We start from the raw sequence: 72,089 nt of genomic DNA, 5'->3' as shown, positions 1-72,089 counted from the left end.
GCACAAAACACATTCAATTTTCAAGTACGAGCTTTCCCTGAGGAGTTAGACCAAAGCTGTGTCTCAGAATTGGGAGTAGGACTCAAATCAGCCAGACACCATAAGTTTTGACACAGAGCTCAGATTTGCAAAAGAAACACATATTCATATTTCCCATTGTCTCAAAAGGACACAACACATTCAATTTAAAGGTAGGAGCTTTCCCTGACTACTTAGTCCAAAGCTATATTTCAGAATTGGCAGTAGGACTCAATTCAGCCAGAAAACTTAACTTTTGACACAGAGCTCAGATTTGCAAAAGAAACACATATTCATGGTCCACACAGTCTGAAAAGCACAAAACACATTCAATTTTCAAGTACGAGCTTTCCCTGAGGAGTTAGACCAAAGTGTATCTCAGAATTGGCAGTAGGACTCAATTCAGCCAGAAAACGTAACTTTTGACATAGAGCTCAGGTTTGCAGAAGAAGCACATATTCATGGTCCACACAGTCTGAAAAGCACAAAACACATTCAATTTTGAAATGGAAGCTTTTCCTTAGGAGTTAGACCAAAGCTGTATCTCAGAATTGGCAGTAGGACTCAATTCATCCAGAAAACATATCTTTGATACAGAGCTCAGATTTGCAAAAGAAACACATATTCATGGTCCACACAGTCTGAAAAGCACAAAACACATTCAATTTTCAAGTACGAGCTTTCCCTTAGGAGTTAGACCAAAGTGTATCTCAGAATTGGGAGTAGGACTCAATTCATCCAGAAAACTTACCTTTGATACAGAGCTCAGATTTGCAAAAGAAACACATATTCATGGTCCACACAGTCTGAAAAGCACAAAACACATTCAATTTTCAAGTACGAGCTTTCCCTGAGGAGTTAGACCAAAGTGTATCTCAGAATTGGCAGTAGGACTCAATTCAGCCAGAAAACGTAACTTTTGACATAGAGCTCAGGTTTGCAGAAGAAGCACATATTCATGGTCCACACAGTCTGAAAAGCACAAAACACATTCAATTTTGAAATGGAAGCTTTTCCTTAGGAGTTAGACCAAAGCTGTATCTCAGAATTGGCAGTAGAACTCAATTCATCCAGAAAACATATCTTTGATACAGAGCTCAGATTTGCAAAAGAAACACATATTCATGGTCCACACAGTCTGAAAAGCACAAAACACATTCAATTTTCAAGTACGAGCTTTCCCTTAGGAGTTAGACCAAAGTGTATCTCAGAATTGGGAGTAGGACTCAATTCATCCAGAAAACTTACCTTTGATACAGAGCTCAGATTTGCAAAAGAAACACATATTCATGGTCCACACAGTCTGAAAAGCACAAAACACATTCAATTTTCAAGTACGAGCTTTCCCTGAGGAGTTAGACCAAAGCTGTGTCTCAGAATTGGGAGTAGGACTCAAATCAGCCAGAAACCATAAGTTTTGACACAGAGCTCAGATTTGCAAAAGAAACACATATTCATATTTCCCATTGTCTCAAAAGGACACAACACATTCCATTTAAAGGTAGGAGCTTTCCCTGACTACTTAGTCCAAAGCTATATTTCAGAATTGGCAGTAGGACTCAATTCAGCCAGAAAACTTAACTTTTGACACAGAGCTCAGATTTGCAAAAGAAACACATATTCATGGTCCACACAGTCTGAAAAGCACAAAACACATTCAATTTTCAAGTACGAGCTTTCCCTGAGTAGTTAGACCAAAGTGTATCTCAGAATTGGCAGTCGGACTCAATACAGCCAGAAAACGTAACTTTTGACATAGAGCTCAGATTTGCAAAAGAAACACATATTCATGGTCCACACAGTCTGAAAAGCACAAAACACATTCAATTTTCAAGTACGAGCTTTCCCTGAGGAGTTAGACCAAAGCTGTATCTCAGAATTGGCAGTAGGACTCAATTCATCCAGAAAAGATATCTTTGATACAGAGCTCAGATTTGCAAAAGAAACACATATTCATGGTCCACACAGTCTGAAGAGCACAAAACACATTCAATTGTCAAGTACGAGCTTTCCCTTAGGAGTTAGACCAAAGTGTATCTCAGAATTGGGAGTAGGACTCAATTCATTAAGAAAACTTACCTTTGATACAGAGCTCAGATTTGCAAAAGAAACACATATTCATGGTCCACACAGTCTGAAAAGCACAAAACACATTCAATTTTCAAGTACGAGCTTTCCCTGAGGAGTTAGACCAAAGCTGTGTCTCAGAATTGGGAGTAGGACTCAAATCAGCCAGAAACCATAAGTTTTGACACAGAGCTCAGATTTGCAAAAGAAACACATATTCATGTTTCCCATTGTCTCAAAAGGACACAACACATTCAATTTAAAGGTAGGAGCTTTCCCTGACTACTTAGTCCAAAGCTATATTTCAGAATTGGCAGTAGGACTCAATTCAGCCAGAAAACTTAACTTTTGACACAGAGCTCAGATTTGCAAAAGAAACACATATTCATGGTCCACACAGTCTGAAAAGCACAAAACACATTCAATTTTCAAGTACGAGCTTTCCCTGAGGAGTTAGACCAAAGTGTATCTCAGAATTGGCAGTAGGACTCAATTCAGCCAGAAAACGTAACTTTTGACATAGAGCTCAGGTTTGCAGAAGAAGCACATATTCATGGTCCACACAGTCTGAAAAGCACAAAACACATTCAATTTTGAAATGGAAGCTTTTCCTTAGGAGTTAGACCAAAGCTGTATCTCAGAATTGGCAGTAGGACTCAATTCATCCAGAAAACATATCTTTGATACAGAGCTCAGATTTGCAAAAGAAACACATATTCATGGTCCACACAGTCTGAAAAGCACAAAACACATTCAATTTTCAAGTACGAGCTTTCCCTTAGGAGTTAGACCAAAGTGTATCTCAGAATTGGGAGTAGGACTCAATTCATCCAGAAAACTTACCTTTGATACAGAGCTCAGATTTGCAAAAGAAACACATATTCATGGTCCACACAGTCTGAAAAGCACAAAACACATTCAATTTTCAAGTACGAGCTTTCCCTGAGGAGTTAGACCAAAGCTGTGTCTCAGAATTGGGAGTAGGACTCAAATCAGCCAGAAACCATAAGTTTTGACACAGAGCTCAGATTTGCAAAAGAAACACATATTCATATTTCCCATTGTCTCAAAAGGACACAACACATTCCATTTAAAGGTAGGAGCTTTCCCTGACTACTTAGTCCAAAGCTATATTTCAGAATTGGCAGTAGGACTCAATTCAGCCAGAAAACTTAACTTTTGACACAGAGCTCAGATTTGCAAAAGAAACACATATTCATGGTCCACACAGTCTGAAAAGCAAAAAACACATTCAATTTTCAAGTACGAGCTTTCCCTGAGTAGTTAGACCAAAGTGTATCTCAGAATTGGCAGTCGGACTCAATACAGCCAGAAAACGTAACTTTTGACATAGAGCTCAGATTTGCAAAAGAAACACATATTCATGGTCCACACAGTCTGAAAAGCACAAAACACATTCAATTTTCAAGTACGAGCTTTCCCTGAGGAGTTAGACCAAAGCTGTATCTCAGAATTGGCAGTAGGACTCAATTCATCCAGAAAAGATATCTTTGATACAGAGCTCAGATTTGCAAAAGAAACACATATTCATGGTCCACACAGTCTGAAGAGCACAAAACACATTCAATTTTCAAGTACGAGCTTTCCCTTAGGAGTTAGACCAAAGTGTATCTCAGAATTGGGAGTAGGACTCAATTCATCCAGAAAACTTACCTTTGATACAGAGCTCAGATTTGCAAAAGAAACACATATTCATGGTCCACACAGTCTGAAAAGCACAAAACACATTCAATTTTCAAGTACGAGCTTTCCCTGAGGAGTTAGACCAAAGCTGTGTCTCAGAATTGGGAGTAGGACTCAAATCAGCCAGAAACCATAAGTTTTGACACAGAGCTCAGATTTGCAAAAGAAACACATATTCATGTTTCCCACTGTCTCAAAAGGACACAACACATTCAATTTAAAGGTAGGAGCTTTCCCTGACTACTTAGTCCAAAGCTATATTTCAGAATTGGCAGTAGGACTCAATTCAGCCAGAAAACTTAACTTTTGACACAGAGCTCAGATTTGCAAAAGAAACACATATTCATGGTCCACACAGTCTGAAAAGCACAAAACACATTCAATTTTCAAGTACGAGCTTTCCCTGAGGAGTTAGACCAAAGTGTATCTCAGAATTGGCAGTCGGACTCAATACAGCCAGAAAACGTAACTTTTGACATAGAGCTCAGATTTGCAAAAGAAACACATATTCATGGTCCACACAGTCTGAAAAGCACAAAACACATTCAATTTTCAAGTACGAGCTTTCCCATAGGAGTTAGACCAAAGCTGAGTCTCAGAATTGGGAGTAGGACTCAAATCAGCCAGAAACCATAAGTTTTGACACAGAACTCAGATTTGCCAAAGAAACACATATTCATGTTTCCCACTGTCTCAAAAGGACACAACACATTCAATTTAAAGGTAGGAGCTTTCCCTGAGGAGTTAGACCAAAGTGTATCTCAGAATTGGCAGTCGGACTCAAGACAGCCCGAAAACGTAACTTTTGACAGAGAGCTCAGATTTGCAGAAGAAACACATATTCATGGTCCACACAGTCTGAAAAGCACAAAACACATTCAATTTTGAAATGGAAGCTTTTCCTTAGGAGTTAGACCAAAGCTGTATCTCAGAATGGGCAGTAGGACTCAATTCATCCAGAAAACTTACCTTTGATACAGAGCTCATATTTGCAAAAGAAACACATATTCATGGTCCACACAGTATGAAAAGCACAAAACACATTCAATTTTCAAGTACGATCTTTCCCTTAGGAGTTAGACCAACGCTGTGTCTCAGAATTGGGAGTAGGACTCAAATCATCAAGAAACATAAGTTTTGACACAGAGCTCAGATTTGCAAAAGAAACACATATTCATGTTTCCCACTGTCTCAAAAGGACACAACACATTCAATTTAAAGGTAGGAGCTTTCCCTGACGACTTAGACCAAAGCTATATTTCAGAATTGGCAGTCGGACTCAATACAGCCAGAAAACGTAACTTTTGACATAGAGCTCAGATTTGCAGAAGAAACACATATTCATGGTCCACACAGTCTGAAAAGCACAAAACACATTCAATTTTGAAATGGAAGCTTTTCCTTAGGAGTTAGACCAAAGCTGTATCTCAGAATTGGCAGTAGGACTCAATTCATCCAGAAAACGTACCTTTGATACAGAGCTCAGATTTGCAAAAGAAACACATATTCATGGTCCACACAGTCTGAAAAGCACAAAACACATTCAATTTTCAAGTACGAGCTTTCCCTTAGGAGTTAGACCAAAGCTGTGTCTCAGAATTGGGAGTAGGACTCAAATCATCCAGAAACCATAACTTTTGACACAGAGCTCAGATTTGCAAAAGAAACACATATTCATGTTTCCCACTGTCTCAAAAGGACACAACACATTCAATTTAAAGGTAGGAGCTTTCCCTGAGGAGTTAGACCAAAGCTGTGTCTCAGAATTGGGAGTAGGACTCAAATCAGCCAGACACCATAAGTTTTGACACAGAGCTCAGATTTGCAAAAGAAACACATATTCATATTTCCCATTGTCTCAAAAGGACACAACACATTCAATTTAAAGGTAGGAGCTTTCCCTGACTACTTAGTCCAAAGCTATATTTCAGAATTGGCAGTAGGACTCAATTCAGCCAGAAAACTTAACTTTTGACACAGAGCTCAGATTTGCAAAAGAAACACATATTCATGGTCCACACAGTCTGAAAAGCACAAAACACATTCAATTTTCAAGTACGAGCTTTCCCTGAGGAGTTAGACCAAAGTGTATCTCAGAATTGGCAGTAGGACTCAATTCAGCCAGAAAACGTAACTTTTGACATAGAGCTCAGGTTTGCAGAAGAAGCACATATTCATGGTCCACACAGTCTGAAAAGCACAAAACACATTCAATTTTGAAATGGAAGCTTTTCCTTAGGAGTTAGACCAAAGCTGTATCTCAGAATTGGCAGTAGGACTCAATTCATCCAGAAAACATATCTTTGATACAGAGCTCAGATTTGCAAAAGAAACACATATTCATGGTCCACACAGTCTGAAAAGCACAAAACACATTCAATTTTCAAGTACGAGCTTTCCCTTAGGAGTTAGACCAAAGTGTATCTCAGAATTGGGAGTAGGACTCAATTCATCCAGAAAACTTACCTTTGATACAGAGCTCAGATTTGCAAAAGAAACACATATTCATGGTCCACACAGTCTGAAAAGCACAAAACACATTCAATTTTCAAGTACGAGCTTTCCCTGAGGAGTTAGACCAAAGCTGTGTCTCAGAATTGGGAGTAGGACTCAAATCAGCCAGAAACCATAAGTTTTGACACAGAGCTCAGATTTGCAAAAGAAACACATATTCATATTTCCCATTGTCTCAAAAGGACACAACACATTCCATTTAAAGGTAGGAGCTTTCCCTGACTACTTAGTCCAAAGCTATATTTCAGAATTGGCAGTAGGACTCAATTCAGCCAGAAAACTTAACTTTTGACACAGAGCTCAGATTTGCAAAAGAAACACATATTCATGGTCCACACAGTCTGAAAAGCACAAAACACATTCAATTTTCAAGTACGAGCTTTCCCTGAGTAGTTAGACCAAAGTGTATCTCAGAATTGGCAGTCGGACTCAATACAGCCAGAAAACGTAACTTTTGACATAGAGCTCAGATTTGCAAAAGAAACACATATTCATGGTCCACACAGTCTGAAAAGCACAAAACACATTCAATTTTCAAGTACGAGCTTTCCCTTAGGAGTTAGACCAAAGTGTATCTCAGAATTGGGAGTAGGACTCAATTCATCCAGAAAACTTACCTTTGATACAGAGCTCAGATTTGCAAAAGAAACACATATTCATGGTCCACACAGTCTGAAAAGCACAAAACACATTCAATTTTCAAGTACGAGCTTTCCCATAGGAGTTAGACCAAAGCTGTGTCTCAGAATTGGGAGTAGGACTCAAATCAGCCAGAAACCATAAGTTTTGACACAGAGCTCAGATTTGCCAAAGAAACACATATTCATGTTTCCCACTGTCTCAAAAGGACACAACACATTCAATTTAAAGGTAGGAGCTTTCCCTGACTACTTAGTCCACAGCTATATTTCAGAATTGGCAGTAGGACTCAATTCAGCCAGAAAACTTAACTTTTGACACAGAGCTCAGATTTGCAAAAGAAACACATATTCATGGTCCACACAGTCTGAAAAGCACAAAACACATTCAATTTTCAAGTACGAGCTTTCCCTGAGGAGTTAGACCAAAGTGTATCTCAGAATTGGCAGTAGGACTCAATTCAGCCAGAAAACGTAACTTTTGACATAGAGCTCAGATTTGCAAAAGAAACACATATTCATATTTCCCATTGTCTCAAAAGGACACAACACATTCAATTTAAAGGTAGGAGCTTTCCCTGACTACTTAGTCCAAAGCTATATTTCAGAATTGGCAGTAGGACTCAATTCAGCCAGAAAACGTAACTTTTGACATAGAGCTCAGGTTTGCAGAAGAAGCACATATTCATGGTCCACACAGTCTGAAAAGCACAAAACACATTCAATTTTGAAATGGAAGCTTTTCCTTAGGAGTTAGACCAAAGCTGTATCTCAGAATTGGCAGTAGGACTCAATTCATCCAGAAAACATATCTTTGATACAGAGCTCAGATTTGCAAAAGAAACACATATTCATGGTCCACACAGTCTGAAAAGCACAAAACACATTCAATTTTCAAGTACGAGCTTTCCCTTAGGAGTTAGACCAAAGTGTATCTCAGAATTGGGAGTAGGACTCAATTCATCCAGAAAACTTACCTTTGATACAGAGCTCAGATTTGCAAAAGAAACACATATTCATGGTCCACACAGTCTGAAAAGCACAAAACACATTCAATTTTCAAGTACGAGCTTTCCCATAGGAGTTAGACCAAAGCTGTGTCTCAGAATTGGGAGTAGGACTCAAATCAGCCAGAAACCATAAGTTTTGACACAGAGCTCAGATTTGCCAAAGAAACACATATTCATGTTTCCCACTGTCTCAAAAGGACACAACACATTCAATTTAAAGGTAGGAGCTTTCCCTGACTACTTAGTCCACAGCTATATTTCAGAATTGGCAGTAGGACTCAATTCAGCCAGAAAACTTAACTTTTGACACAGAGCTCAGATTTGCAAAAGAAACACATATTCATGGTCCACACAGTCTGAAAAGCACAAAACACATTCAATTTTCAAGTACGAGCTTTCCCTGAGGAGTTAGACCAAAGTGTATCTCAGAATTGGCAGTAGGACTCAATTCAGCCAGAAAATGTAACTTTTGACATAGAGCTCAGGTTTGCAGAAGAAGCACATATTCATGGTCAACACAGTCTGAAAAGCACAAAACACATTCAATTTTGAAATGGAAGCTTTTCCTTAGGAGTTAGACCAAAGCTGTATCTCAGAATTGGCAGTAGGACTCAATTCATCCAGAAAACATATCTTTGATACAGAGCTCAGATTTGCAAAAGAAACACATATTCATGGTCCACACAGTCTGAAAAGCACAAAACACATTCAATTTTCAAGTACGAGCTTTCCCTTAGGAGTTAGACCAAAGTGTATCTCAGAATTGGGAGTAGGACTCAATTCATCCAGAAAACTTACCTTTGATACAGAGCTCAGATTTGCAAAAGAAACACATATTCATGGTCCACACAGTCTGAAAAGCACAAAACACATTCAATTTTCAAGTACGAGCTTTCCCTGAGGAGTTAGACCAAAGCTGTGTCTCAGAATTGGGAGTAGGACTCAAATCAGCCAGAAACCATAAGTTTTGACACAGAGCTCAGATTTGCAAAAGAAACACATATTCATATTTCCCATTGTCTCAAAAGGACACAACACATTCAATTTAAAGGTAGGAGCTTTCCCTGACTACTTAGTCCAAAGCTATATTTCAGAATTGGCAGTAGGACTCAATTCAGCCAGAAAACTTAACTTTTGACACAGAGCTCAGATTTGCAAAAGAAACACATATTCATGGTCCACACAGTCTGAAAAGCACAAAACACATTCAATTTTCAAGTACGAGCTTTCCCTGAGGAGTTAGACCAAAGTGTATCTCAGAATTGGCAGTAGGACTCAATTCAGCCAGAAAACGTAACTTTTGACATAGAGCTCAGGTTTGCAGAAGAAGCACATATTCATGGTCCACACAGTCTGAAAAGCACAAAACACATTCAATTTTGAAATGGAATCTTTTCCTTAGGAGTTAGACCAAAGCTGTATCTCAGAATTGGCAGTAGGACTCAATTCATCCAGAAAACATATCTTTGATACAGAGCTCAGATTTGCAAAAGAAACACATATTCATGGTCCACACAGTCTGAAAAGCACAAAACACATTCAATTTTCAAGTACGAGCTTTCCCTTAGGAGTTAGACCAAAGTGTATCTCAGAATTGGGAGTAGGACTCAATTCATCCAGAAAACTTACCTTTGATACAGAGCTCAGATTTGCAAAAGAAACACATATTCATGGTCCACACAGTCTGAAAAGCACAAAACACATTCAATTTTCAAGTACGAGCTTTCCCTGAGGAGTTAGACCAAAGCTGTGTCTCAGAATTGGGAGTAGGACTCAAATCAGCCAGACACCATAAGTTTTGACACAGAGCTCAGATTTGCAAAAGAAACACATATTCATATTTCCCATTGTCTCAAAAGGACACAACACATTCAATTTAAAGGTAGGAGCTTTCCCTGACTACTTAGTCCAAAGCTATATTTCAGAATTGGCAGTAGGACTCAATTCAGCCAGAAAACTTAACTTTTGACACAGAGCTCAGATTTGCAAAAGAAACACATATTCATGGTCCACACAGTCTGAAAAGCACAAAACACATTCAATTTTCAAGTACGAGCTTTCCCTGAGGAGTTAGACCAAAGTGTATCTCAGAATTGGCAGTAGGACTCAATTCAGCCAGAAAACGTAACTTTTGACATAGAGCTCAGGTTTGCAGAAGAAGCACATATTCATGGTCCACACAGTCTGAAAAGCACAAAACACATTCAATTTTGAAATGGAAGCTTTTCCTTAGGAGTTAGACCAAAGCTGTATCTCAGAATTGGCAGTAGGACTCAATTCATCCAGAAAACATATCTTTGATACAGAGCTCAGATTTGCAAAAGAAACACATATTCATGGTCCACACAGTCTGAAAAGCACAAAACACATTCAATTTTCAAGTACGAGCTTTCCCTTAGGAGTTAGACCAAAGTGTATCTCAGAATTGGGAGTAGGACTCAATTCATCCAGAAAACTTACCTTTGATACAGAGCTCAGATTTGCAAAAGAAACACATATTCATGGTCCACACAGTCTGAAAAGCACAAAACACATTCAATTTTCAAGTACGAGCTTTCCCTTAGGAGTTAGACCAAAGTGTATCTCAGAATTGGGAGTAGGACTCAATTCATCCAGAAAACTTACCTTTGATACAGAGCTCAGATTTGCAAAAGAAACACATATTCATGGTCCACACAGTCTGAAAAGCACAAAACACATTCAATTTTCAAGTACGAGCTTTCCCTGAGGAGTTAGACCAAAGCTGTGTCTCAGAATTGGGAGTAGGACTCAAATCAGCCAGAAACCATAAGTTTTGACACAGAGCTCAGATTTGCAAAAGAAACACATATTCATATTTCCCATTGTCTCAAAAGGACACAACACATTCCATTTAAAGGTAGGAGCTTTCCCTGACTACTTAGTCCAAAGCTATATTTCAGAATTGGCAGTAGGACTCAATTCAGCCAGAAAACTTAACTTTTGACACAGAGCTCAGATTTGCAAAAGAAACACATATTCATGGTCCACACAGTCTGAAAAGCACAAAACACATTCAATTTTCAAGTACGAGCTTTCCCTGAGTAGTTAGACCAAAGTGTATCTCAGAATTGGCAGTCGGACTCAATACAGCCAGAAAACGTAACTTTTGACATAGAGCTCAGATTTGCAAAAGAAACACATATTCATGGTCCACACAGTCTGAAAAGCACAAAACACATTCAATTTTCAAGTACGAGCTTTCCCTGAGGAGTTAGACCAAAGCTGTATCTCAGAATTGGCAGTAGGACTCAATTCATCCAGAAAAGATATCTTTGATACAGAGCTCAGATTTGCAAAAGAAACACATATTCATGGTCCACACAGTCTGAAGAGCACAAAACACATTCAATTTTCAAGTACGAGCTTTCCCTTAGGAGTTAGACCAAAGTGTATCTCAGAATTGGGAGTAGGACTCAATTCATTAAGAAAACTTACCTTTGATACAGAGCTCAGATTTGCAAAAGAAACACATATTCATGGTCCACACAGTCTGAAAAGCACAAAACACATTCAATTTTCAAGTACGAGCTTTCCCTGAGGAGTTAGACCAAAGCTGTGTCTCAGAATTGGGAGTAGGACTCAAATCAGCCAGAAACCATAAGTTTTGACACAGAGCTCAGATTTGCAAAAGAAACACATATTCATGTTTCCCATTGTCTCAAAAGGACACAACACATTCAATTTAAAGGTAGGAGCTTTCCCTGACTACTTAGTCCAAAGCTATATTTCAGAATTGGCAGTAGGACTCAATTCAGCCAGAAAACTTAACTTTTGACACAGAGCTCAGATTTGCAAAAGAAACACATATTCATGGTCCACACAGTCTGAAAAGCACAAAACACATTCAATTTTCAAGTACGAGCTTTCCCTGAGGAGTTAGACCAAAGTGTATCTCAGAATTGGCAGTAGGACTCAATTCAGCCAGAAAACGTAACTTTTGACATAGAGCTCAGGTTTGCAGAAGAAGCACATATTCATGGTCCACACAGTCTGAAAAGCACAAAACACATTCAATTTTGAAATGGAAGCTTTTCCTTAGGAGTTAGACCAAAGCTGTATCTCAGAATTGGCAGTAGGACTCAATTCATCCAGAAAACATATCTTTGATACAGAGCTCAGATTTGCAAAAGAAACACATATTCATGGTCCACACAGTCTGAAAAGCACAAAACACATTCAATTTTCAAGTACGAGCTTTCCCTTAGGAGTTAGACCAAAGTGTATCTCAGAATTGGGAGTAGGACTCAATTCATCCAGAAAACTTACCTTTGATACAGAGCTCAGATTTGCAAAAGAAACACATATTCATGGTCCACACAGTCTGAAAAGCACAAAACACATTCAATTTTCAAGTACGAGCTTTCCCTGAGGAGTTAGACCAAAGCTGTGTCTCAGAATTGGGAGTAGGACTCAAATCAGCCAGAAACCATAAGTTTTGACACAGAGCTCAGATTTGCAAAAGAAACACATATTCATATTTCCCATTGTCTCAAAAGGACACAACACATTCCATTTAAAGGTAGGAGCTTTCCCTGACTACTTAGTCCAAAGCTATATTTCAGAATTGGCAGTAGGACTCAATTCAGCCAGAAAACTTAACTTTTGACACAGAGCTCAGATTTGCAAAAGAAACACATATTCATGGTCCACACAGTCTGAAAAGCAAAAAACACATTCAATTTTCAAGTACGAGCTTTCCCTGAGTAGTTAGACCAAAGTGTATCTCAGAATTGGCAGTCGGACTCAATACAGCCAGAAAACGTAACTTTTGACATAGAGCTCAGATTTGCAAAAGAAACACATATTCATGGTCCACACAGTCTGAAAAGCACAAAACACATTCAATTTTCAAGTACGAGCTTTCCCTGAGGAGTTAGACCAAAGCTGTATCTCAGAATTGGCAGTAGGACTCAATTCATCCAGAAAAGATATCTTTGATACAGAGCTCAGATTTGCAAAAGAAACACATATTCATGGTCCACACAGTCTGAAGAGCACAAAACACATTCAATTTTCAAGTACGAGCTTTCCCTTAGGAGTTAGACCAAAGTGTATCTCAGAATTGGGAGTAGGACTCAATTCATCCAGAAAACTTACCTTTGATACAGAGCTCAGATTTGCAAAAGAAACACATATTCATGGTCCACACAGTCTGAAAAGCACAAAACACATTCAATTTTCAAGTACGAGCTTTCCCTGAGGAGTTAGACCAAAGCTGTGTCTCAGAATTGGGAGTAGGACTCAAATCAGCCAGAAACCATAAGTTTTGACACAGAGCTCAGATTTGCAAAAGAAACACATATTCATGTTTCCCACTGTCTCAAAAGGACACAACACATTCAATTTAAAGGTAGGAGCTTTCCCTGACTACTTAGTCCAAAGCTATATTTCAGAATTGGCAGTAGGACTCAATTCAGCCAGAAAACTTAACTTTTGACACAGAGCTCAGATTTGCAAAAGAAACACATATTCATGGTCCACACAGTCTGAAAAGCACAAAACACATTCAATTTTCAAGTACGAGCTTTCCCTGAGGAGTTAGACCAAAGTGTATCTCAGAATTGGCAGTCGGACTCAATACAGCCAGAAAACGTAACTTTTGACATAGAGCTCAGATTTGCAAAAGAAACACATATTCATGGTCCACACAGTCTGAAAAGCACAAAACACATTCAATTTTCAAGTACGAGCTTTCCCATAGGAGTTAGACCAAAGCTGAGTCTCAGAATTGGGAGTAGGACTCAAATCAGCCAGAAACCATAAGTTTTGACACAGAACTCAGATTTGCCAAAGAAACACATATTCATGTTTCCCACTGTCTCAAAAGGACACAACACATTCAATTTAAAGGTAGGAGCTTTCCCTGAGGAGTTAGACCAAAGTGTATCTCAGAATTGGCAGTCGGACTCAAGACAGCCCGAAAACGTAACTTTTGACAGAGAGCTCAGATTTGCAGAAGAAACACATATTCATGGTCCACACAGTCTGAAAAGCACAAAACACATTCAATTTTGAAATGGAAGCTTTTCCTTAGGAGTTAGACCAAAGCTGTATCTCAGAATGGGCAGTAGGACTCAATTCATCCAGAAAACTTACCTTTGATACAGAGCTCATATTTGCAAAAGAAACACATATTCATGGTCCACACAGTATGAAAAGCACAAAACACATTCAATTTTCAAGTACGATCTTTCCCTTAGGAGTTAGACCAACGCTGTGTCTCAGAATTGGGAGTAGGACTCAAATCATCAAGAAACATAAGTTTTGACACAGAGCTCAGATTTGCAAAAGAAACACATATTCATGTTTCCCACTGTCTCAAAAGGACACAACACATTCAATTTAAAGGTAGGAGCTTTCCCTGACTACTTAGACCAAAGCTATATTTCAGAATTGGCAGTCGGACTCAATACAGCCAGAAAACGTAACTTTTGACATAGAGCTCAGATTTGCAGAAGAAACACATATTCATGGTCCACACAGTCTGAAAAGCACAAAACACATTCAATTTTGAAATGGAAGCTTTTCCTTAGGAGTTAGACCAAAGCTGTATCTCAGAATTGGCAGTAGGACTCAATTCATCCAGAAAACGTACCTTTGATACAGAGCTCAGATTTGCAAAAGAAACACATATTCATGGTCCACACAGTCTGAAAAGCACAAAACACATTCAATTTTCAAGTACGAGCTTTCCCTTAGGAGTTAGACCAAAGCTGTGTCTCAGAATTGGGAGTAGGACTCAAATCATCCAGAAACCATAACTTTTGACACAGAGCTCAGATTTGCAAAAGAAACACATATTCATGTTTCCCACTGTCTCAAAAGGACACAACACATTCAATTTAAAGGTAGGAGCTTTCCCTGACTACTTAGTCCAAAGCTATATTTCAGAATTGGCAGTAGGAGTCAATTCAGCCAGAAAACTTAACTGTTGACACAGAGCTCAGATTTGCAAAAGAAACACATATTCATGGTCCACACAGTCTGAAAAGCACAAAACACATTCAATTTTCAAGTAGGAGCTTTCCCTGAGGAGTTAGACCAAAGTGTATCTCAGAATTGGCAGTCGGACTCAATACAGCCAGAAAACGTAACTTTTGACATAGAGCTCAGATTTGCAAAAGAAACACATATTCATGGTCCACACAGTCTGAAAAGCACAAAACACATTCAATTTTCAAGTACGAGCTTTCCCATAGGAGTTAGACCAAAGCTGCGTCTTAGAATTGGGAGTAGGACTCAAATCAGCCAGAAACCATAAGTTTTGACACAGAGCTCAGATTTGCCAAAGAAACACATATTCATGTTTCCCACTGTCTCAAAAGGACACAACACATTCAATTTAAAGGTAGGAGCTTTCCCTGAGGAGTTAGACCAAAGTGTATCTCAGAATTGGCAGTCGGACTCAAGACAGCCCGAAAACGTAACTTTTGACAGAGAGCTCAGATTTGCATAAGAAACACATATTCATGGTCCACACAGTCTGAAAAGCACAAAACACATTCAATTTTGAAATGGAAGCTTTTCCTTAGGAGTTAGACCAAAGCTGTATCTCAGAATGGGCAGTAGGACTCAATTCATCCAGAAAACTTACCTTTGATACAGAGCTCAGATTTGCAAAAGAAACACATATTCATGGTCCACACAGTCTGAAAAGCACAAAACACATTCAATTTTCAAGTACGAGCTTTCCCTTAGGAGTTAGACCAAAGCTGCGTCTCAGAATTGGGAGTAGGACTCAAATCATCCAGAAACATAAGTTTTGACACAGAGCTCAGATTTGCAAAAGAAACACATATTCATGTTTCCCACTGTCTCAAAAGGACACAACACATTCAATTTAAAGGTAGGAGCTTTCCCTGACTACTTAGTCCAAAGCTATATTTCAGAATTGGCAGTCGGATTCAATACAGCCAGAAAACGTAACTTTTGACATAGAGCTCAGGTTTCCAGAAGAAGCACATATTCATGGTCCACACAGTCTGAAAAGCACAAAACACATTCAATTTTCAAGTACGAGCTTTCCCATAGGAGTTAGACCAAAGCTGCGTCTCAGAATTGGGAGTAGGACTCAAATCAGCCAGAAACCATAAGTTTTGACACAGAGCTCAGATTTGCCAAAGAAACACATATTCATGTTTCCCACTGTCTCAAAAGGACACAACACATTCAATTTAAAGGTAGGAGCTTTCCCTGAGGAGTTAGACCAAAGTGTATCTCAGAATTGGCAGTCGGACTCAAGACAGCCAGAAAACGTAACTTTTGACATAGAGCTCAGATTTGCCAAAGAAACACATATTCATGGTCCACACAGTCTGAAAAGCACAAAACACATTCAATTTTGAAATGGAAGCTTTTCCTTAGGAGTTAGACCAAAGCTGTATCTCAGAATGGGCAGTAGGACTCAATTCATCCAGAAAACTTACCTTTGATACAGAGCTCAGATTTGCAAAAGAAACACATATTCATGGTCCACACAGTATGAAAAGCACAAAACACATTCAATTTTCAAGTACGAGCTTTCCCTTAGGGGTTAGACCAAAGCTGTGTCTCAGAATTGGGAGTAGGACTCAAATCATCCAGAAACATAAGTTTTGACACAGAGCTCAGATTTGCAAAAGAAACACATATTCATGTTTCCCACTGTCTCAAAAGGACACAACACATTCAATTTAAAGGTAGGAGCTTTCCCTGACTACTTAGACCAAAGCTATATTTCAGAATTGGCAGTCGGTCTCAATACAGCCAGAAAACGTAACTTTTGACATAGAGCTCAGATTTGCAGAAGAAACACATATTCATGGTCCACACAGTCTGAAAAGCACAAAACACATTCAATTTTGAAATGGAAGCTTTTCCTTAGGAGTTAGACCAAAGCTGCATCTCAGAATTGGCAGTAGGACTCAATTCATCTAGAAAACTTACCTTTGATACAGAGCTCAGATTTGCAAAAGAAACACATATTCATGGTGCACACAGTCTGAAAAGCACAAAACACATTCAGTTTTCAAGTACGAGCTTTCCCTTAGGAGTTAGACCAAAGCTGTGTCTCAGAATTGGGAGTAGGACTCAAATCAGCCAGAAACCATAAGTTTTGACACAGAGCTCAGATTTGCAAAAGAAACACATATTCATGTTTCCCACTGTCTCAAAAGGACACAACACATCCAATTTAAAGGTAGGAGCTTTCCCTGACTACTTAGTCCAAAGCTATATTTCAGAATTGGCAGTCGGATTCAATACAGCCAGAAAACTTAACTTTTGACACAGAGCTCAGATTTGCAAAAGAAACACATATTCATGGTCCACACAGTCTGAAGAGCACAAAACACATTCAATTTTCAAGTACGAGCTTTCCCTTAGGAGTTAGACCAAAGTGTATCTCAGAATTGGGAGTAGGACTCAATTCATCCAGAAAACTTACCTTTGATACAGAGCTCAGATTTGCAAAAGAAACACATATTCATGGTCCACACAGTCTGAAAAGCACAAAACACATTCAATTTTCAAGTACGAGCTTTCCCTGAGGAGTTAGACCAAAGCTGTGTCTCAGAATTGGGAGTAGGACTCAAATCAGCCAGAAACCATAAGTTTTGACACAGAGCTCAGATTTGCAAAAGAAACACATATTCATGTTTCCCACTGTCTCAAAAGGACACAACACATTCAATTTAAAGGTAGGAGCTTTCCCTGACTACTTAGTCCAAAGCTATATTTCAGAATTGGCAGTAGGACTCAATTCAGCCAGAAAACTTAACTTTTGACACAGAGCTCAGATTTGCAAAAGAAACACATATTCATGGTCCACACAGTCTGAAAAGCACAAAACACATTCAATTTTCAAGTACGAGCTTTCCCTGAGGAGTTAGACCAAAGTGTATCTCAGAATTGGCAGTCGGACTCAATACAGCCAGAAAACGTAACTTTTGACATAGAGCTCAGATTTGCAAAAGAAACACATATTCATGGTCCACACAGTCTGAAAAGCACAAAACACATTCAATTTTCAAGTACGAGCTTTCCCATAGGAGTTAGACCAAAGCTGAGTCTCAGAATTGGGAGTAGGACTCAAATCAGCCAGAAACCATAAGTTTTGACACAGAACTCAGATTTGCCAAAGAAACACATATTCATGTTTCCCACTGTCTCAAAAGGACACAACACATTCAATTTAAAGGTAGGAGCTTTCCCTGAGGAGTTAGACCAAAGTGTATCTCAGAATTGGCAGTCGGACTCAAGACAGCCCGAAAACGTAACTTTTGACAGAGAGCTCAGATTTGCAGAAGAAACACATATTCATGGTCCACACAGTCTGAAAAGCACAAAACACATTCAATTTTGAAATGGAAGCTTTTCCTTAGGAGTTAGACCAAAGCTGTATCTCAGAATGGGCAGTAGGACTCAATTCATCCAGAAAACTTACCTTTGATACAGAGCTCATATTTGCAAAAGAAACACATATTCATGGTCCACACAGTATGAAAAGCACAAAACACATTCAATTTTCAAGTACGATCTTTCCCTTAGGAGTTAGACCAACGCTGTGTCTCAGAATTGGGAGTAGGACTCAAATCATCAAGAAACATAAGTTTTGACACAGAGCTCAGATTTGCAAAAGAAACACATATTCATGTTTCCCACTGTCTCAAAAGGACACAACACATTCAATTTAAAGGTAGGAGCTTTCCCTGACTACTTAGACCAAAGCTATATTTCAGAATTGGCAGTCGGATTCAATACAGCCAGAAAACGTAACTTTTGACATAGAGCTCAGATTTGCAGAAGAAACACATATTCATGGTCCACACAGTCTGAAAAGCACAAAACACATTCAATTTTGAAATGGAAGCTTTTCCTTAGGAGTTAGACCAAAGCTGTATCTCAGAATTGGCAGTAGGACTCAATTCATCCAGAAAACGTACCTTTGATACAGAGCTCAGATTTGCAAAAGAAACACATATTCATGGTCCACACAGTCTGAAAAGCACAAAACACATTCAATTTTCAAGTACGAGCTTTCCCTTAGGAGTTAGACCAAAGCTGTGTCTCAGAATTGGGAGTAGGACTCAAATCATCCAGAAACCATAACTTTTGACACAGAGCTCAGATTTGCAAAAGAAACACATATTCATGTTTCCCACTGTCTCAAAAGGACACAACACATTCAATTTAAAGGTAGGAGCTTTCCCTGACTACTTAGTCCAAAGCTATATTTCAGAATTGGCAGTAGGAGTCAATTCAGCCAGAAAACTTAACTGTTGACACAGAGCTCAGATTTGCAAAAGAAACACATATTCATGGTCCACACAGTCTGAAAAGCACAAAACACATTCAATTTTCAAGTAGGAGCTTTCCCTGAGGAGTTAGACCAAAGTGTATCTCAGAATTGGCAGTCGGACTCAATACAGCCAGAAAACGTAACTTTTGACATAGAGCTCAGATTTGCAAAAGAAACACATATTCATGGTCCACACAGTCTGAAAAGCACAAAACACATTCAATTTTCAAGTACGAGCTTTCCCATAGGAGTTAGACCAAAGCTGCGTCTTAGAATTGGGAGTAGGACTCAAATCAGCCAGAAACCATAAGTTTTGACACAGAGCTCAGATTTGCCAAAGAAACACATATTCATGTTTCCCACTGTCTCAAAAGGACACAACACATTCAATTTAAAGGTAGGAGCTTTCCCTGAGGAGTTAGACCAAAGTGTATCTCAGAATTGGCAGTCGGACTCAAGACAGCCCGAAAACGTAACTTTTGACAGAGAGCTCAGATTTGCATAAGAAACACATATTCATGGTCCACACAGTCTGAAAAGCACAAAACACATTCAATTTTGAAATGGAAGCTTTTCCTTAGGAGTTAGACCAAAGCTGTATCTCAGAATGGGCAGTAGGACTCAATTCATCCAGAAAACTTACCTTTGATACAGAGCTCAGATTTGCAAAAGAAACACATATTCATGGTCCACTCAGTCTGAAAAGCACAAAACACATTCAATTTTCAAGTACGAGCTTTCCCTTAGGAGTTAGACCAAAGCTGCGTCTCAGAATTGGGAGTAGGACTCAAATCATCCAGAAACATAAGTTTTGACACAGAGCTCAGATTTGCAAAAGAAACACATATTCATGTTTCCCACTGTCTCAAAAGGACACAACACATTCAATTTAAAGGTAGGAGCTTTCCCTGACTACTTAGTCCAAAGCTATATTTCAGAATTGGCAGTCGGATTCAATACAGCCAGAAAACGTAACTTTTGACATAGAGCTCAGGTTTGCAGAAGAAGCACATATTCATGGTCCACACAGTCTGAAAAGCACAAAACACATTCAATTTTCAAGTACGAGCTTTCCCATAGGAGTTAGACCAAAGCTGCGTCTCAGAATTGGGAGTAGGACTCAAATCAGCCAGAAACCATAAGTTTTGACACAGAGCTCAGATTTGCCAAAGAAACACATATTCATGTTTCCCACTGTCTCAAAAGGACACAACACATTCAATTTAAAGGTAGGAGCTTTCCCTGAGGAGTTAGACCAAAGTGTATCTCAGAATTGGCAGTCGGACTCAAGACAGCCAGAAAACGTAACTTTTGACATAGAGCTCAGATTTGCCAAAGAAACACATATTCATGGTCCACACAGTCTGAAAAGCACAAAACACATTCAGTTTTGAAATGGAAGCTTTTCCTTAGGAGTTAGACCAAAGCTGTATCTCAGAATGGGCAGTAGGACTCAATTCATCCAGAAAACTTACCTTTGATACAGAGCTCAGATTTGCAAAAGAAACACATATTCATGGTCCACACAGTATGAAAAGCACAAAACACATTCAATTTTCAAGTACGAGCTTTCCCTTAGGGGTTAGACCAAAGCTGTGTCTCAGAATTGGGAGTAGGACTCAAATCATCCAGAAACATAAGTTTTGACACAGAGCTCAGATTTGCAAAAGAAACACATATTCATGTTTCCCACTGTCTCAAAAGGACACAACACATTCAATTTAAAGGTAGGAGCTTTCCCTGACTACTTAGACCAAAGCTATATTTCAGAATTGGCAGTCGGACTCAATACAGCCAGAAAACGTAACTTTTGACATAGAGCTCAGATTTGCAGAAGAAACACATATTCATGGTCCACACAGTCTGAAAAGCACAAAACACATTCAATTTTGAAATGGAAGCTTTTCCTTAGGAGTTAGACCAAAGCTGTATCTCAGAATTGGCAGTAGGACTCAATTCATCCAGAAAACGTACCTTTGATACAGAGCTCAGATTTGCAAAAGAAACACATATTCATGGTCCACACAGTCTGAAAAGCACAAAACACATTCAATTTTCAAGTACGAGCTTTCCCTTAGGAGTTAGACCAAAGCTGTGTCTCAGAATTGGGAGTAGGACTCAAATCATCCAGAAACCATAACTTTTGACACAGAGCTCAGATTTGCAAAAGAAACACATATTCATGTTTCCCACTGTCTCAAAAGGACACAACACATTCAATTTAAAGGTAGGAGCTTTCCCTGACTACTTAGTCCAAAGCTATATTTCAGAATTGGCAGTAGGAGTCAATTCAGCCAGAAAACTTAACTGTTGACACAGAGCTCAGATTTGCAAAAGAAACACATATTCATGGTCCACACAGTCTGAAAAGCACAAAACACATTCAATTTTCAAGTAGGAGCTTTCCCTGAGGAGTTAGACCAAAGTGTATCTCAGAATTGGCAGTCGGACTCAATACAGCCAGAAAACGTAACTTTTGACATAGAGCTCAGATTTGCAAAAGAAACACATATTCATGGTCCACACAGTCTGAAAAGCACAAAACACATTCAATTTTCAAGTACGAGCTTTCCCATAGGAGTTAGACCAAAGCTGCGTCTTAGAATTGGGAGTAGGACTCAAATCAGCCAGAAACCATAAGTTTTGACACAGAGCTCAGATTTGCCAAAGAAACACATATTCATGTTTCCCACTGTCTCAAAAGGACACAACACATTCAATTTAAAGGTAGGAGCTTTCCCTGAGGAGTTAGACCAAAGTGTATCTCAGAATTGGCAGTCGGACTCAAGACAGCCCGAAAACGTAACTTTTGACAGAGAGCTCAGATTTGCATAAGAAACACATATTCATGGTCCACACAGTCTGAAAAGCACAAAACACATTCAATTTTGAAATGGAAGCTTTTCCTTAGGAGTTAGACCAAAGCTGTATCTCAGAATGGGCAGTAGGACTCAATTCATCCAGAAAACTTACCTTTGATACAGAGCTCAGATTTGCAAAAGAAACACATATTCATGGTCCACACAGTCTGAAAAGCACAAAACACATTCAATTTTCAAGTACGAGCTTTCCCTTAGGAGTTAGACCAAAGCTGCGTCTCAGAATTGGGAGTAGGACTCAAATCATCCAGAAACATAAGTTTTGACACAGAGCTCAGATTTGCAAAAGAAACACATATTCATGTTTCCCACTGTCTCAAAAGGACACAACACATTCAATTTAAAGGTAGGAGCTTTCCCTGACTACTTAGTCCAAAGCTATATTTCAGAATTGGCAGTCGGATTCAATACAGCCAGAAAACGTAACTTTTGACATAGAGCTCAGGTTTCCAGAAGAAGCACATATTCATGGTCCACACAGTCTGAAAAGCACAAAACACATTCAATTTTCAAGTACGAGCTTTCCCATAGGAGTTAGACCAAAGCTGCGTCTCAGAATTGGGAGTAGGACTCAAATCAGCCAGAAACCATAAGTTTTGACACAGAGCTCAGATTTGCCAAAGAAACACATATTCATGTTTCCCACTGTCTCAAAAGGACACAACACATTCAATTTAAAGGTAGGAGCTTTCCCTGAGGAGTTAGACCAAAGTGTATCTCAGAATTGGCAGTCGGACTCAAGACAGCCAGAAAACGTAACTTTTGACATAGAGCTCAGATTTGCCAAAGAAACACATATTCATGGTCCACACAGTCTGAAAAGCACAAAACACATTCAATTTTGAAATGGAAGCTTTTCCTTAGGAGTTAGACCAAAGCTGTATCTCAGAATGGGCAGTAGGACTCAATTCATCCAGAAAACTTACCTTTGATACAGAGCTCAGATTTGCAAAAGAAACACATATTCATGGTCCACACAGTATGAAAAGCACAAAACACATTCAATTTTCAAGTACGAGCTTTCCCTTAGGGGTTAGACCAAAGCTGTGTCTCAGAATTGGGAGTAGGACTCAAATCATCCAGAAACATAAGTTTTGACACAGAGCTCAGATTTGCAAAAGAAACACATATTCATGTTTCCCACTGTCTCAAAAGGACACAACACATTCAATTTAAAGGTAGGAGCTTTCCCTGACTACTTAGACCAAAGCTATATTTCAGAATTGGCAGTCGGTCTCAATACAGCCAGAAAACGTAACTTTTGACATAGAGCTCAGATTTGCAGAAGAAACACATATTCATGGTCCACACAGTCTGAAAAGCACAAAACACATTCAATTTTGAAATGGAAGCTTTTCCTTAGGAGTTAGACCAAAGCTGCATCTCAGAATTGGCAGTAGGACTCAATTCATCTAGAAAACTTACCTTTGATACAGAGCTCAGATTTGCAAAAGAAACACATATTCATGGTGCACACAGTCTGAAAAGCACAAAACACATTCAGTTTTCAAGTACGAGCTTTCCCTTAGGAGTTAGACCAAAGCTGTGTCTCAGAATTGGGAGTAGGACTCAAATCAGCCAGAAACCATAAGTTTTGACACAGAGCTCAGATTTGCAAAAGAAACACATATTCATGTTTCCCACTGTCTCAAAAGGACACAACACATCCAATTTAAAGGTAGGAGCTTTCCCTGACTACTTAGTCCAAAGCTATATTTCAGAATTGGCAGTCGGATTCAATACAGCCAGAAAACTTAACTTTTGACACAGAGCTCAGATTTGCAAAAGAAACACATATTCATGGTCCACACAGTCTGAAGAGCACAAAACACATTCAATTTTCAAGTACGAGCTTTCCCTTAGGAGTTAGACCAAAGTGTATCTCAGAATTGGGAGTAGGACTCAATTCATCCAGAAAACTTACCTTTGATACAGAGCTCAGATTTGCAAAAGAAACACATATTCATGGTCCACACAGTCTGAAAAGCACAAAACACATTCAATTTTCAAGTACGAGCTTTCCCTGAGGAGTTAGACCAAAGCTGTGTCTCAGAATTGGGAGTAGGACTCAAATCAGCCAGAAACCATAAGTTTTGACACAGAGCTCAGATTTGCAAAAGAAACACATATTCATGTTTCCCACTGTCTCAAAAGGACACAACACATTCAATTTAAAGGTAGGAGCTTTCCCTGACTACTTAGTCCAAAGCTATATTTCAGAATTGGCAGTAGGACTCAATTCAGCCAGAAAACTTAACTTTTGACACAGAGCTCAGATTTGCAAAAGAAACACATATTCATGGTCCACACAGTCTGAAAAGCACAAAACACATTCAATTTTCAAGTACGAGCTTTCCCTGAGGAGTTAGACCAAAGTGTATCTCAGAATTGGCAGTCGGACTCAATACAGCCAGAAAACGTAACTTTTGACATAGAGCTCAGATTTGCAAAAGAAACACATATTCATGGTCCACACAGTCTGAAAAGCACAAAACACATTCAATTTTCAAGTACGAGCTTTCCCATAGGAGTTAGACCAAAGCTGAGTCTCAGAATTGGGAGTAGGACTCAAATCAGCCAGAAACCATAAGTTTTGACACAGAACTCAGATTTGCCAAAGAAACACATATTCATGTTTCCCACTGTCTCAAAAGGACACAACACATTCAATTTAAAGGTAGGAGCTTTCCCTGAGGAGTTAGACCAAAGTGTATCTCAGAATTGGCAGTCGGACTCAAGACAGCCCGAAAACGTAACTTTTGACAGAGAGCTCAGATTTGCAGAAGAAACACATATTCATGGTCCACACAGTCTGAAAAGCACAAAACACATTCAATTTTGAAATGGAAGCTTTTCCTTAGGAGTTAGACCAAAGCTGTATCTCAGAATGGGCAGTAGGACTCAATTCATCCAGAAAACTTACCTTTGATACAGAGCTCATATTTGCAAAAGAAACACATATTCATGGTCCACACAGTATGAAAAGCACAAAACACATTCAATTTTCAAGTACGATCTTTCCCTTAGGAGTTAGACCAACGCTGTGTCTCAGAATTGGGAGTAGGACTCAAATCATCAAGAAACATAAGTTTTGACACAGAGCTCAGATTTGCAAAAGAAACACATATTCATGTTTCCCACTGTCTCAAAAGGACACAACACATTCAATTTAAAGGTAGGAGCTTTCCCTGACTACTTAGACCAAAGCTATATTTCAGAATTGGCAGTCGGATTCAATACAGCCAGAAAACGTAACTTTTGACATAGAGCTCAGATTTGCAGAAGAAACACATATTCATGGTCCACACAGTCTGAAAAGCACAAAACACATTCAATTTTGAAATGGAAGCTTTTCCTTAGGAGTTAGACCAAAGCTGTATCTCAGAATTGGCAGTAGGACTCAATTCATCCAGAAAACGTACCTTTGATACAGAGCTCAGATTTGCAAAAGAAACACATATTCATGGTCCACACAGTCTGAAAAGCACAAAACACATTCAATTTTCAAGTACGAGCTTTCCCTTAGGAGTTAGACCAAAGCTGTGTCTCAGAATTGGGAGTAGGACTCAAATCATCCAGAAACCATAACTTTTGACACAGAGCTCAGATTTGCAAAAGAAACACATATTCATGTTTCCCACTGTCTCAAAAGGACACAACACATTCAATTTAAAGGTAGGAGCTTTCCCTGACTACTTAGTCCAAAGCTATATTTCAGAATTGGCAGTAGGAGTCAATTCAGCCAGAAAACTTAACTGTTGACACAGAGCTCAGATTTGCAAAAGAAACACATATTCATGGTCCACACAGTCTGAAAAGCACAAAACACATTCAATTTTCAAGTAGGAGCTTTCCCTGAGGAGTTAGACCAAAGTGTATCTCAGAATTGGCAGTCGGACTCAATACAGCCAGAAAACGTAACTTTTGACATAGAGCTCAGATTTGCAAAAGAAACACATATTCATGGTCCACACAGTCTGAAAAGCACAAAACACATTCAATTTTCAAGTACGAGCTTTCCCATAGGAGTTAGACCAAAGCTGCGTCTTAGAATTGGGAGTAGGACTCAAATCAGCCAGAAACCATAAGTTTTGACACAGAGCTCAGATTTGCCAAAGAAACACATATTCATGTTTCCCACTGTCTCAAAAGGACACAACACATTCAATTTAAAGGTAGGAGCTTTCCCTGAGGAGTTAGACCAAAGTGTATCTCAGAATTGGCAGTCGGACTCAAGACAGCCCGAAAACGTAACTTTTGACAGAGAGCTCAGATTTGCATAAGAAACACATATTCATGGTCCACACAGTCTGAAAAGCACAAAACACATTCAATTTTGAAATGGAAGCTTTTCCTTAGGAGTTAGACCAAAGCTGTATCTCAGAATGGGCAGTAGGACTCAATTCATCCAGAAAACTTACCTTTGATACAGAGCTCAGATTTGCAAAAGAAACACATATTCATGGTCCACTCAGTCTGAAAAGCACAAAACACATTCAATTTTCAAGTACGAGCTTTCCCTTAGGAGTTAGACCAAAGCTGCGTCTCAGAATTGGGAGTAGGACTCAAATCATCCAGAAACATAAGTTTTGACACAGAGCTCAGATTTGCAAAAGAAACACATATTCATGTTTCCCACTGTCTCAAAAGGACACAACACATTCAATTTAAAGGTAGGAGCTTTCCCTGACTACTTAGTCCAAAGCTATATTTCAGAATTGGCAGTCGGATTCAATACAGCCAGAAAACGTAACTTTTGACATAGAGCTCAGGTTTGCAGAAGAAGCACATATTCATGGTCCACACAGTCTGAAAAGCACAAAACACATTCAATTTTCAAGTACGAGCTTTCCCATAGGAGTTAGACCAAAGCTGCGTCTCAGAATTGGGAGTAGGACTCAAATCAGCCAGAAACCATAAGTTTTGACACAGAGCTCAGATTTGCCAAAGAAACACATATTCATGTTTCCCACTGTCTCAAAAGGACACAACACATTCAATTTAAAGGTAGGAGCTTTCCCTGAGGAGTTAGACCAAAGTGTATCTCAGAATTGGCAGTCGGACTCAAGACAGCCAGAAAACGTAACTTTTGACATAGAGCTCAGATTTGCCAAAGAAACACATATTCATGGTCCACACAGTCTGAAAAGCACAAAACACATTCAGTTTTGAAATGGAAGCTTTTCCTTAGGAGTTAGACCAAAGCTGTATCTCAGAATGGGCAGTAGGACTCAATTCATCCAGAAAACTTACCTTTGATACAGAGCTCAGATTTGCAAAAGAAACACATATTCATGGTCCACACAGTATGAAAAGCACAAAACACATTCAATTTTCAAGTACGAGCTTTCCCTTAGGGGTTAGACCAAAGCTGTGTCTCAGAATTGGGAGTAGGACTCAAATCATCCAGAAACATAAGTTTTGACACAGAGCTCAGATTTGCAAAAGAAACACATATTCATGTTTCCCACTGTCTCAAAAGGACACAACACATTCAATTTAAAGGTAGGAGCTTTCCCTGACTACTTAGACCAAAGCTATATTTCAGAATTGGCAGTCGGTCTCAATACAGCCAGAAAACGTAACTTTTGACATAGAGCTCAGATTTGCAGAAGAAACACATATTCATGGTCCACACAGTCTGAAAAGCACAAAACACATTCAATTTTGAAATGGAAGCTTTTCCTTAGGAGTTAGACCAAAGCTGCATCTCAGAATTGGCAGTAGGACTCAATTCATCTAGAAAACTTACCTTTGATACAGAGCTCAGATTTGCAAAAGAAACACATATTCATGGTGCACACAGTCTGAAAAGCACAAAACACATTCAGTTTTCAAGTACGAGCTTTCCCTTAGGAGTTAGACCAAAGCTGTGTCTCAGAATTGGGAGTAGGACTCAAATCAGCCAGAAACCATAAGTTTTGACACAGAGCTCAGATTTGCAAAAGAAACACATATTCATGTTTCCCACTGTCTCAAAAGGACACAACACATCCAATTTAAAGGTAGGAGCTTTCCCTGACTACTTAGTCCAAAGCTATATTTCAGAATTGGCAGTCGGATTCAATACAGCCAGAAAACTTAACTTTTGACACAGAGCTCAGATTTGCAAAAGAAACACATATTCATGGTCCACACAGTCTGAAAAGCACAAAACACATTCAATTTTCAAGTACGAGTTTTCGCTTAGGAGTTAGACCAAAGCTGCGTCTTAGAATTGGGAGTAGGACTCAAATCAGCCAGAAACCATAAGTTTTGACACAGAGCTCAGATTTGCCAAAGAAACACATATTCAAGTTTCCCACTGTCTCAAAAGGACACAACACATTCCATTTAAAGGTAGGAGCTTTCCCTGAGGAGTTAGACCAAAGTGTATCTCAGAATTGGCACTCGGACTCAAGACAGCCCGAAAACGTAACTTTTGACAGAGAGCTCAGATTTGCAGAAGAAACGCATATTCATGGTCCACACAGTCTGAAAAGCACAAAACACATTCAATTTTGAAATGGAAGCTTTTCCTTAGGAGTTAGACCAAAGCTGTATCTCAGAATGGGCAGTAGGACTCAATTCATCCAGAAAACTTACCTTTGATACAGAGCTCAGATTTGCAAAAGAAACACATATTCATGGTCCACACAGTCTGAAAAGCACAAAACACATTCAATTTTCAAGTACGAGCTTTCCCTTAGGAGTTAGACCAAAGCTGCGTCTCAGAATTGGGAGTAGGACTCAAATCATCCAGAAACATAAGTTTTGACACAGAGCTCAGATTTGCAAAAGAAACACATATTCATGTTTCCCACTGTCTCAAAAGGACACAACACATTCAATTTAAAGGTAGGAGCTTTCCCTGACTACTTAGTCCAAAGCTATATTTCAGAATTGGCAGTCGGATTCAATACAGCCAGAAAACGTAACTTTTGACATAGAGCTCAGGTTTGCAGAAGAAGCACATATTCATGGTCCACACAGTCTGAAAAGCACAAAACACATTCAATTTTCAAGTACGAGCTTTCCCATAGGAGTTAGACCAAAGCTGCGTCTCAGAATTGGGAGTAGGACTCAAATCAGCCAGAAACCATAAGTTTTGACACAGAGCTCAGATTTGCCAAAGAAACACATATTCATGTTTCCCACTGTCTCAAAAGGACACAACACATTCAATTTAAAGGTAGGAGCTTTCCCTGAGGAGTTAGACCAAAGTGTATCTCAGAATTGGCAGTCGGACTCAAGACAGCCAGAAAACGTAACTTTTGACATAGAGCTCAGATTTGCCAAAGAAACACATATTCATGGTCCACACAGTCTGAAAAGCACAAAACACATTCAATTTTGAAATGGAAGCTTTTCCTTAGGAGTTAGACCAAAGCTGTATCTCAGAATGGGCAGTAGGACTCAATTCATCCAGAAAACTTACCTTTGATACAGAGCTCAGATTTGCAAAAGAAACACATATTCATGGTCCACACAGTATGAAAAGCACAAAACACATTCAATTTTCAAGTACGAGCTTTCCCTTAGGAGTTAGACCAAAGCTGTGTCTCAGAATTGGGAGTAGGACTCAAATCATCCAGAAACATAAGTTTTGACACAGAGCTCAGATTTGCAAAAGAAACACATATTCATGTTTCCCACTGTCTCAAAAGGACACAACACATTCAATTTAAAGGTAGGAGCTTTCCCTGACTACTTAGACCAAAGCTATATTTCAGAATTGGCAGTCGGTCTCAATACAGCCAGAAAACGTAACTTTTGACATAGAGCTCAGATTTGCAGAAGAAACACATATTCATGGTCCACACAGTCTGAAAAGCACAAAACACATTCAATTTTGAAATGGAAGCTTTTCCTTAGGAGTTAGACCAAAGCTGTATCTCAGAATTGGCAGTAGGACTCAATTCATCTAGAAAACTTACCTTTGATACAGAGCTCAGATTTGCAAAAGAAACACATATTCATGGTCCACACAGTCTGAAAAGCACAAAACACATTCAATTTTCAAGTACGAGCTTTCCCTTAGGAGTTAGACCAAAGCTGTGTCTCAGAATTGGGAGTAGGACTCAAATCAGCCAGAAACCATAAGTTTTGACACAGAGCTCAGATTTGCCAAAGAAACACATATTCATGTTTCCCACTGTCTCAAAAGGACACAACACATTCAATTTAAAGGTAGGAGCTTTCCCTGAGGAGTTAGACCAAAGTGTATCTCAGAATTGGCAGTCGGACTCAAGACAGCCAGAAAACGTAACTTTTGACATAGAGCTCAGATTTGCCAAAGAAACACATATTCATGGTCCACACAGTCTGAAAAGCACAAAACACATTCAATTTTGAAATGGAAGCTTTTCCTTAGGAGTTAGACCAAAGCTGTATCTCAGAATGGGCAGTAGGACTCAATTCATCCAGAAAACTTACCTTTGATACAGAGCTCAGATTTGCAAAAGAAACACATATTCATGGTCCACACAGTATGAAAAGCACAAAACACATTCAATTTTCAAGTACGAGCTTTCCCTTAGGGGTTAGACCAAAGCTGTGTCTCAGAATTGGGAGTAGGACTCAAATCATCCAGAAACATAAGTTTTGACACAGAGCTCAGATTTGCAAAAGAAACACATATTCATGTTTCCCACTGTCTCAAAAGGACACAACACATTCAATTTAAAGGTAGGAGCTTTCCCTGACTACTTAGACCAAAGCTATATTTCAGAATTGGCAGTCGGTCTCAATACAGCCAGAAAACGTAACTTTTGACATAGAGCTCAGATTTGCAGAAGAAACACATATTCATGGTCCACACAGTCTGAAAAGCACAAAACACATTCAATTTTGAAATGGAAGCTTTTCCTTAGGAGTTAGACCAAAGCTGCATCTCAGAATTGGCAGTAGGACTCAATTCATCTAGAAAACTTACCTTTGATACAGAGCTCAGATTTGCAAAAGAAACACATATTCATGGTGCACACAGTCTGAAAAGCACAAAACACATTCAGTTTTCAAGTACGAGCTTTCCCTTAGGAGTTAGACCAAAGCTGTGTCTCAGAATTGGGAGTAGGACTCAAATCAGCCAGAAACCATAAGTTTTGACACAGAGCTCAGATTTGCAAAAGAAACACATATTCATGTTTCCCACTGTCTCAAAAGGACACAACACATCCAATTTAAAGGTAGGAGCTTTCCCTGACTACTTAGTCCAAAGCTATATTTCAGAATTGGCAGTCGGATTCAATACAGCCAGAAAACTTAACTTTTGACACAGAGCTCAGATTTGCAAAAGAAACACATATTCATGGTCCACACAGTCTGAAAAGCACAAAACACATTCAATTTTCAAGTACGAGTTTTCGCTTAGGAGTTAGACCAAAGCTGCGTCTTAGAATTGGGAGTAGGACTCAAATCAGCCAGAAACCATAAGTTTTGACACAGAGCTGAGATTTGCCAAAGAAACACATATTCATGTTTCCCACTGTCTCAAAAGGACACAACACATTCCATTTAAAGGTAGGAGCTTTCCCTGAGGAGTTAGACCAAAGTGTATCTCAGAATTGGCACTCGGACTCAAGACAGCCCGAAAACGTAACTTTTGACAGAGAGCTCAGATTTGCAGAAGAAACACATATTCATGGTCCACACAGTCTGAAAAGCACAAAACACATTCAATTTTGAAATGGAAGCTTTTCCTTAGGAGTTAGACCAAAGCTGTATCTCAGAATGGGCAGTAGGACTCAATTCATCCAGAAAACTTACCTTTGATACAGAGCTCAGATTTGCAAAAGAAACACATATTCATGGTCCACACAGTCTGAAAAGCACAAAACACATTCAATTTTCAAGTACGAGCTTTCCCTTAGGAGTTAGACCAAAGCTGCGTCTCAGAATTGGGAGTAGGACTCAAATCATCCAGAAACATAAGTTTTGACACAGAGCTCAGATTTGCAAAAGAAACACATATTCATGTTTCCCACTGTCTCAAAAGGACACAACACATTCAATTTAAAGGTAGGAGCTTTCCCTGACTACTTAGTCCAAAGCTATATTTCAGAATTGGCAGTCGGATTCAATACAGCCAGAAAACGTAACTTTTGACATAGAGCTCAGGTTTGCAGAAGAAGCACATATTCATGGTCCACACAGTCTGAAAAGCACAAAACACATTCAATTTTCAAGTACGAGCTTTCCCATAGGAGTTAGACCAAAGCTGCGTCTCAGAATTGGGAGTAGGACTCAAATCAGCCAGAAACCATAAGTTTTGACACAGAGCTCAGATTTGCCAAAGAAACACATATTCATGTTTCCCACTGTCTCAAAAGGACACAACACATTCAATTTAAAGGTAGGAGCTTTCCCTGAGGAGTTAGACCAAAGTGTATCTCAGAATTGGCAGTCGGACTCAAGACAGCCAGAAAACGTAACTTTTGACATAGAGCTCAGATTTGCCAAAGAAACACATATTCATGGTCCACACAGTCTGAAAAGCACAAAACACATTCAATTTTGAAATGGAAGCTTTTCCTTAGGAGTTAGACCAAAGCTGTATCTCAGAATGGGCAGTAGGACTCAATTCATCCAGAAAACTTACCTTTGATACAGAGCTCAGATTTGCAAAAGAAACACATATTCATGGTCCACACAGTATTGTAAGCACAAAACACATTCAATTTTCAAGTACGAGCTTTCCCTTAGGAGTTAGACCAAAGCTGTGTCTCAGAATTGGGAGTAGGACTCAAATCATCCAGAAACATAAGTTTTGACACAGAGCTCAGATTTGCAAAAGAAACACATATTCATGTTTCCCACTGTCTCAAAAGGACACAACACATTCAATTTAAAGGTAGGAGCTTTCCCTGACTACTTAGACCAAAGCTATATTTCAGAATTGGCAGTCGGTCTCAATACAGCCAGAAAACGTAACTTTTGACATAGAGCTCAGATTTGCAGAAGAAACACATATTCATGGTCCACACAGTCTGAAAAGCACAAAACACATTCAATTTTGAAATGGAAGCTTTTCCTTAGGAGTTAGACCAAAGCTGTATCTCAGAATTGGCAGTAGGACTCAATTCATCTAGAAAACTTACCTTTGATACAGAGCTCAGATTTGCAAAAGAAACACATATTCATGGTCCACACAGTCTGAAAAGCACAAAACACATTCAATTTTCAAGTACGAGCTTTCCCTTAGGAGTTAGACCAAAGCTGTGTCTCAGAATTGGGAGTAGGACTCAAATCAGCCAGAAACCATAAGTTTTGACACAGAGCTCAGATTTGCAAAAGAAACACATATTCATGTTTCCCACTGTCTCAAAAGGACACAACACATCCAATTTAAAGGTAGGAGCTTTCCCTGACTACTTAGTCCAAAGCTATATTTCAGAATTGGCAGTCGGATTCAATACAGCCAGAAAACTTAACTTTTGACACAGAGCTCAGATTTGCAAAAGAAACACATATTCATGGTCCACACAGTCTGAAAAGCACAAAACACATTCAATTTTCAAGTACGAGTTTTCCCTTAGGAGTTAGACCAAAGTGTATCTCAGAATTGGCAGACGGACTCAATACAGCCAGAAAACGTAACTTTTGACATAGAGCTCAGATTTGCAGAAGAAACACATATTCATGGTCCACACAGTCTGAAAAGCACAAAACACATTCAATTTTGAAATGGAAGCTTTTCCTTAGGAGTTAGACCAAAGCTATATTTCAGAATTGGCAGTCGGATTCAATACAGGCAGAAAACTTAACTTTTGACACAGAGCTCAGATTTGCAAAAGAAACACATATTCATGGTCCACACAGTCTGAAAAGCACAAAACACATTCAATTTTCAAGTACGAGTTTTCCCTTAGGAGTTAGACCAAAGCTGCGTCTTAGAATTGGGAGTATGACTCAAATCAGCCAGAAACCATAAGTTTTGACACAGAGCTCAGATTTGCCAAAGAAACACATATTCATGTTTCCCACTGTCTCAAAAGGACACAACACATTCAATTTAAAGGTAGGAGCTTTCCCTGAGGAGTTAGACCAAAGTGTATCTCAGAATTGGCAGTCGGACTCAAGACAGCCCGAAAACGTAACTTTTGACAGAGAGCTCAGATTTGCAGAAGAAACACATATTCATGGTCCACACAGTCTGAAAAGCACAAAACACATTCAATTTTGAAATGGAAGCTTTTCCTTAGGAGTTAGACCAAAGCTGTATCTCAGAATGGGCAGTAGGACTCAATTCATCCAGAAAACTTACCTTTGATACAGAGCTCAGATTTGCAAAAGAAACACATATTCATGGTCCACACAGTCTGAAAAGCACAAAACACATTCAATTTTCAAGTACGAGCTTTCCCTTAGGAGTTAGACCAAAGCTGCGTCTCAGAATTGGGAGTAGGACTCAAATCATCCAGAAACATAAGTTTTGACACAGAGCTCAGATTTGCAAAAGAAACACATATTCATGTTTCCCACTGTCTCAAAAGGACACAACACATTCAATTTAAAGGTAGGAGCTTTCCCTGACTACTTAGTCCAAAGCTATATTTCAGAATTGGCAGTCGGATTCAATACAGCCAAAAAACGTAACTTTTGACATAGAGCTCAGGTTTGCAGAAGAAGCACATATTCATGGTCCACACAGTCTGAAAAGCACAAAACACATTCAATTTTCAAGTACGAGCTTTCCCATAGGAGTTAGACCAAAGCTGCGTCTCAGAATTGGGAGTAGGACTCAAATCAGCCAGAAACCATAAGTTTTGACACAGAGCTCAGATTTGCCAAAGAAACACATATTCATGTTTCCCACTGTCTCAAAAGGACACAACACATTCAATTTAAAGGTAGGAGCTTTCCCTGAGGAGTTAGACCAAAGTGTATCTCAGAATTGGCAGTCGGACTCAAGACAGCCAGAAAACGTAACTTTTGACATAGAGCTCAGATTTGCCAAAGAAACACATATTCATGGTCCACACAGTCTGAAAAGCACAAAACACATTCAATTTTGAAATGGAAGCTTTTCCTTAGGAGTTAGACCAAAGCTGTATCTCAGAATGGGCAGTAGGACTCAATTCATCCAGAAAACTTACCTTTGATACAGAGCTCAGATTTGCAAAAGAAACACATATTCATGGTCCACACAGTCTGAAAAGCACAAAACACATTCAATTTTCAAGTACGAGCTTTCCCTTAGGAGTTAGACCAAAGCTGTGTCTCAGAATTGGGAGTAGGACTCAAATCAGCCAGAAACCATAAGTTTTGACACAGAGCTCAGATTTGCAAAAGAAACACATATTCATGTTTCCCACTGTCTCAAAAGGACACAACACATCCAATTTAAAGGTAGGAGCTTTCCCTGACTACTTAGTCCAAAGCTATATTTCAGAATTGGCAGTCGGATTCAATACAGCCAGAAAACTTAACTTTTGACACAGAGCTCAGATTTGCAAAAGAAACACATATTCATGGTCCACACAGTCTGAAAAGCACAAAACACATTCAATTTTCAAGTACGAGTTTTCCCTTAGGAGTTAGACCAAAGTGTATCTCAGAATTGGCAGACGGACTCAATACAGCCAGAAAACGTAACTTTTGACATAGAGCTCAGATTTGCAGAAGAAACACATATTCATGGTCCACACAGTCTGAAAAGCACAAAACACATTCAATTTTGAAATGGAAGCTTTTCCTTAGGAGTTAGACCAAAGCTATATTTCAGAATTGGCAGTCGGATTCAATACAGGCAGAAAACTTAACTTTTGACACAGAGCTCAGATTTGCAAAAGAAACACATATTCATGGTCCACACAGTCTGAAAAGCACAAAACACATTCAATTTTCAAGTACGAGTTTTCCCTTAGGAGTTAGACCAAAGCTGCGTCTTAGAATTGGGAGTATGACTCAAATCAGCCAGAAACCATAAGTTTTGACACAGAGCTCAGATTTGCCAAAGAAACACATATTCATGTTTCCCACTGTCTCAAAAGGACACAACACATTCAATTTAAAGGTAGGAGCTTTCCCTGAGGAGTTAGACCAAAGTGTATCTCAGAATTGGCAGTCGGACTCAAGACAGCCCGAAAACGTAACTTTTGACAGAGAGCTCAGATTTGCAGAAGAAACACATATTCATGGTCCACACAGTCTGAAAAGCACAAAACACATTCAATTTTCAAGTACGAGCTTTCCCATAGGAGTTAGACCAAAGCTGCGTCTCAGAATTGGGAGTAGGACTCAAATCAGCCAGAAACCATAAGTTTTGACACAGAGCTCAGATTTGCCAAAGAAACACATATTCATGTTTCCCACTGTCTCAAAAGGACACAACACATTCAATTTAAAGGTAGGAGCTTTCCCTGAGGAGTTAGACCAAAGTGTATCTCAGAATTGGCAGTCGGACTCAAGACAGCCAGAAAACGTAACTTTTGACATAGAGCTCAGATTTGCCAAAGAAACACATATTCATGGTCCACACAGTCTGAAAAGCACAAAACACATTCAATTTTGAAATGGAAGCTTTTCCTTAGGAGTTAGACCAAAGCTGTATCTCAGAATGGGCAGTAGGACTCAATTCATCCAGAAAACTTACCTTTGATACAGAGCTCAGATTTGCAAAAGAAACACATATTCATGGTCCACACAGTATTGTAAGCACAAAACACATTCAATTTTCAAGTACGAGCTTTCCCTTAGGAGTTAGACCAAAGCTGTGTCTCAGAATTGGGAGTAGGACTCAAATCATCCAGAAACATAAGTTTTGACACAGAGCTCAGATTTGCAAAAGAAACACATATTCATGTTTCCCACTGTCTCAAAAGGACACAACACATTCAATTTAAAGGTAGGAGCTTTCCCTGACTACTTAGACCAAAGCTATATTTCAGAATTGGCAGTCGGTCTCAATACAGCCAGAAAACGTAACTTTTGACATAGAGCTCAGATTTGCAGAAGAAACACATATTCATGGTCCACACAGTCTGAAAAGCACAAAACACATTCAATTTTGAAATGGAAGCTTTTCCTTAGGAGTTAGACCAAAGCTGTATCTCAGAATTGGCAGTAGGACTCAATTCATCTAGAAAACTTACCTTTGATACAGAGCTCAGATTTGCAAAAGAAACACATATTCATGGTCCACACAGTCTGAAAAGCACAAAACACATTCAATTTTCAAGTACGAGCTTTCCCTTAGGAGTTAGACCAAAGCTGTGTCTCAGAATTGGGAGTAGGACTCAAATCAGCCAGAAACCATAAGTTTTGACACAGAGCTCAGATTTGCAAAAGAAACACATATTCATGTTTCCCACTGTCTCAAAAGGACACAACACATCCAATTTAAAGGTAGGAGCTTTCCCTGACTACTTAGTCCAAAGCTATATTTCAGAATTGGCAGTCGGATTCAATACAGCCAGAAAACTTAACTTTTGACACAGAGCTCAGATTTGCAAAAGAAACACATATTCATGGTCCACACAGTCTGAAAAGCACAAAACACATTCAATTTTCAAGTACGAGTTTTCCCTTAGGAGTTAGACCAAAGTGTATCTCAGAATTGGCAGACGGACTCAATACAGCCAGAAAACGTAACTTTTGACATAGAGCTCAGATTTGCAGAAGAAACACATATTCATGGTCCACACAGTCTGAAAAGCACAAAACACATTCAATTTTGAAATGGAAGCTTTTCCTTAGGAGTTAGACCAAAGCTATATTTCAGAATTGGCAGTCGGATTCAATACAGGCAGAAAACTTAACTTTTGACACAGAGCTCAGATTTGCAAAAGAAACACATATTCATGGTCCACACAGTCTGAAAAGCACAAAACACATTCAATTTTCAAGTACGAGTTTTCCCTTAGGAGTTAGACCAAAGCTGCGTCTTAGAATTGGGAGTATGACTCAAATCAGCCAGAAACCATAAGTTTTGACACAGAGCTCAGATTTGCCAAAGAAACACATATTCATGTTTCCCACTGTCTCAAAAGGACACAACACATTCAATTTAAAGGTAGGAGCTTTCCCTGAGGAGTTAGACCAAAGTGTATCTCAGAATTGGCAGTCGGACTCAAGACAGCCCGAAAACGTAACTTTTGACAGAGAGCTCAGATTTGCAGAAGAAACACATATTCATGGTCCACACAGTCTGAAAAGCACAAAACACATTCAATTTTGAAATGGAAGCTTTTCCTTAGGAGTTAGACCAAAGCTGTATCTCAGAATGGGCAGTAGGACTCAATTCATCCAGAAAACTTACCTTTGATACAGAGCTCAGATTTGCAAAAGAAACACATATTCATGGTCCACACAGTCTGAAAAGCACAAAACACATTCAATTTTCAAGTACGAGCTTTCCCTTAGGAGTTAGACCAAAGCTGCGTCTCAGAATTGGGAGTAGGACTCAAATCATCCAGAAACATAAGTTTTGACACAGAGCTCAGATTTGCAAAAGAAACACATATTCATGTTTCCCACTGTCTCAAAAGGACACAACACATTCAATTTAAAGGTAGGAGCTTTCCCTGACTACTTAGTCCAAAGCTATATTTCAGAATTGGCAGTCGGATTCAATACAGCCAAAAAACGTAACTTTTGACATAGAGCTCAGGTTTGCAGAAGAAGCACATATTCATGGTCCACACAGTCTGAAAAGCACAAAACACATTCAATTTTCAAGTACGAGCTTTCCCATAGGAGTTAGACCAAAGCTGCGTCTCAGAATTGGGAGTAGGACTCAAATCAGCCAGAAACCATAAGTTTTGACACAGAGCTCAGATTTGCCAAAGAAACACATATTCATGTTTCCCACTGTCTCAAAAGGACACAACACATTCAATTTAAAGGTAGGAGCTTTCCCTGAGGAGTTAGACCAAAGTGTATCTCAGAATTGGCAGTCGGACTCAAGACAGCCAGAAAACGTAACTTTTGACATAGAGCTCAGATTTGCCAAAGAAACACATATTCATGGTCCACACAGTCTGAAAAGCACAAAACACATTCAATTTTGAAATGGAAGCTTTTCCTTAGGAGTTAGACCAAAGCTGTATCTCAGAATGGGCAGTAGGACTCAATTCATCCAGAAAACTTACCTTTGATACAGAGCTCAGATTTGCAAAAGAAACACATATTCATGGTCCACACAGTCTGAAAAGCACAAAACACATTCAATTTTCAAGTACGAGCTTTCCCTTAGGAGTTAGACCAAAGCTGTGTCTCAGAATTGGGAGTAGGACTCAAATCAGCCAGAAACCATAAGTTTTGACACAGAGCCCAGATTTGCAAAAGAAACACATATTCATGTTTCCCACTGTCTCAAAAGGACACAACACATTCAATTTAAAGGTAGGAGCTTTCCCTGACTACTTAGTCCAAAGCTATATTTCAGAATTGGCAGTAGGACTCAATTCAGCCAGAAAACTTAACTTTTGACACAGAGCTCAGATTTGCAAAAGAAACACATATTCATGGTCCACACAGTCTGAAAAGCACAAAACACATTCAATTTTCAAGTACGAGCTTTCCCTGAGGAGTTAGACCAAAGTGTATCTCAGAATTGGCAGTCGGACTCAATACAGCCAGAAAACGTAACTTTTGACATAGAGCTCAGATTTGCAAAAGAAACACATATTCATGGTCCACACAGTCTGAAAAGCACAAAACACATTCAATTTTGAAATGGAAGCTTTTCCTTAGGAGTTAGACCAAAGCTGTATCTCAGAATTGTCAGTAGGACTCAATTCATCCAGAAAACATATCTTTGATACAGAGCTCAGATTTGCAAAAGAAACACATATTCATGGTCCACACAGTCTGAAAAGCACAAAACACATTCAATTTTCAAGTACGAGTTTTCGCTTAGGAGTTAGACCAAAGCTGCGTCTTAGAATTGGGAGTAGGACTCAAATCAGCCAGAAACCATAAGTTTTGACACAGAGCTCAGATTTGCCAAAGAAACACATATTCATGTTTCCCACTGTCTCAAAAGGACACAACACATTCCATTTAAAGGTAGGAGCTTTCCCTGAGGAGTTAGACCAAAGTGTATCTCAGAATTGGCACTCGGACTCAAGACAGCCCGAAAACGTAACTTTTGACAGAGAGCTCAGATTTGCAGAAGAAACACATATTCATGGTCCACACAGTCTGAAAAGCACAAAACACATTCAATTTTGAAATGGAAGCTTTTCCTTAGGAGTTAGACCAAAGCTGTATCTCAGAATGGGCAGTAGGACTCAATTCATCCAGAAAACTTACCTTTGATACAGAGCTCAGATTTGCAAAAGAAACACATATTCATGGTCCACACAGTCTGAAAAGCACAAAACACATTCAATTTTCAAGTACGAGCTTTCCCTTAGGAGTTAGACCAAAGCTGCGTCTCAGAATTGGGAGTAGGACTCAAATCATCCAGAAACATAAGTTTTGACACAGAGCTCAGATTTGCAAAAGAAACACATATTCATGTTTCCCACTGTCTCAAAAGGACACAACACATTCAATTTAAAGGTAGGAGCTTTCCCTGACTACTTAGTCCAAAGCTATATTTCAGAATTGGCAGTCGGATTCAATACAGCCAGAAAACGTAACTTTTGACATAGAGCTCAGGTTTGCAGAAGAAGCACATATTCATGGTCCACACAGTCTGAAAAGCACAAAACACATTCAATTTTCAAGTACGAGCTTTCCCATAGGAGTTAGACCAAAGCTGTATCTCAGAATTGGCAGTAGGACTCAATTCATCTAGAAAACTTACCTTTGATACAGAGCTCAGATTTGCAAAAGAAACACATATTCATGGTCCACACAGTCTGAAAAGCACAAAACACATTCAATTTTCAAGTACGAGCTTTCCCTTAGGAGTTAGACCAAAGCTGTGTCTCAGAATTGGGAGTAGGACTCAAATCAGCCAGAAACCATAAGTTTTGACACAGAGCTCAGATTTGCCAAAGAAACACATATTCATGTTTCCCACTGTCTCAAAAGGACACAACACATTCAATTTAAAGGTAGGAGCTTTCCCTGAGGAGTTAGACCAAAGTGTATCTCAGAATTGGCAGTCGGACTCAAGACAGCCAGAAAACGTAACTTTTGACATAGAGCTCAGATTTGCCAAAGAAACACATATTCATGGTCCACACAGTCTGAAAAGCACAAAACACATTCAATTTTGAAATGGAAGCTTTTCCTTAGGAGTTAGACCAAAGCTGTATCTCAGAATGGGCAGTAGGACTCAATTCATCCAGAAAACTTACCTTTGATACAGAGCTCAGATTTGCAAAAGAAACACATATTCATGGTCCACACAGTATGAAAAGCACAAAACACATTCAATTTTCAAGTACGAGCTTTCCCTTAGGGGTTAGACCAAAGCTGTGTCTCAGAATTGGGAGTAGGACTCAAATCATCCAGAAACATAAGTTTTGACACAGAGCTCAGATTTGCAAAAGAAACACATATTCATGTTTCCCACTGTCTCAAAAGGACACAACACATTCAATTTAAAGGTAGGAGCTTTCCCTGACTACTTAGACCAAAGCTATATTTCAGAATTGGCAGTCGGTCTCAATACAGCCAGAAAACGTAACTTTTGACATAGAGCTCAGATTTGCAGAAGAAACACATATTCATGGTCCACACAGTCTGAAAAGCACAAAACACATTCAATTTTGAAATGGAAGCTTTTCCTTAGGAGTTAGACCAAAGCTGCATCTCAGAATTGGCAGTAGGACTCAATTCATCTAGAAAACTTACCTTTGATACAGAGCTCAGATTTGCAAAAGAAACACATATTCATGGTGCACACAGTCTGAAAAGCACAAAACACATTCAGTTTTCAAGTACGAGCTTTCCCTTAGGAGTTAGACCAAAGCTGTGTCTCAGAATTGGGAGTAGGACTCAAATCAGCCAGAAACCATAAGTTTTGACACAGAGCTCAGATTTGCAAAAGAAACACATATTCATGTTTCCCACTGTCTCAAAAGGACACAACACATCCAATTTAAAGGTAGGAGCTTTCCCTGACTACTTAGTCCAAAGCTATATTTCAGAATTGGCAGTCGGATTCAATACAGCCAGAAAACTTAACTTTTGACACAGAGCTCAGATTTGCAAAAGAAACACATATTCATGGTCCACACAGTCTGAAAAGCACAAAACACATTCAATTTTCAAGTACGAGTTTTCGCTTAGGAGTTAGACCAAAGCTGCGTCTTAGAATTGGGAGTAGGACTCAAATCAGCCAGAAACCATAAGTTTTGACACAGAGCTCAGATTTGCCAAAGAAACACATATTCATGTTTCCCATTGTCTCAAAAGGACACAACACATTCCATTTAAAGGTAGGAGCTTTCCCTGAGGAGTTAGACCAAAGTGTATCTCAGAATTGGCACTCGGACTCAAGACAGCCCGAAAACGTAACTTTTGACAGAGAGCTCAGATTTGCAGAAGAAACACATATTCATGGTCCACACAGTCTGAAAAGCACAAAACACATTCAATTTTGAAATGGAAGCTTTTCCTTAGGAGTTAGACCAAAGCTGTATCTCAGAATGGGCAGTAGGACTCAATTCATCCAGAAAACTTACCTTTGATACAGAGCTCAGATTTGCAAAAGAAACACATATTCATGGTCCACACAGTCTGAAAAGCACAAAACACATTCAATTTTCAAGTACGAGCTTTCCCTTAGGAGTTAGACCAAAGCTGCGTCTCAGAATTGGGAGTAGGACTCAAATCATCCAGAAACATAAGTTTTGACACAGAGCTCAGATTTGCAAAAGAAACACATATTCATGTTTCCCACTGTCTCAAAAGGACACAACACATTCAATTTAAAGGTAGGAGCTTTCCCTGACTACTTAGTCCAAAGCTATATTTCAGAATTGGCAGTCGGATTCAATACAGCCAGAAAACGTAACTTTTGACATAGAGCTCAGGTTTGCAGAAGAAGCACATATTCATGGTCCACACAGTCTGAAAAGCACAAAACACATTCAATTTTCAAGTACGAGCTTTCCCATAGGAGTTAGACCAAAGCTGCGTCTCAGAATTGGGAGTAGGACTCAAATCAGCCAGAAACCATAAGTTTTGACACAGAGCTCAGATTTGCCAAAGAAACACATATTCATGTTTCCCACTGTCTCAAAAGGACACAACACATTCAATTTAAAGGTAGGAGCTTTCCCTGAGGAGTTAGACCAAAGTGTATCTCAGAATTGGCAGTCGGACTCAAGACAGCCAGAAAACGTAACTTTTGACATAGAGCTCAGATTTGCCAAAGAAACACATATTCATGGTCCACACAGTCTGAAAAGCACAAAACACATTCAATTTTGAAATGGAAGCTTTTCCTTAGGAGTTAGACCAAAGCTGTATCTCAGAATGGGCAGTAGGACTCAATTCATCCAGAAAACTTACCTTTGATACAGAGCTCAGATTTGCAAAAGAAACACATATTCATGGTCCACACAGTATTGTAAGCACAAAACACATTCAATTTTCAAGTACGAGCTTTCCCTTAGGAGTTAGACCAAAGCTGTGTCTCAGAATTGGGAGTAGGACTCAAATCATCCAGAAACATAAGTTTTGACACAGAGCTCAGATTTGCAAAAGAAACACATATTCATGTTTCCCACTGTCTCAAAAGGACACAACACATTCAATTTAAAGGTAGGAGCTTTCCCTGACTACTTAGACCAAAGCTATATTTCAGAATTGGCAGTCGGTCTCAATACAGCCAGAAAACGTAACTTTTGACATAGAGCTCAGATTTGCAGAAGAAACACATATTCATGGTCCACACAGTCTGAAAAGCACAAAACACATTCAATTTTGAAATGGAAGCTTTTCCTTAGGAGTTAGACCAAAGCTGTATCTCAGAATTGGCAGTAGGACTCAATTCATCTAGAAAACTTACCTTTGATACAGAGCTCAGATTTGCAAAAGAAACACATATTCATGGTCCACACAGTCTGAAAAGCACAAAACACATTCAATTTTCAAGTACGAGCTTTCCCTTAGGAGTTAGACCAAAGCTGTGTCTCAGAATTGGGAGTAGGACTCAAATCAGCCAGAAACCATAAGTTTTGACACAGAGCTCAGATTTGCAAAAGAAACACATATTCATGTTTCCCACTGTCTCAAAAGGACACAACACATCCAATTTAAAGGTAGGAGCTTTCCCTGACTACTTAGTCCAAAGCTATATTTCAGAATTGGCAGTCGGATTCAATACAGCCAGAAAACTTAACTTTTGACACAGAGCTCAGATTTGCAAAAGAAACACATATTCATGGTCCACACAGTCTGAAAAGCACAAAACACATTCAATTTTCAAGTACGAGTTTTCCCTTAGGAGTTAGACCAAAGTGTATCTCAGAATTGGCAGACGGACTCAATACAGCCAGAAAACGTAACTTTTGACATAGAGCTCAGATTTGCAGAAGAAACACATATTCATGGTCCACACAGTCTGAAAAGCACAAAACACATTCAATTTTGAAATGGAAGCTTTTCCTTAGGAGTTAGACCAAAGCTATATTTCAGAATTGGCAGTCGGATTCAATACAGCCAGAAAACTTAACTTTTGACACAGAGCTCAGATTTGCAAAAGAAACACATATTCATGGTCCACACAGTCTGAAAAGCACAAAACACATTCAATTTTCAAGTACGAGTTTTCCCTTAGGAGTTAGACCAAAGCTGCGTCTTAGAATTGGGAGTATGACTCAAATCAGCCAGAAACCATAAGTTTTGACACAGAGCTCAGATTTGCCAAAGAAACACATATTCATGTTTCCCACTGTCTCAAAAGGACACAACACATTCAATTTAAAGGTAGGAGCTTTCCCTGAGGAGTTAGACCAAAGTGTATCTCAGAATTGGCAGTCGGACTCAAGACAGCCCGAAAACGTAACTTTTGACAGAGAGCTCAGATTTGCAGAAGAAACACATATTCATGGTCCACACAGTCTGAAAAGCACAAAACACATTCAATTTTGAAATGGAAGCTTTTCCTTAGGAGTTAGACCAAAGCTGTATCTCAGAATGGGCAGTAGGACTCAATTCATCCAGAAAACTTACCTTTGATACAGAGCTCAGATTTGCAAAAGAAACACATATTCATGGTCCACACAGTCTGAAAAGCACAAAACACATTCAATTTTCAAGTACGAGCTTTCCCTTAGGAGTTAGACCAAAGCTGTGTCTCAGAATTGGGAGTAGGACTCAAATCAGCCAGAAACCATAAGTTTTGACACAGAGCTCAGATTTGCAAAAGAAACACATATTCATGTTTCCCACTGTCTCAAAAGGACACAACACATTCAATTTAAAGGTAGGAGCTTTCCCTGACTACTTAGTCCAAAGCTATATTTCAGAATTGGCAGTAGGACTCAATTCAGCCAGAAAACTTAACTTTTGACACAGAGCTCAGATTTGCAAAAGAAACACATATTCATGGTCCACACAGTCTGAAAAGCACAAAACACATTCAATTTTCAAGTACGAGCTTTCCCTGAGGAGTTAGACCAAAGTGTATCTCAGAATTGGCAGTCGGACTCAATACAGCCAGAAAACGTAACTTTTGACATAGAGCTCAGATTTGCAAAAGAAACACATATTCATGGTCCACACAGTCTGAAAAGCACAAAACACATTCAATTTTGAAATGGAAGCTTTTCCTTAGGAGTTAGACCAAAGCTGTATCTCAGAATTGTCAGTAGGACTCAATTCATCCAGAAAACATATCTTTGATACAGAGCTCAGATTTGCAAAAGAAACACATATTCATGGTCCACACAGTCTGAAAAGCACAAAACACATTCAATTTTCAAGTACGAGCTTTCCCTGAGGAGTTAGACCAAAGTGTATCTCAGAATTGGCAGACGGACTCAATAAAGCCAGAAAACGTAACTTTTGACATAGAGCTCAGATTTGCAGAAGAAACACATATTCATGGTCCACACAGTCTGAAAAGCACAAAACACATTCAATTTTGAAATGGAAGCTTTTCCTTAGGAGTTAGACCAAAGCTATATTTCAGAATTGGCAGTAGGACTCAATTCAGCCAGAAAACTTAACTTTTGACACAGAGCTCAGATTTGCAAAAGAAACACATATTCATGGTCCACACAGTCTGAAAAGCACAAAACACATTCAATTTTCAAGTACGAGCTTTCCCTGAGGAGTTAGACCAAAGTGTATCTCAGAATTGGCAGTCGGACTCAATACAGCCAGAAAACGTAACTTTTGACATAGAGCTCAGATTTGCAAAAGAAACACATATTCATGGTCCACACAGTCTGAAAAGCACAAAACACATTCAATTTTCAAGTACGAGCTTTCCCATAGGAGTTAGACCAAAGCTGCGTCTCAGAATTGGGAGTAGGACTCAAATCAGCCAGAAACCATAAGTTTTGACACAGAGCTCAGATTTGCCAAAGAAACACATATTCATGTTTCCCACTGTCTCAAAAGGACACAACACATTCAATTTAAAGGTAGGAGCTTTCCCTGACTACTTAGTCCAAAGCTATATTTCAGAATTGGCAGTAGGACTCAATTCAGCCAGAAAACTTAACTTTTGACACAGAGCTCAGATTTGCAAAAGAAACATATATTCATGGTCCACACAGTCTGAAAAGCACAAAACACATTCAATTTTCATGTACGAGCTTTCCCTGAGGAGTTAGACCAAAGTGTATCTCAGAATTGGCAGTAGGACTCAATTCAGCCAGAAAACGTAACTTTTGACATAGAGCTCAGGTTTGCAGAAGAAGCACATATTCATGGTCCACACAGTCTGAAAAGCACAAAACACATTCAATTTTGAAATGGAAGCTTTTCCTTAGGAGTTAGACCAAAGCTGTATCTCAGAATTGGCAGTAGGACTCAATTCATCCAGAAAACATATCTTTGATACAGAGCTCAGATTTGCAAAAGAAACACATATTCATGGTCCACACAGTCTGAAAAGCACAAAACACATTCAATTTTCAAGTACGAGCTTTCCCTTAGGAGTTAGACCAAAGTGTATCTCAGAATTGGGAGTAGGACTCAATTCATCCAGAAAACTTACCTTTGATACAGAGCTCAGATTAGCAAAAGAAACACATATTCATGGTCCACACAGTCTGAAAAGCACAAAACACATTCAATTTTCAAGTACGAGCTTTCCCTGAGGAGTTAGACCAAAGCTGTGTCTCAGAATTGGGAGTAGGACTCAAATCAGCCAGAAACCATAAGTTTTGACACAGAGCTCAGATTTGCAAAAGAAACACATATTCATGTTTCCCACTGTCTCAAAAGGACACAACACATTCAATTTAAAGGTAGGAGCTTTCCCTGACTACTTAGTCCAAAGCTATATTTCAGAATTGGCAGTAGGACTCAATTCAGCCAGAAAACTTAACTTTTGACACAGAGCTCAGATTTGCAAAAGAAACACATATTCATGGTCCACACAGTCTGAAAAGCACAAAACACATTCAATTTTCAAGTACGAGCTTTCCCTGAGGAGTTAGACCAAAGTGTATCTCAGAATTGGCAGTCGGACTCAATACAGCCAGAAAACGTAACTTTTGACATAGAGCTCAGATTTGCAAAAGAAACACATATTCATGGTCCACACAGTCTGAAAAGCACAAAACACATTCAATTTTGAAATGGAAGCTTTTCCTTAGGAGTTAGACCAAAGCTGTATCTCAGAATTGTCAGTAGGACTCAATTCATCCAGAAAACATATCTTTGATACAGAGCTCAGATTTGCAAAAGAAACACATATTCATGGTCCACACAGTCTGAAAAGCACAAAACACATTCAATTTTCAAGTACGACCTTTCCCTGAGGAGTTAGACCAAAGCTGTGTCTCAGAATTGGGAGTAGGACTCAAATCAGCCAGAAACCATAAGTTTTGACACAGAGCTCAGATTTGCAAAAGAAACACATATTCATGTTTCCCACTGTCTCAAAAGGACACAACACATTCAATTTAAAGGTAGGAGCTTTCCCTGACTACTTAGTCCAAAGCTATATTTCAGAATTGGCAGTAGGACTCAATTCAGCCAGAAAACTTAACTTTTGACACAGAGCTCAGATTTGCAAAAGAAACACATATTCATGGTCCACGCAATCTGAAAAGCACAAAACCCATTCAATTTTCAAGTACGAGCTTTCCCTTAGGAGTTAGACCAAAGTGTATCTCAGAATTGGCAGTAGGACTCAATTCAGCCAGAAAACGTAACTTTTGACATAGAGCTCAGATTTGCAGAAGAAACACATATTTATGGTCCCCACAGTCTGAAAAGCACAAAACACATTCAATTTTGAAATGGAAGCTTTTCCTTAGGAGTTAGACCAAAGCTGTATCTCAGAATTGGCAGTAGGACTCAATTCATCCAGAAAACGTACCTTTGATACAGAGCTCAGATTTGCAAAAGAAACACATATTCATGGTCCACACAGTCTGAAAAGCACAAAACACATTCAATTTTCAAGTACGAGCTTTCCCTTAGGAGTTAGACCAAAGCTGTGTCTCAGAATTGGGAGTAGGGCTCAAATCATTCAGAAACCATAAGTTTTGACACAGAGCTCAGATTTGCAAAAGAAACACATATTCATGTTTCCCACTGTCTCAAAAGGACACAACACATTCAATTTAAAGGTAGGAGCTTTCCCTGACTACTTAGACCAAAGCTATATTTCAGAATTGGCAGTCGGACTCAATACAGCCACAAAACGTAACTTTTGACATAGAGCTCAGATTTGCAGAAGAAACACATATTCATGGTCCACACAGTCTGAAAAGCACAAAACACATTCAATTTTGAAATGGAAGCTTTTCCTTAGGAGTTAGACCAAAGTGTATCTCAGAATTGGGAGTAGGACTCAATTCATCCAGAAAACTTACCTTTGATACAGAGCTCAGATTTGCAAAAGAAACACATATTCATGGTCCACACAGTCTGAAAAGCACAAAACACATTCAATTTTCAAGTACGACCTTTCCCTGAGGCGTTAGACCAAAACTGTGTCTCAGAATTGGGAGTAGGACTCAATTCAGCCAGAAAACTTAACTTTTGACACAGAGCTCAGATTTGCAAAAGAAACACATATTCATGGTCCACGCAGTCTGAAAAGCACAAAACCCATTCAATTTTCAAGTACGAGCTTTCCCTTAGGAGTTAGACCAAAGTGTATCTCAGAATTGGCAGAAGGACTCAATTCAGCCAGAAAACGTAACTTTTGACATAGAGCTCAGATTTGCAGAATAAACACATATTCATGGTCCCCACAGTCTGAAAAGCACAAAACACATTCAATTTTGAAATGGAAGCTTTTCCTTAGGAGTTAGACCAAAGCTGTATCTCAGAATTGGCAGTAGGACTCAATTCATCCAGAAAACGTACCTTTGATACAGAGCTCAGATTTGCAAAAGAAACACATATTCATGGTCCACACAGTCTGAAAAGCACAAAACACATTCAATTTTCAAGTACGAGCTTTCGCTTAGGAGTTAGACCAAAGCTGTGTCTCAGAATTGGGAGTAGGACTCAAATCATCCAGAAACCATAAGTTTTGACACAGAGCTCAGATTTGCAAAAGAAACACATATTCATGTTTCCCACTGTCTCAAAAGGACACGACACATTCAATTTAAAGGTAGGAGCTTTCCCTGACTACTTAGTCCAAAGCTATATTTCAGAATTGGCAGTAGGACTCAATTCAGCCAGAAAACTTAACTTTTGACACAGAGCTCAGATTTGCAAAAGAAACACATATTCATGGTCCACACAGTCTGAAAAGCACAAAACACATTCAATTTTCAAGTACGAGCTTTCCCTGAGGAGTTAGACCAAAGTGTATCTCAGAATTGGCAGTCGGACTCAATACAGCCAGAAAACGTAACTTTTGACATAGAGCTCAGATTTGCAAAAGAAACACATATTCATGGTCCACACAGTCTGAAAAGCACAAAACACATTCAATTTTCAAGTACGAGCTTTCCCATAGGAGTTAGACCAAAGCTGCGTCTTAGAATTGGGAGTAGGACTCAAATCAGCCAGAAACCATAAGTTTTGACACAGAGCTCAGATTTGCCAAAGAAACACATATTCATGTTTCCCACTGTCTCAAAAGGACACAACACATTCAATTTAAAGGTAGGAGCTTTCCCTGAGGAGTTAGACCAAAGTGTATCTCAGAATTGGCAGTCGGACTCAAGACAGCCCGAAAACGTAACTTTTGACAGAGAGCTCAGATTTGCAGAAGAAACACATATTCATGGTCCACACAGTCTGAAAAGCACAAAACACATTCAATTTTCAAGTACGACCTTTCCCTGAGGAGTTAGACCAAAGCTGTGTCTCAGAATTGGGAGTAGGACTCAATTCAGCCAGAAAACTTAACTTTTGACACAGAGCTCAGATTTGCAAAAGAAACACATATTCATGGTCCACGCAGTCTGAAAAGCACAAAACCCATTCAATTTTCAAGTACGAGCTTTCCCTTAGGAGTTAGACCAAAGTGTATCTCAGAATTGGCAGAAGGACTCAATTCAGCCAGAAAACGTAACTTTTGACATAGAGCTCAGATTTGCAGAAGAAACACATATTCATGGTCCCCACAGTCTGAAAAGCACAAAACACATTCAATTTTGAAATGGAAGCTTTTCCTTAGGAGTTAGACCAAAGCTGTATCTCAGAATTGGCAGTAGGACTCAATTCATCCAGAAAACGTACCTTTGATACAGAGCTCAGATTTGCAAAAGAAACACATATTCATGGTCCACACAGTCTGAAAAGCACAAAACACATTCAATTTTCAAGTACGAGCTTTCCCTTAGGAGTTAGACCAAAGCTGTGTCTCAGAATTGGGAGTAGGACTCAAATCATCCAGAAACCATAAGTTTTGACACAGAGCTCAGATTTGCAAAAGAAACACATATTCATGTTTCCCACTGTCTCAAAAGGACACAACACATTCAATTTAAAGGTAGGAGCTTTCCCTGACTACTTAGTCCAAAGCTATATTTCAGAATTGGCAGTAGGACCCAATTCAGCCAGAAAACTTAACTTTTGACACAGAGCTCAGATTTGCAAAAGAAACACATATTCATGGTCCACACAGTCTGAAAAGCACAAAACACATTCAATTTTCAAGTACGAGCTTTCCCTGAGGAGTTAGACCAAAGTGTATCTCAGAATTGGCAGTCGGACTCAATACAGCCAGAAAACGTAACTTTTGACATAGAGCTCAGATTTGCAAAAGAAACACATATTCATGGTCCACACAGTCTGAAAAGCACAAAACACATTCAATTTTCAAGTACGAGCTTTCCCATAGGAGTTAGACCAAAGCTGCGTCTTAGAATTGGGAGTAGGACTCAAATCAGCCAGAAACCATAAGTTTTGACACAGAGCTCAGATTTGCCAAAGAAACACATATTCATGTTTCCCACTGTCTCAAAAGGACACAACACATTCAATTTAAAGGTAGGAGCTTTCCCTGAGGAGTTAGACCAAAGTGTATCTCAGAATTGGCAGTCGGACTCAAGACAGCCAGAAAACGTAACTTTTGACATAGAGCTCAGATTTGCAGAAGAAACACATATTCATGGTCCACACAGTCTGAAAAGCACAAAATACATTCAATTTTGAAATGGAAGCTTTTCCTTAGGAGTTAGACCAAAGTGTATCTCAGAATTGGGAGTAGGACTCAATTCATCCAGAAAACTTACCTTTGATACAGAGCTCAGATTTGCAAAAGAAACACATATTCATGGTCCACACAGTCTGAAAAGCACAAAACACATTCAATTTTCAAGTACGACCTTTCCCTGAGGAGTTAGACCAAAGCTGTGTCTCAGAATTGGGAGTAGGACTCAATTCAGCCAGAAAACTTAACTTTTGACACAGAGCTCAGATTTGCAAAAGAAATACATATTCATGGTCCACGCAGTCTGAAAAGCACAAAACCCATTCAATTTTCAAGTACGAGCTTTCCCTTAGGAGTTAGACCAAAGTGTATCTCAGAATTGGCAGAAGGACTCAATTCAGCCAGAAAACGTAACTTTTGACATAGAGCTCAGATTTGCAGAAGAAACACATATTCATGGTCCCCACAGTCTGAAAAGCACAAAACACATTCAATTTTGAAATGGAAGCTTTTCCTTAGGAGTTAGACCAAAGCTGTATCTCAGAATTGGCAGTAGGACTCAATTCATCCAGAAAACGTACCTTTGATACAGAGCTCAGATTTGCAAAAGAAACACATATTCATGGTCCACACAGTCTGAAAAGCACAAAACACATTCAATTTTCAAGTACGAGCTTTCCCTTAGGAGTTAGACCAAAGCTGTGTCTCAGAATTGGGAGTAGGACTCAAATCATCCAGAAACCATAAGTTTTGACACAGAGCTCAGATTTGCAAAAGAAACACATATTCATGTTTCCCACTGTCTCAAAAGGACACAACACATTCAATTTAAAGGTAGGAGCTTTCCCTGACTACTTAGTCCAAAGCTATATTTCAGAATTGGCAGTAGGACTCAATTCAGCCAGAAAACTTAACTTTTGACACAGAGCTCAGATTTGCAAAAGAAACACATATTCATGGTCCACACAGTCTGAAAAGCACAAAACACATTCAATTTTCAAGTACGAGCTTTCCCTGAGGAGTTAGACCAAAGCTGCGTCTTAGAATTGGGAGTAGGACTCAAATCAGCCAGAAACCATAAGTTTTGACACAGAGCTCAGATTTGCCAAAGAAACACATATTCATGTTTCCCACTGTCTCAAAAGGACACAACACATTCAATTTAAAGGTAGGAGCTTTCCCTGAGGAGTTAGACCAAAGTGTATCTCAGAATTGGCAGTCGGACTCAAGACAGCCCGAAAACGTAACTTTTGACAGAGAGCTCAGATTTGCAGAAGAAACACATATTCATGGTCCACACAGTCTGAAAAGCACAAAACACATTCAATTTTGAAATGGAAGCTTTTCCTTAGGAGTTAGACCAAAGCTGTATCTCAGAATGGGCAGTAGGACTCAATTCATCCAGAAAACTTACCTTTGATACAGAGCTCAGATTTGCAAAAGAAAAACATATTCATGGTCCACACAGTATGAAAAGCACAAAACACATTCAATTTTGAAATGGAAGCTTTTCCTTAGGAGTTAGACCAAAGTGTATCTCAGAATTGGGAGTAGGACTCAATTCATCCAGAAAACTTACCTTTGATACAGAGCTCAGATTTGCAAAAGAAACACATATTCATGGTCCACACAGTCTGAAAAGCACAAAACACATTCAATTTTCAAGTACGACCTTTCCCTGAGGAGTTAGACCAAAGCTGTGTCTCAGAATTGGGAGTAGGACTCAAATCAGCCAGAAACCATAAGTTTTGACACAGAGCTCAGATTTGCAAAAGAAACACATATTCATGTTTCCCACTGTCTCAAAAGGACACAACACATTCAATTTAAAGGTAGGAGCTTTCCCTGACTACTTAGTCCAAAGCTATATTTCAGAATTGGCAGTAGGACTCAATTCAGCCAGAAAACTTAACTTTTGACACAGAGCTCAGATTTGCAAAAGAAACACATATTCATGGTCCACACAGTCTGAAAAGCACAAAACACATTCAATTTTCAAGTACGAGCTTTCCCTGAGGAGTTAGACCAAAGTGTATCTCAGAATTGGCAGTCGGACTCAATACAGCCAGAAAACTTACCTTTGATACAGAGCTCAGATTTGCAAAAGAAACACATATTCATGGTCCACACAGTCTGAAAAGCACAAAACACATTCAATTTTCAAGTACGACCTTTCCCTGAGGAGTTAGACCAAAGCTGAGTCTCAGAATTGGGAGTAGGACTCAAATCAGCCAGAAACCATAAGTTTTGACACAGAACTCAGATTTGCCAAAGAAACACATATTCATGTTTCCCACTGTCTCAAAAGGACACAACACATTCAATTTAAAGGTAGGAGCTTTCCCTGAGGAGTTAGACCAAAGTGTATCTCAGAATTGGCAGTCGGACTCAAGACAGCCAGAAAACGTAACTTTTGACATAGAGCTCAGATTTGCAGAAGAAACACATATTCATGGTCCACACAGTCTGAAAAGCACAAAACACATTCAATTTTGAAATGGAAGCTTTTCCTTAGGAGTTAGACCAAAGTGTATCTCAGAATTGGGAGTAGGACTCAATTCATCCAGAAAACTTACCTTTGATACAGAGCTCAGATTTGCAAAAGAAACACATATTCATGGTCCACACAGTCTGAAAAGCACAAAACACATTCAATTTTCAAGTACGACCTTTCCCTGAGGAGTTAGACCAAAGCTGTGTCTCAGAATTGGGAGTAGGACTCAAATCAGCCAGAAACCATAAGTTTTGACACAGAGCTCAGATTTGCAAAAGAAACACATATTCATGTTTCCCACTGTCTCAAAAGGACACAACACATTCAATTTAAAGGTAGGAGCTTTCCCTGACTACTTAGTCCAAAGCTATATTTCAGAATTGGCAGTAGGACTCAATTCAGCCAGAAAACTTAACTTTTGACACAGAGCTCAGATTTGCAAAAGAAACACATATTCATGGTCCACGCAATCTGAAAAGCACAAAACCCATTCAATTTTCAAGTACGAGCTTTCCCTTAGGAGTTAGACCAAAGTGTATCTCAGAATTGGCAGTAGGACTCAATTCAGCCAGAAAACGTAACTTTTGACATAGAGCTCAGATTTGCAGAAGAAACACATATTTATGGTCCACACAGTCTGAAAAGCACAAAACACATTCAATTTTGAAATGGAAGCTTTTCCTTAGGAGTTAGACCAAAGCTGTATCTCAGAATTGGCAGTAGGACTCAATTCATCCAGAAAACGTACCTTTGATACAGAGCTCAGATTTGCAAAAGAAACACATATTCATGGTCCACACAGTCTGAAAAGCACAAAACACATTCAATTTTCAAGTACGAGCTTTCCCTTAGGAGTTAGACCAAAGCTGTGTCTCAGAATTGGGAGTAGGACTCAAATCATCCAGAAACCATAAGTTTTGACACAGAGCTCAGATTTGCAAAAGAAACACATATTCATGTTTCCCACTGTCTCAAAAGGACACAACACATTCAATTTAAAGGTAGGAGCTTTCCCTGACTACTTAGACCAAAGCTATATTTCAGAATTGGCAGTCGGACTCAATACAGCCACAAAACGTAACTTTTGACATAGAGCTCAGATTTGCAGAAGAAACACATATTCATGGTCCACACAGTCTGAAAAGCACAAAACACATTCAATTTTGAAATGGAAGCTTTTCCTTAGGAGTTAGACCAAAGTGTATCTCAGAATTGGGAGTAGGACTCAATTCATCCAGAAAATTTACCTTTGATACAGAGCTCAGATTTGCAAAAGAAACACATATTCATGGTCCACACAGTCTGAAAAGCACAAAACACATTCAATTTTCAAGTACGACCTTTCCCTGAGGAGTTAGACCAAAGCTGTGTCTCAGAATTGGGAGTAGGACTCAAATCATCCAGAAACCATAAGTTTTGACACAGAGCTCAGATTTGCAAAAGAAACACATATTCATGTTTCCCACTGTCTCAAAAGGACACAACACATTCAATTTAAAGGTAGGAGCTTTCCCTGACTACTTAGTCCAAAGCTATATTTCAGAATTGGCAGTAGGACTCAATTCAGCCAGAAAACTTAACTTTTGACACAGAGCTCAGATTTGCAAAAGAAACACATATTCATGGTCCACACAGTCTGAAAAGCACAAAACACATTCAATTTTCAAGTACGAGCTTTCCCTGAGGAGTTAGACCAAAGTGTATCTCAGAATTGGCAGTCGGACTCAATACAGCCAGAAAACTTACCTTTGATACAGAGCTCAGATTTGCAAAAGAAACACATATTCATGGTCCACACAGTCTGAAAAGCACAAAACACATTCAATTTTCAAGTACGACCTTTCCCTGAGGAGTTAGACCAAAGCTGAGTCTCAGAATTGGGAGTAGGACTCAAATCAGCCAGAAACCATAAGTTTTGACACAGAACTCAGATTTGCCAAAGAAACACATATTCATGTTTCCCACTGTCTCAAAAGGACACAACACATTCAATTTAAAGGTAGGAGCTTTCCCTGAGGAGTTAGACCAAAGTGTATCTCAGAATTGGCAGTCGGACTCAAGACAGCCAGAAAACGTAACTTTTGACATAGAGCTCAGATTTGCAGAAGAAACACATATTCATGGTCCACACAGTCTGAAAAGCACAAAACACATTCAATTTTGAAATGGAAGCTTTTCCTTAGGAGTTAGACCAAAGTGTATCTCAGAATTGGGAGTAGGACTCAATTCATCCAGAAAACTTACCTTTGATACAGAGCTCAGATTTGCAAAAGAAACACATATTCATGGTCCACACAGTCTGAAAAGCACAAAACACATTCAATTTTCAAGTACGACCTTTCCCTGAGGAGTTAGACCAAAGCTGTGTCTCAGAATTGGGAGTAGGACTCAAATCAGCCAGAAACCATAAGTTTTGACACAGAGCTCAGATTTGCAAAAGAAACACATATTCATGTTTCCCACTGTCTCAAAAGGACACAACACATTCAATTTAAAGGTAGGAGCTTTCCCTGACTACTTAGTCCAAAGCTATATTTCAGAATTGGCAGTAGGACTCAATTCAGCCAGAAAACTTAACTTTTGACACAGAGCTCAGATTTGCAAAAGAAACACATATTCATGGTCCACGCAATCTGAAAAGCACAAAACCCATTCAATTTTCAAGTACGAGCTTTCCCTTAGGAGTTAGACCAAAGTGTATCTCAGAATTGGCAGTAGGACTCAATTCAGCCAGAAAACGTAACTTTTGACATAGAGCTCAGATTTGCAGAAGAAACACATATTTATGGTCCACACAGTCTGAAAAGCACAAAACACATTCAATTTTGAAATGGAAGCTTTTCCTTAGGAGTTAGACCAAAGCTGTATCTCAGAATTGGCAGTAGGACTCAATTCATCCAGAAAACGTACCTTTGATACAGAGCTCAGATTTGCAAAAGAAACACATATTCATGGTCCACACAGTCTGAAAAGCACAAAACACATTCAATTTTCAAGTACGAGCTTTCCCTTAGGAGTTAGACCAAAGCTGTGTCTCAGAATTGGGAGTAGGACTCAAATCATCCAGAAACCATAAGTTTTGACACAGAGCTCAGATTTGCAAAAGAAACACATATTCATGTTTCCCACTGTCTCAAAAGGACACAACACATTCAATTTAAAGGTAGGAGCTTTCCCTGACTACTTAGACCAAAGCTATATTTCAGAATTGGCAGTCGGACTTAATACAGCCACAAAACGTAACTTTTGACATAGAGCTCAGATTTGCAGAAGAAACACATATTCATGGTCCACACAGTCTGAAAAGCACAAAACACATTCAATTTTGAAATGGAAGCTTTTCCTTAGGAGTTAGACCAAAGTGTATCTCAGAATTGGGAGTAGGACTCAATTCATCCAGAAAATTTACCTTTGATACAGAGCTCAGATTTGCAAAAGAAACACATATTCATGGTCCACACAGTCTGAAAAGCACAAAACACATTCAATTTTCAAGTACGACCTTTCCCTGAGGAGTTAGACCAAAGCTGTGTCTCAGAATTGGGAGTAGGACTCAATTCAGCCAGAAAACTTAACTTTTGACACAGAGCTCAGATTTGCAAAAGAAATACATATTCATGGTCCACGCAGTCTGAAAAGCACAAAACCCATTCAATTTTCAAGTACGAGCTTTCCCTTAGGAGTTAGACCAAAGTGTATCTCAGAATTGGCAGAAGGACTCAATTCAGCCAGAAAACGTAACTTTTGACATAGAGCTCAGATTTGCAGAAGAAACACATATTCATGGTCCCCACAGTCTGAAAAGCACAAAACACATTCAATTTTGAAATGGAAGCTTTTCCTTAGGAGTTAGACCAAAGCTGTATCTCAGAATTGGCAGTAGGACTCAATTCATCCAGAAAACGTACCTTTGATACAGAGCTCAGATTTGCAAAAGAAACACATATTCATGGTCCACACAGTCTGAAAAGCACAAAACACATTCAATTTTCAAGTACGAGCTTTCCCTTAGGAGTTAGACCAAAGCTGTGTCTCAGAATTGGGAGTAGGACTCAAATCATCCAGAAACCATAAGTTTTGACACAGAGCTCAGATTTGCAAAAGAAACACATATTCATGTTTCCCACTGTCTCAAAAGGACACAACACATTCAATTTAAAGGTAGGAGCTTTCCCTGACTACTTAGTCCAAAGCTATATTTCAGAATTGGCAGTAGGACTCAATTCAGCCAGAAAACTTAACTTTTGACACAGAGCTCAGATTTGCAAAAGAAACACATATTCATGGTCCACACAGTCTGAAAAGCACAAAACACATTCAATTTTCAAGTACGAGCTTTCCCTGAGGAGTTAGACCAAAGTGTATCTCAGAATTGGCAGTCGGACTCAATACAGCCAGAAAACGTAACTTTTGACATAGAGCTCAGATTTGCAAAAGAAACACATATTCATGGTCCACACAGTCTGAAAAGCACAAAACACATTCAATTTTCAAGTACGAGCTTTCCCATAGGAGTTAGACCAAAGCTGCGTCTTAGAATTGGGAGTAGGACTCAAATCAGCCAGAAACCATAAGTTTTGACACAGAGCTCAGATTTGCCAAAGAAACACATATTCATGTTTCCCACTGTCTCAAAAGGACACAACACATTCAATTTAAAGGTAGGAGCTTTCCCTGAGGAGTTAGACCAAAGTGTATCTCAGAATTGGCAGTCGGACTCAAGACAGCCCGAAAACGTAACTTTTGACAGAGAGCTCAGATTTGCAGAAGAAACACATATTCATGGTCCACACAGTCTGAAAAGCACAAAACACATTCAATTTTGAAATGGAAGCTTTTCCTTAGGAGTTAGACCAAAGCTGTATCTCAGAATGGGCAGTAGGACTCAATTCATCCAGAAAACTTACCTTTGATACAGAGCTCAGATTTGCAAAAGAAAAACATATTCATGGTCCACACAGTATGAAAAGCACAAAACACATTCAATTTTGAAATGGAAGCTTTTCCTTAGGAGTTAGACCAAAGTGTATCTCAGAATTGGGAGTAGGACTCAATTCATCCAGAAAACTTACCTTTGATACAGAGCTCAGATTTGCAAAAGAAACACATATTCATGGTCCACACAGTCTGAAAAGCACAAAACACATTCAATTTTCAAGTACGACCTTTCCCTGAGGAGTTAGACCAAAGCTGTGTCTCAGAATTGGGAGTAGGACTCAAATCAGCCAGAAACCATAAGTTTTGACACAGAGCTCAGATTTGCAAAAGAAACACATATTCATGTTTCCCACTGTCTCAAAAGGACACAACACATTCAATTTAAAGGTAGGAGCTTTCCCTGACTACTTAGTCCAAAGCTATATTTCAGAATTGGCAGTAGGACTCAATTCAGCCAGAAAACTTAACTTTTGACACAGAGCTCAGATTTGCAAAAGAAACACATATTCATGGTCCACACAGTCTGAAAAGCACAAAACACATTCAATTTTCAAGTACGAGCTTTCCCTGAGGAGTTAGACCAAAGTGTATCTCAGAATTGGCAGTCGGACTCAATACAGCCAGAAAACGTAACTTTTGACAAAGAGCTCAGATTTGCAAAAGAAACACATATTCATGGTCCACACAGTCTGAAAAGCACAAAACACATTCAATTTTAAAGTACGAGCTTTCCCATAGGAGTTAGACCAAAGCTGAGTCTCAGAATTGGGAGTAGGACTCAAATCAGCCAGAAACCATAAGTTTTGACACAGAGCTCAGATTTGCCAAAGAAACACATATTCATGTTTCCCACTGTCTCAAAAGGACACAACACATTCAATTTTCAAGTACGACCTTTCCCTTAGGAGTTAGACCAAAGTGTATCTCAGAATTGGCAGAAGGACTCAATTCAGCCAGAAAACGTAACTTTTGACATAGAGCTCAGATTTGCAGAAGAAACACATATTCATGGTCCACACAGTCTGAAAAGCACAAAACACATTCAATTTTGAAATGGAAGCTTTTCCTTAGGAGTTAGACCAAAGCTGTATCTCAGAATGGGCAGTAGGACTCAATTCATCCAGAAAACGAACCTTTGATACAGAGCTCAGATTTGCAAAAGAAACACATATTCATGGTCCACACAGTCTGAAAAGCACAAAACACATTCAATGTTCAAGTACGAGCTTTCCCTTAGGAGTTAGACCAAAGCGGTGTCTCAGAATTGGGAGTAGGACTCAAACCATCCAGAAACCATAAGTTTTGACACAGAGCTCAGATTTGCAAAAGAAACACATATTCATGTTTCCCATTGTCTCAAAAAGACACAACACATTCAATTTAATGGTAGGAGCTTTCCCTGACTACTTAGTCCAAAGCTATATTTCAGAATTGGCAGTAGGACTCAATTCAGCCAGAAAACTTAACTTTTGAACCAGAGCTCAGATTTGCAAAAGAAACACATATTCATGTTTCCCACTGTCTCAAAAGGACACAACACATTCAATTTAAAGGTAGGAGCTTTCCCTGACTACTTAGTCCAAAGCTATATTTCAGAATTGGCAGTAGGACTCAATTCAGCCAGAAAACTTAACTTTTGACACAGAGCTCAGATTTGCAGAGGAAACACATATTCATGGTCCACACAGTCTGAAAAGCACAAAACACATTCAATTTTCAAGTAGGAGCTTTCCCTGAGGAGTTAGACCAAAGTGTATCTCAGAATTGGCAGTCGGACTCAATACAGCCAGAAAACGTAACTTTTGACATAGAGCTCAGATTTGCAAAAGAAACACATATTCATGGTCCACACAGTCTGAAAAGCACAAAACACATTCAATTTTAAAGTACGAGCTTTCCCATAGGAGTTAGACCAAAGCTGAGTCTCAGAATTGGGAGTAGGACTCAAATCAGCCAGAAACCATAAGTTTTGACACAGAACTCAGATTTGCAAAAGAAACACATATTCATGTTTCCCACTGTCTCAAAAGGACACAACACATTCAATTTAAAGGTAGGAGCTTTCCCTGAGGAGTTAGACCAAAGTGTATCTCAGAATTGGCAGTCGGACTCAAGACAGCCAGAAAACGTAACTTTTGACATAGAGCTCAGATTTGCAGAAGAAACACATATTCATGGTCCACACAGTCTGAAAAGCACAAAACACATTCAATTTTGAAATGGAAGCTTTTCCTTAGGAGTTAGACCAAAGCTGTATCTCAGAATGGGCAGTAGGACTCAATTCATCCAGAAAACTTACCTTTGATACAGAGCTCAGATTTGCAAAAGAAACACATATTCATGGTCCACTCAGTATGAAAAGCACAAAACACATTCAATTTTCAAGTACGAGCTTTCCCTTAGGAGTTAGACCAAAGCTGCGTCTCAGAATTGGGAGTAGGACTCAAATCATCCAGAAACATAAGTTTTGACACAGAGCTCAGATTTGCAAAAGAAACACATATTCATGTTTCCCACTGTCTCAAAAGGACACAACACATTCAATTTAAAGGTAGGAGCTTTCCCTGAGGAGTTAGACCAAAGTGTATCTCAGAATTGGCAGTCGGACTCAAGACAGCCAGAAAACGTAACTTTTGACATAGAGCTCAGATTTGCAGAAGAAACACATATTCATGGTCCACACAGTCTGAAAAGCACAAAACACATTCAATTTTGAAATGGAAGCTTTTCCTTAGGAGTTAGACCAAAGCTGTATCTCAGAATGGGCAGTAGGACTCAATTCATCCAGAAAACTTACCTTTGATACAGAGCTCAGATTTGCAAAAGAAACACATATTCATGGTCCACTCAGTATGAAAAGCACAAAACACATTCAATTTTCAAGTACGAGCTTTCCCTTAGGAGTTAGACCAAAGCTGCGTCTCAGAATTGGGAGTAGGACTCAAATCATCCAGAAACATAAGTTTTGACACAGAGCTCAGATTTGCAAAAGAAACACATATTCATGTTTCCCACTGTCTCAAAAGGACACAACACATTCAATTTAAAGGTAGGAGCTTTCCCTGACTACTTAGTCCAAAGCTATATTTCAGAATTGGCAGTAGGACTCAATTCAGCCAGAAAACTTAACTTTTGACACAGAGCTCAGATTTGCAAAAGAAACACATATTCATGGTCCACACAGTCTGAAAAGCACAAAACACATTCAATTTTCAAGTACGAGCTTTCCCTGAGGAGTTAGACCAAAGTGTATCTCAGAATTGGCAGTCGGACTCAATACAGCCAGAAAACGTAACTTTTGACAAAGAGCTCAGATTTGCAAAAGAAACACATATTCATGGTCCACACAGTCTGAAAAGCACAAAACACATTCAATTTTAAAGTACGAGCTTTCCCATAGGAGTTAGACCAAAGCTGAGTCTCAGAATTGGGAGTAGGACTCAAATCAGCCAGAAACCATAAGTTTTGACACAGAACTCAGATTTGCAAAAGAAACACATATTCATGGTCCACTCAGTATGAAAAGCACAAAACACATTCAATTTTCAAGTACGAGCTTTCCCTTAGGAGTTAGACCAAAGCTGCGTCTCAGAATTGGGAGTAGGACTCAAATCATCCAGAAACATAAGTTTTGACACAGAGCTCAGATTTGCAAAAGAAACACATATTCATGTTTCCCACTGTCTCAAAAGGACACAACACATTCAATTTAAAGGTAGGAGCTTTCCCTGACTACTTAGACCAAAGCTATATTTCAGAATTGGCAGTCGGACTCAATACAGCCACAAAACGTAACTTTTGACATAGAGCTCAGATTTGCAGAAGAAACACATATTCATGGTCCACACAGTCTGAAAAGCACAAAACACATTCAATTTTGAAATGGAAGCTTTTCCTTAGGAGTTAGACCAAAGTGTATCTCAGAATTGGGAGTAGGACTCAATTCATCCAGAAAACTTACCTTTGACACAGAGCTCAGATTTGCAAAAGAAACACATATTCATGGTCCACACAGTCTGAAAAGCACAAAACACATTCAATTTTCAAGTACGACCTTTCCCTGAGGAGTTAGACCAAAGCTGTGTCTCAGAATTGGGAGTAGGACTCAAATCAGCCAGAAACCATAAGTTTTGACACAGAGCTCAGATTTGCAAAAGAAACACATATTCATGTTTCCCACTGTCTCAAAAGGACACAACACATTCAATTTAAAGGTAGGAGCTTTCCCTGACTACTTAGTCCAAAGCTATATTTCAGAATTGGCAGTAGGACTCAATTCAGCCAGAAAACTTAACTTTTGACACAGAGCTCAGATTTGCAAAAGAAACACATATTCATGGTCCACGCAATCTGAAAAGCACAAAACCCATTCAATTTTCAAGTACGAGCTTTCCCTTAGGAGTTAGACCAAAGTGTATCTCAGAATTGGCAGTAGGACTCAATTCAGCCAGAAAACGTAACTTTTGACATAGAGCTCAGATTTGCAGAAGAAACACATATTTATGGTCCCCACAGTCTGAAAAGCACAAAACACATTCAATTTTGAAATGGAAGCTTTTCCTTAGGAGTTAGACCAAAGCTGTATCTCAGAATTGGCAGTAGGACTCAATTCATCCAGAAAACGTACCTTTGATACAGAGCTCAGATTTGCAAAAGAAACACATATTCATGGTCCACACAGTCTGAAAAGCACAAAACACATTCAATTTTCAAGTACGAGCTTTCCCTTAGGAGTTAGACCAAAGCTGTGTCTCAGAATTGGGAGTAGGACTCAAATCATCCAGAAACCATAAGTTTTGACACAGAGCTCAGATTTGCAAAAGAAACACATATTCATGTTTCCCACTGTCTCAAAAGGACACAACACATTCAATTTAAAGGTAGGAGCTTTCCCTGACTACTTAGACCAAAGCTATATTTCAGAATTGGCAGTCGGACTCAATACAGCCACAAAACGTAACTTTTGACATAGAGCTCAGATTTGCAGAAGAAACACATATTCATGGTCCACACAGTCTGAAAAGCACAAAACACATTCAATTTTGAAATGGAAGCTTTTCCTTAGGAGTTAGACCAAAGTGTATCTCAGAATTGGGAGTAGGAATCAATTCATCCAGAAAATTTACCTTTGATACAGAGCTCAGATTTGCAAAAGAAACACATATTCATGGTCCACACAGTCTGAAAAGCACAAAACACATTCAATTTTCAAGTACGACCTTTCCCTGAGGAGTTAGACCAAAGCTGTGTCTCAGAATTGGGAGTAGGACTCAATTCAGCCAGAAAACTTAACTTTTGACACAGAGCTCAGATTTGCAAATGAAATACATATTCATGGTCCACGCAGTCTGAAAAGCACAAAACCCATTCAATTTTCAAGTACGAGCTTTCCCTTAGGAGTTAGACCAAAGTGTATCTCAGAATTGGCAGAAGGACTCAATTCAGCCAGAAAACGTAACTTTTGACATAGAGCTCAGATTTGCAGAAGAAACACATATTCATGGTCCCCACAGTCTGAAAAGCACAAAACACATTCAATTTTGAAATGGAAGCTTTTCCTTAGGAGTTAGACCAAAGCTGTATCTCAGAATTGGCAGTAGGACTCAATTCATCCAGAAAACGTACCTTTGATACAGAGCTCAGATTTGCAAAAGAAACACATATTCATGGTCCACACAGTCTGAAAAGCACAAAACACATTCAATTTTCAAGTACGAGCTTTCCCTTAGGAGTTAGACCAAAGCTGTGTCTCAGAATTGGGAGTAGGACTCAAATCATCCAGAAACCATAAGTTTTGACACAGAGCTCAGATTTGCCAAAGAAACACATATTCATGTTTCCCACTGTCTCAAAAGGACACAACACATTCAATTTAAAGGTAGGAGCTTTCCCTGAGGAGTTAGACCAAAGTGTATCTCAGAATTGGCAGTCGGACTCAAGACAGCCCGAAAACGTAACTTTTGACAGAGAGCTCAGATTTGCAGAAGAAACACATATTCATGGTCCACACAGTCTGAAAAGCACAAAACACATTCAATTTTGAAATGGAAGCTTTTCCTTAGGAGTTAGACCAAAGCTGTATCTCAGAATGGGCAGTAGGACTCAATTCATCCAGAAAACTTACCTTTGATACAGAGCTCAGATTTGCAAAAGAAAAACATATTCATGGTCCACACAGTATGAAAAGCACAAAACACATTCAATTTTGAAATGGAAGCTTTTCCTTAGGAGTTAGACCAAAGTGTATCTCAGAATTGGGAGTAGGACTCAATTCATCCAGAAAACTTACCTTTGATACAGAGCTCAGATTTGCAAAAGAAACACATATTCATGGTCCACACAGTCTGAAAAGCACAAAACACATTCAATTTTCAAGTACGACCTTTCCCTGAGGAGTTAGACCAAAGCTGTGTCTCAGAATTGGGAGTAGGACTCAAATCAGCCAGAAACCATAAGTTTTGACACAGAGCTCAGATTTGCAAAAGAAACACATATTCATGTTTCCCACTGTCTCAAAAGGACACAACACATTCAATTTAAAGGTAGGAGCTTTCCCTGACTACTTAGTCCAAAGCTATATTTCAGAATTGGCAGTAGGACTCAATTCAGCCAGAAAACTTAACTTTTGACACAGAGCTCAGATTTGCAAAAGAAACACATATTCATGGTCCACACAGTCTGAAAAGCACAAAACACATTCAATTTTCAAGTACGAGCTTTCCCTGAGGAGTTAGACCAAAGTGTATCTCAGAATTGGCAGTCGGACTCAATACAGCCAGAAAACGTAACTTTTGACAAAGAGCTCAGATTTGCAAAAGAAACACATATTCATGGTCCACACAGTCTGAAAAGCACAAAACACATTCAATTTTAAAGTACGAGCTTTCCCATAGGAGTTAGACCAAAGCTGAGTCTCAGAATTGGGAGTAGGACTCAAATCAGCCAGAAACCATAAGTTTTGACACAGAACTCAGATTTGCCAAAGAAACACATATTCATGTTTCCCACTGTCTCAAAAGGACACAACACATTCAATTTTCAAGTACGACCTTTCCCTTAGGAGTTAGACCAAAGCTGAGTCTCAGAATTGGGAGTAGGACTCAAATCAGCCAGAAACCATAAGTTTTGACACAGAACTCAGATTTCCCAAAGAAACACATATTCATGTTTCCCACTGTCTCAAAAGCACAAAACCCATTCAATTTTCAAGTACGACCTTTCCCTTAGGAGTTAGACCAAAGTGTATCTCAGAATTGGCAGAAGGACTCAATTCAGCCAGAAAACGTAACTTTTGACATAGAGCTCAGATTTGCAGAAGAAACACATATTCATGGTCCACACAGTCTGAAAAGCACAAAACACATTCAATTTTGAAATGGAAGCTTTTCCTTAGGAGTTAGACCAAAGCTGTATCTCAGAATTGGCAGTAGGACTCAATTCATCCAGAAAACGTACCTTTGATACAGAGCTCAGATTTGCAAAAGAAACACATATTCATGGTCCACACAGTCTGAAAAGCACAAAACACATTCAATTTTCAAGTACGAGCTTTCCCTTAGGAGTTAGACCAAAGCGGTGTCTCAGAATTGGGAGTAGGACTCAAACCATCCAGAAACCATAAGTTTTGACACAGAGCTCAGATTTGCAAAAGAAACACATATTCATGTTTCCCATTGTCTCAAAAAGACACAACACATTCAATTTAATGGTAGGAGCTTTCCCTGACTACTTAGTCCAAAGCTATATTTCAGAATTGGCAGTAGGACTCAATTCAGCCAGAAAACTTAACTTTTGACCCAGAGCTCAGATTTGCAAAAGAAACACATATTCATGTTTCCCACTGTCTCAAAAGGACACAACACATTCAATTTAAAGGTAGGAGCTTTCCCTGACTACTTAGTCCAAAGCTATATTTCAGAATTGGCAGTAGGACTCAATTCAGCCAGAAAACTTAACTTTTGACACAGAGCTCAGATTTGCAGAAGAAACACATATTCATGGTCCACACAGTCTGAAAAGCACAAAACACATTCAATTTTCAAGTACGAGCTTTCCCTGAGGAGTTAGACCAAAGTGTATCTCAGAATTGGCAGTCGGACTCAATACAGCCAGAAACCATAAGTTTTGACACAGAACTCAGATTTGCCAAAGAAACACATATTCATGTTTCCCACTGTCTCAAAAGGACACAACACATTCAATTTAAAGGTAGGAGCTTTCCCTGAGGAGTTAGACCAAAGTGTATCTCAGAATTGGCAGTCGGACTCAAGACAGCCAGAAAACGTAACTTTTGACATAGAGCTCAGATTTGCAGAAGAAACACATATTCATGGTCCACACAGTCTGAAAAGCACAAAACACATTCAATTTTGAAATGGAAGCTTTTCCTTAGGAGTTAGACCAAAGCTGTATCTCAGAATGGGCAGTAGGACTCAATTCATCCAGAAAACTTACCTTTGATACAGAGCTCAGATTTGCAAAAGAAACACATATTCAAGGTCCACTCAGTATGAAAAGCACAAAACACATTCAATTTTCAAGTACGAGCTTTCCCTTAGGAGTTAGACCAAAGCTGCGTCTCAGAATTGGGAGTAGGACTCAAATCATCCAGAAACATAAGTTTTGACACAGAGCTCAGATTTGCAAAAGAAACACATATTCATGTTTCCCACTGTCTCAAAAGGACACGACACATTCAATTTAAAGGTAGGAGCTTTCCCTGACTACTTAGTCCAAAGCTATATTTCAGAATTGGCAGTAGGACTCAATTCAGCCAGAAAACTTAACTTTTGACACAGAGCTCAGATTTGCAAAAGAAACACATATTCATGGTCCACACAGTCTGAAAAGCACAAAACACATTCAATTTTCAAGTACGAGCTTTCCCTGAGGAGTTAGACCAAAGTGTATCTCAGAATTGGCAGTCGGACTCAATACAGCCAGAAAACGTAACTTTTGACAAAGAGCTCAGATTTGCAAAAGAAACACATATTCATGGTCCACACAGTCTGAAAAGCACAAAACACATTCAATTTTAAAGTACGAGCTTTCGCTTAGGAGTTAGACCAAAGCTGTGTCTCAGAATTGGGAGTAGGACTCAAATCATCCAGAAACCATAAGTTTTGACACAGAGCTCAGATTTGCAAAAGAAACACATATTCATGTTTCCCACTGTCTCAAAAGGACACAACACATTCAATTTAAAGGTAGGAGCTTTCCCTGACTACTTAGTCCAAAGCTATATTTCAGAATTGGCAGTAGGACTCAATTCAGCCAGAAAACTTAACTTTTGACACAGAGCTCAGATTTGCAAAAGAAACACATATTCATGGTCCACACAGTCTGAAAAGCACAAAACACATTCAATTTTCAAGTACGAGCTTTCCCTGAGGAGTTAGACCAAAGTGTATCTCAGAATTGGCAGTCGGACTCAATACAGCCAGAAAACGTAACTTTTGACATAGAGCTCAGATTTGCAAAAGAAACACATATTCATGGTCCACACAGTCTGAAAAGCACAAAACACATTCAATTTTCAAGTACGAGCTTTCCCATAGGAGTTAGACCAAAGCTGCGTCTTAGAATTGGGAGTAGGACTCAAATCAGCCAGAAACCATAAGTTTTGACACAGAGCTCAGATTTGCCAAAGAAACACATATTCATGTTTCCCACTGTCTCAAAAGGACACAACACATTCAATTTAAAGGTAGGAACTTTCCCTGAGGAGTTAGACCAAAGTGTATCTCAGAATTGGCAGTCGGACTCAAGACAGCCCGAAAACGTAACTTTTGACAGAGAGCTCAGATTTGCAGAAGAAACACATATTCATGGTCCACACAGTCTGAAAAGCACAAAACACATTCAATTTTCAAGTACGACCTTTCCCTGAGGAGTTAGACCAAAGCTGTGTCTCAGAATTGGGAGTAGGACTCAATTCAGCCAGAAAACTTAACTTTTGACACAGAGCTCAGATTTGCAAAAGAAACACATATTCATGGTCCACGCAGTCTGAAAAGCACAAAACCCATTCAATTTTCAAGTACGAGCTTTCCCTTAGGAGTTAGACCAAAGTGTATCTCAGAATTGGCAGAAGGACTCAATTCAGCCAGAAAACGTAACTTTTGACATAGAGCTCAGATTTGCAGAAGAAACACATATTCATGGTCCCCACAGTCTGAAAAGCACAAAACACATTCAATTTTGAAATGGAAGCTTTTCCTTAGGAGTTAGACCAAAGCTGTATCTCAGAATTGGCAGTAGGACTCAATTCATCCAGAAAACGTACCTTTGATACAGAGCTCAGATTTGCAAAAGAAACACATATTCATGGTCCACACAGTATGAAAAGCACAAAACACATTCAATTTTCAAGTACGAGCTTTCCCTTAGGAGTTAGACCAAAGCTGTGTCTCAGAATTGGGAGTAGGACTCAAATCATCCAGAAACCATAAGTTTTGACACAGAGCTCAGATTTGCAAAAGAAACACATATTCATGTTTCCCACTGTCTCAAAAGGACACAACACATTTAATTTAAAGGTAGGAGCTTTCCCTGACTACTTAGTCCAAAGCTATATTTCAGAATTGGCAGTAGGACCCAATTCAGCCAGAAAACTTAACTTTTGACACAGAGCTCAGATTTGCAAAAGAAACACATATTCATGGTCCACACAGTCTGAAAAGCACAAAACACATTCAATTTTCAAGTACGAGCTTTCCCTGAGGAGTTAGACCAAAGTGTATCTCAGAATTGGCAGTCGGACTCAATACAGCCAGAAAACGTAACTTTTGACATAGAGCTCAGATTTGCAAAAGAAACATATATTCATGGTCCACACAGTCTGAAAAGCACAAAACACATTCAATTTTCAAGTACGAGCTTTCCCATAGGAGTTAGACCAAAGCTGCGTCTTAGAATTGGGAGTAGGACTCAAATCAGCCAGAAACCATAAGTTTTGACACAGAGCTCAGATTTGCCAAAGAAACACATATTCATGTTTCCCACTGTCTCAAAAGGACACAACACATTCAATTTAAAGGTAGGAGCTTTCCCTGAGGAGTTAGACCAAAGTGTATCTCAGAATTGGCAGTCGGACTCAAGACAGCCAGAAAACGTAACTTTTGACATAGAGCTCAGATTTGCAGAAGAAACACATATTCATGGTCCACACAGTCTGAAAAGCACAAAATACATTCAATTTTGAAATGGAAGCTTTTCCTTAGGAGTTAGACCAAAGTGTATCTCAGAATTGGGAGTAGGACTCAATTCATCCAGAAAACTTACCTTTGATACAGAGCTCAGATTTGCAAAAGAAACACATATTCATGGTCCACACAGTCTGAAAAGCACAAAACACATTCAATTTTCAAGTACGACCTTTCCCTGAGGAGTTAGACCAAAGCTGTGTCTCAGAATTGGGAGTAGGACTCAATTCAGCCAGAAAACTTAACTTTTGACACAGAGCTCAGATTTGCAAAAGAAATACATATTCATGGTCCACGCAGTCTGAAAAGCACAAAACCCATTCAATTTTCAAGTACGAGCTTTCCCTTAGGAGTTAGACCAAAGTGTATCTCAGAATTGGCAGAAGGACTCAATTCAGCCAGAAAACGTAACTTTTGACATAGAGCTCAGATTTGCAGAAGAAACACATATTCATGGTCCCCACAGTCTGAAAAGCACAAAACACATTCAATTTTGAAATGGAAGCTTTTCCTTAGGAGTTAGACCAAAGCTGTATCTCAGAATTGGCAGTAGGACTCAATTCATCCAGAAAACGTACCTTTGATACAGAGCTCAGATTTGCAAAAGAAACACATATTCATGGTCCACACAGTCTGAAAAGCACAAAACACATTCAATTTTCAAGTACGAGCTTTCCCTTAGGAGTTAGACCAAAGCTGTGTCTCAGAATTGGGAGTAGGACTCAAATCATCCAGAAACCATAAGTTTTGACACAGAGCTCAGATTTGCAAAAGAAACACATATTCATGTTTCCCACTGTCTCAAAAGGACACAACACATTCAATTTAAAGGTAGGAGCTTTCCCTGACTACTTAGTCCAAAGCTATATTTCAGAATTGGCAGTAGGACCCAATTCAGCCAGAAAACTTAACTTTTGACACAGAGCTCAGATTTGCAAAAGAAACACATATTCATGGTCCACACAGTCTGAAAAGCACAAAACACATTCAATTTTCAAGTACGAGCTTTCCCTGAGGAGTTAGACCAAAGTGTATCTCAGAATTGGCAGTCGGACTCAATACAGCCAGAAAACGTAACTTTTGACATAGAGCTCAGATTTGCAAAAGAAACACATATTCATGGTCCACACAGTCTGAAAAGCACAAAACACATTCAATTTTCAAGTACGAGCTTTCCCATAGGAGTTAGACCAAAGCTGCGTCTTAGAATTGGGAGTAGGACTCAAATCAGCCAGAAACCATAAGTTTTGACACAGAGCTCAGATTTGCCAAAGAAACACATATTCATGTTTCCCACTGTCTCAAAAGGACACAACACATTCAATTTAAAGGTAGGAGCTTTCCCTGAGGAGTTAGACCAAAGTGTATCTCAGAATTGGCAGTCGGACTCAAGACAGCCAGAAAACGTAACTTTTGACATAGAGCTCAGATTTGCAGAAGAAACACATATTCATGGTCCACACAGTCTGAAAAGCACAAAATACATTCAATTTTGAAATGGAAGCTTTTCCTTAGGAGTTAGACCAAAGTGTATCTCAGAATTGGGAGTAGGACTCAATTCATCCAGAAAACTTACCTTTGATACAGAGCTCAGATTTGCAAAAGAAACACATATTCATGGTCCACACAGTCTGAAAAGCACAAAACACATTCAATTTTCAAGTACGACCTTTCCCTGAGGAGTTA

Source organism: Pituophis catenifer, unplaced genomic scaffold, assembly GCF_029215685.1.
Source record: "Pituophis catenifer annectens isolate HBS135680 unplaced genomic scaffold, rPitCat1.0.hap2 SCAF_11, whole genome shotgun sequence".
Taxonomy (NCBI): Eukaryota; Metazoa; Chordata; class Lepidosauria; order Squamata; family Colubridae; genus Pituophis; species Pituophis catenifer.
This window is presented reverse-complemented; position numbering follows the sequence as displayed.